General features: G+C 40.8%; 1 protein-coding gene across 1 annotated transcript; it reads right to left on the minus strand.

Annotated features, from left to right (window-relative positions):
• Positions 1-463: 463 nt before the first annotated feature.
• Positions 464-31484, minus strand: LOC149287560 (alsin-like). The gene is made up of 33 exons (XM_089492761.1): positions 31465-31484; positions 30967-31121; positions 29582-30489; positions 20723-21095; positions 19753-19921; positions 17995-18091; positions 16583-16660; positions 15402-15578; positions 13954-14125; positions 12939-13119; positions 12675-12740; positions 12167-12329; positions 11960-12091; positions 10515-10643; positions 9476-9546; positions 9169-9235; positions 8602-8789; positions 8399-8464; positions 8222-8320; positions 7612-7776; positions 7212-7323; positions 6930-7007; positions 6709-6842; positions 6427-6591; positions 5249-5366; positions 4539-4696; positions 4024-4152; positions 3251-3427; positions 2502-2547; positions 1830-1891; positions 1020-1169; positions 818-914; positions 464-502 (listed from the first exon to the last, which is right to left on the minus strand). The coding sequence occupies exons 1-33, from the start codon at positions 31482-31484 to the stop codon at positions 464-466; spliced, it is 4941 nt and encodes a 1646-aa protein (XP_089348887.1).
• Positions 31485-67663: the final 36179 nt, after the last annotated feature.

Here is a 67663-nt window from a genome sequence, read left to right on the forward strand (position 1 = left end):
TCAAACTGTTTTACTGTCATTTAGCCCAAAACCAAGGGGCATGTTGTCAATGCTTTAAACCTTTTTTTACTTTTATATCAGCAGTGGACACAATAAGCCAACACAGACCAGATGCCATTGTTCCGGCAGGTTAGAGTCTTCTAGATAATTTGTTTGCTTTGGTACGGTACCACTTTGTACCAACTGTATTAAAAGGAAGCTGCATCCAGTGCCGCTGTTCAAAATAAACTTCACTTTCCGTTAAAATATTAAAAAAATACTTTACAAAGTCAGCTCTAAAAACAATTCCCCAGTAGAATCCAAGTTTACAGAGCCTGTCCTCGAACACTGATTTGCACAGCGTTGAGAACTTGGACATATATGAACAGCCTTGATGCCACTGAATTATGGTCCAAGAATCTGCTGCAGAGAGCACATCCAGACAGGAGCATTTCTTTTGTATTTGCTATGTTTGGTGAAGAATTTAGTGGATTTTTTCATGCTGGATTTGGTAATAGCAAGCCTGCAATGAAACAAATAAGTAAAATAAGTAATCTGGTCATTATATAAAAAGTAATCAATTATATGTCTAAGATGAAGAAACCGTTGACTTGTCCTCGATTTACAAAGGCTTATCATCCTTAAGGTCTAAATAGTGTCCAGGATGATGATTTTCTCCTTTGGACATTTGAAGCTCTACAATAAAATTTTACCAGCTTTCCTGTGCGAAAGATCATTCCACCATCTTCAACATCTTAACAGGAAGGAGTGTATTTGAAGGCTCCACATTTTTTAGCCTCTGTGATATTGCAAATGCATTTGAATCCTCGATAAATACCTTCAGAGTAGTAAACATAATCCCCAATTCCCCGTGTTGCAGGTATGGATCCATCAGGTCTTCAATCAAATGTACTTCAGAACCCAGATTCCGTATTCTGCATAAAAGCGAAAACTGATTTATATTTGTTTTCAATCTCTGGGGTCTGAGATGCATGCTAAAAAAGAGCAGTGTGCACACGAAGTAGCAGAGTATCACCAACCTGGCTCGAAGTACAACATAAAGAAACACAGGGAACAGGTCGTCCATGGACCAAAGATATTCTTCTTTCAGTGCTCCTTGAACTTCCTGTGTTATTTCTTCAAATGTTTGCTGGATAACTTTTAGTTTGTCTGATGGGGTGAATGTTGTGCTAAGGAACAAAAACAGTAGAGACTCATCCAAAGATCACACCATCAAACGAGGTGATAGAGCGTGTTCCTTTCTGAAAACATTAGCGTTAATCATCAGTGGCATCATTGGCTCAAATGAGCATATTAACAGGCAGTACATGAAAGCTTCCACGTGGAGAAGTTAGTGAGGTGGATTGTAGAATGAAATAATAATGAGATATCTGTAAACTGAAAAATATACTAAACTTAACTAATTATTTCACATGCACAGATATCACATATAAGACACCAAGATTTTAAAAGACATGCATGTGCAGAATTTATATTTGTTATATGATGTTGCCTTGATGGGGTGAAAATAAAACCTAGTCATGTGTCCATGAAAACAAGGGGCACATGATAAAATTATTTAATGGTAAGTCTACTCAGTTTTCCTAAAATGTTTCACCACTGTGAATCCCTGCAGGAGGCAAACATTTAGTAGGGAATCACTAAATTTATGCAAATATGTGAAGGATTAGTTCTTTGAATTCAAGAGGACAGATAAATCCGTATTATCTGTGTGCATGAGACTATGGCGTATGCAAACAGCTATACATCTGTAGTGATTCATCTGGTTTGGGATAACAGTGGGTCTTCGACACTTTGTTACCACTTCAGTATTCCTACATGCATAATACCTAATCTGCTGGAGACACTCCACTGCTGAGGCAAAGCAGGAATCTTTTGTGCTTGACAATACCTATAGAGAAAAGCAGTATCAGATCAATATTTTAGATTTTGACACAATTCTATATAAAATAAGGACAGTAAGGGTTTAGAGAAGGGCTACAAAAATGATTAAAGGAATGGGACCTTTCAGCTATGATGAAAGGCTGTCCAAACGATGGATGTTTTCTCTAGAGAAATGATGGATTTGTAGGTATTCGATAAACCTTTCCAAGTATGTTCAAGGTCAATATACAGAGTTCTCTTTTTAGATCGTACCTTCCAGACAACACGTAGGAATCCCTTAAGACTGGAAGAGTCTTAAACATAGAGACGGCTTTACTGCTAGGACGGTTACATTTTGGAATAGACTGCCATGTGTAGTTGTTTTGGCCAATTCAATCAACATACTCAAAAAAAGGTTCCAATGTTTTCTAAATATGATATGCATACACAGGGTTATCATGAGTAAAATAGATAATGTTTTGTTGATCCAGGGTGAGTTTGACTGCCTTGGAGTCTAATATGGGTTTGTGGAAAACAAAAATTCAGTAAAAACTGAATTACCCAGCAATGCATTTCACTGTCCAGCTACAGGGAAAACATTCCTATACTATTATCTACGTAAATAAAAAATGGCTTACCTTATGACTTTTACCAAGGAAACTATTGGTTGTTGGCCAAAATTTGCTGAATATAAAAAAGGAGATTAAAATGAGTTATACCAATATATATATATTTATTCATCATCAAAGAGGTTAGTTACATTTTCTGCCAAACTATCATTTATTTCTTTTTTGAACAAACCTGTAAACAAGAGGCAGATAGTGGCCAATGTGAATTAAGAAAAAATCCCATGGATTTGGGTTGCATTATGCAAGTGAAAGCAGATTTTATTATTATGAATGCAACCAGTGTACAAACATTTACATTTTTTATATTTTCCTTAACCTACATGTATTGTCTTCTAAAATAACTTGTTTATGCACATTAGAGGAGTGCAACCAAAGTTAAAACAATTATTATATAAGGGATTATGCCCCTTTAAATCTCTCATTTAACATTCCTAGAGGAAGAATAGTTTTTCTATGTCACTTCCAGTTATAGATGCTTACATTTTTTTCTGAATTTTCTTTTTAATGTTTTTATTTAGCAAAATGAATAAAAATCACACAGATACGTATTTCCAAATTATATTGGCATTCTAGAAGTTTTTTTCACAACCAAGAAACTACCTACAACTACGTGTGCTTTTATAAATATCGTTTGCTGCTGGATACATTATCCAGTTGTATTTTGTTGTGTAAGCGGGATATGTATGTGTTAAACTGAAACCAAAGATCAGACAACAACTGACACAGAGCTAGAGTTGTGTGTCCCTTATTGCACTTACTCTTGCACCCCTAAGAAGGAGAGAAGTGCAGTGTCAGGCTGCTTGTTCAAACGCAGAATGCACTCCCAGTATGCATCTTCTTCCTTCTCATGCTCCAGGGCATAGAGCATGAACAGGGGAGGGTACAGTCTAGGTAACAGGACTGGCAGCAATAGTCCAGGGCTGGTAACAACATACCTGAAGAAGACAGTTTTGACAGGCTATCTTTACATTCCAAGAGGCCTAAAAAACTATATATCAAACTAGAGTGTAGGAAAGAGTTAACAGCATCTCTAAAAGCTCATAGTCCAAGGTCAATGTTCTCAACATAGGGTTCTATGTGGCCATTCTTGATTGGAAACACAATTTTATTACATTGGTCACATTTAAATTTTGATTGACATGATAGCTAGCCCCCAACAATTCTTTAACCCCTTAATGACAAAGCCCGTACATACCACATTGTCATACCACATTGCATTGTTTATACCATGTCTCCTAAGATTTCACTAAATGACTAGCAGTCACTGGATTTCCTAGATAAAAACATATCCTACCGGATTAATGTGTAGCGTGGATTTGGGAGGGTGAAAACAAATCAAAACATTATCTGACTATGTGATATACAATACGCACTAAACTCTGAATATCTGAAATGTTAAAATGCTGCTATATTGTACAGTCTGCTGTATATTGCTTGAAATTATAAACGCCTAAAAATATTATTGACTTTCGTTTAGAACTAAAAACATCCTGCCTATTAAAACACAATGAGGAATTTCATGTCCAGTTACCCTGGTTCCGGAGACTCCGGTGCAGAGTCCGTTTTCCCATTGTAAATATGACACTTGTCTGGTGATTCCTTGGTAGGTACAGAAGGATGGATCAAACTGCCCTCCTCGGGAAGGTCAGGAAACAGAAACCTGGAGAAGGTAAGAGTTTTGTACTAGACAGCATGATATGACTACCTGTGAGCAACATTGCTAAGACCGCCAAAGAATGTACTCATTGTACAGTGTAAGACACTGAAAACATAACCTTATCTGACATTCAATTACAATCTAGGACACGGAAAGGCACATGTTCGTTTCTAAAATAAAATACATTTATTTACATTGCAGGGACCTCTGGCACCAGATCAAAATGAGGTACAACAGAGGATATTGATTTGTGTATCTATTTTCCTCAAAATAAATGTAATGTTCCCTGGTTAGCTATGGTTTTGTGACCTTGAGGGTTTACTTGTAGGAGACAGCTCTGCAAGTGAATGTGGGGAATGTTATTGGTAATGAACAATAGACCCTCTCACCTCACCAGCTGGAAGATACGTTTCAGATAAGACTTGATCTCTCCCACTGCCTCCTGTAAAAGCCTTCTGTTTGCTCCAACGCCGACATAGGTCATTCTATACACTGCAACCAGGGTCTCCACAAGCCTCCCTAGTTGATGCATTGGTGTTTCACAGGCCTAAGAAAAGAAACAAAGGCCAGGACAACCAAAACCATGACAACACTGCTTTATTTGACTTGACATTTAAGATATTTTTGTATAACAAATCAAGCTTAATCTGGGCAGTATTTTCCACAACCCTATTTGCACAGATCATACACATATACCGTTTGGGGAAGGCCTTTTCCTATACCAGCTTGACTGTGCCCCAGTGCAATGCAAAGCCCATAAAGACATGGTTGGATGAGTTTTATGTGGAATAACTTGACTGGCCCACATGGAGCCCTGACCTCAACCCCATCAAACACCTTCGGGATGAACTGGAATGGAGACTGCGAACCAGGCCTTCTCGACCTACATCATGGCCTGACCTCTCAAATGCTCTACTGGATTATGGGCAAAAATTCCCACCGAAACACTCCAAAATCTTTTGGAATGCCTTCCCAGAAGAGTGGTAGCTGTTATAACTGCAAAGGGGGGACCAACTTCATATGCATCTGATCAGTACTATGAGTGTGTGTTCATTCATTCATTGTATAATTGTTTATAAACGCAGTAGAAGCAAATTACGTTTATGAGATACATCTTGATCTTCTCATATTTCTCCATGGTGAAGGGGCCTACAAGTTGTGGTATCAGCTCCAAACTCTCCAGTGTCTGTGTGTGTGAGCGGCTCAGTGGCTCTGGGCTGTAACAACGGGAGGAGAAAAATTACAAAGAATCAGCAATGGATCAATGAATCACCATTATTTTAGGTCATAAAATACGCATGTTATAAAGTAATTTCTGTTCATATAGACCTCTGTTTCACTACTCTCTTGGGATGGGTCATATCCAGCACTAAAGCCGCGAGCATTAGGACACAGGTCTGTATGAACAGACCTCGCCCTTCCACCACAGAACTCAGAAAGGCAAGAGATGGGGAGAGATAGATAGAATGTATATTATTTATAGATGGGGAGAGGTAAAATTGGGTAATGACAAAGGTGAGAGATGGACACAAAGGTGAGAGATGGACACAAAGGTGAGAGATGGACACAAAGGTGAGAGATGGACACAAAGGTGAGAGATGGATAAAAAGGGGAGAGATAATGAGAAAAGAGGAGAGATAACAGGGGAGAAATTATGAGAATAGAGCAAGTGTTTTGATGTTAGGGCAAGTACAGCTGTGTGAAAAAGAAAGTACACCCTCTTTGCATATCAGGCAATAACAACAATCATCTGTTCCTTAGCAGATCTAAAAAATAGGTAATAACACTGAACAACACATGACATATTACACTGTGGCATGACTTATTTAACAAAAATTAAACTAAAATGGAGAATCCATGTATGAACATCTAAGTACACCTTATGATGTGCTTTCTTTTTCACATGACTGTATATCTAAAGGCAATCAAGAGTGTGGATACAGTCTGTGCTGGGGCCAAGTACTGTGCCTGTAATCTGGGTGCTGGGACTCTCTCTAAATACCACTTGGTGTTTGGGCACCCATTTTGTAACTTTCTACATTGCTCCATTTTTTTTTCTAAAGAAATACAATTGACACACTTGAGTAGAGCAGTGAATATCTTAACTGCACTGTATGTTGTACACTTAATTGCAGAGCAACACACAAAAAAGAAAAAACATAAAACAATAGCAAAACAGAGATTTACACAGGAATAGTATAGTATATATATAGTATAGTATATGTATAGCTCAAACTGCCGCATATACTTTGTCATCCTCCACCCTTAAATACAGACCTGTCCTGTTTTTGTCTTCTGTTTGTTGTAAGTGCCACAGCTATGTTATCCCAGGCCTTCAGAACATCCCCTTGCCCTGGAGTCTCACATCCAAGCTGCCTCCAACACTCCTCAAAAATGGCTTTCCACTTCTCATCCGCTGGTACAGAAAGACGTCCTAGCTTCCTAAGAAGATAGATTATTAGATCCCTACTGATGTAACTGGCTGAAATGGATGAGGCACAATAATCTACTCCATGTTAATAAATACAAATAAACACATGGCTAACAAGTTAGACTCACAAGGTTTTAGCTCCCTCCTTTTCTCCATCATATACAGTTGGCTTCAAGTAGGTGCCACTGACTTTGATTCCAGATCCCCACTCGCCAATGAAAACACCTTCAATGCAGTCTCCGTTTGACATAGTCAGCATCCCCTGGTAAAAGGAACCGATAAAAACAAACTCACCAAAAGTGCTGGGGGGGACAAGCCTGTGAACAGCTGTACAGCTAAATTTTCCTACCTTCCCATTTAATGTCCAGTCATCTGAGAATTCGCCTTCATAAACAGTGTCATCTTCAGAAAGCAAAACACCAGTTCCCTATGTACATGAAGTAATAAATGTTGATATATTAATATAGCAATGCACAAGGGACTGCAAAGTAAACACGTCACTTGAAAAAATATTGACAAACTGACAGTGGTAAAACAAGGAAATAAATATCTTCAGAGTATTAATTGTTTACATTTAGGTAGAAAAAATTATGTATGCTCAATAAATGTACCGTAATGCCCACTGACTCACCATCATTTTGTTGAGGTTGAAGGCTCCTTCATAGTATAGGCCAAACTGGGTTACTACCAATCCACTACGATGACGAAGGTCATCTTGCCACATCCCCATGAACTTCTCACCCCTGTCAAGACAAAATCAATAATAAAAAACAAAATTGACGATGTTATCTACAAAAAGCTGCACCTTGAACCTTCAGGCCCCCAATCTTCCAACTTCCATTAAAAATATTTGTTTGAGACAATTGTGCATCTGTGTAGCTGCCTTACATTTTAAATCTGCATATGGATGTATGGATGGCAATTATTTAATATAGTCTGATTTCTCTGCTTGCATGCATTACAGACAAAAGATTATTCGATTAATGAATGAAACAAATTAATATTCAGTATATGAAATTATAGATGGTTACCTGGTTATATCATCAAATACTCCATAACCTGTCTTCTTATCCATCACCCACTGACCAATGAACATACTGGGTGAAAAGGAGGTCAGTTTGCCTCTTCGTAGGAGCCCGTGCCCGTGCCGCATGTTGTCTAGGAAGGAGCCTTCATACACCTCTCCGTTAGCATACCTGAGCCCAAAAAAAATAAAAAAAATAAATAAAAAAAAAATATATATATATATATATATATATATATATATATATATATATATATGTCTGAGTTATTCACTGACAATCAAACATTACAAATGAGAAAAGCAAAGAAAAAAAAAGAAAAACATCAAAAAGGTTATCAAGGCAATGAACAGAAAATCAAAAGAAAGTAAAGTGTATAACTAAATTAAGTTTGTCTATGAAGCCTTAAAGATGAAATTCAATATTGTAATTACACTAGATATCAGGTAGAGCCACTTTGAGCAAGATCTTAGTAAAGTCAATTCTCTCAATTCTACATTAAATGGCCATATAGTGTGATGGAATCCCCAATATTTATGCCTTAGATAGGTGTTTTTTGCGCATGGTATTCACTAGACATGCGCTGAATTCTTGCTTTGTTTTATGGACAATAATTTACCAGTAGGTGCCATGGCCACACATTTTGCCTTCCTTCCACTGTCCCACATAACGATCGTTGTTTTTGAAAGTTTTGTTGGGGATTATATACTCTCCATACCTGTAAATAGAAACAGTGTGTGAATGTGTTTCACTCTACAAAGTGTACATGGTATTATGAAAATGTAATGTTTCTTACCCATCCTCCAGGCCATTCCGAAAATTACCCGTATATATTCTTCCATCTGGCCAGCTCAGTACCCCTCTGCATAAAAGGGGAAAAAAGGGAGTTAGTGATAAATAAACACTGGCTATACCAAACAAGCACATAAATATATATTATCTCATCATATATCTATTCTTTATATAGTGTTAAATTGGTGTTACGTTGCCCTGACTTACTTGCCATGCGGCTTCCCTGATAGCCATCGACCTTCATAAGTAGCATCCCTCAGTCGTTGGTCCTTATAAAATTTGTACTTTGCACTCCGTGACATTGGGGGCTCCTGTCTGTGAATAGGAGGAAGCTGTTCTGTCACGCATTTCAGGGCCTGGTCCACTGCCTGGCTAATTGCTCGAAGCCACTTGTTCTGCAATAAACACACACAAATACCAAAACCTAGTTACACAGTGACTACTCTGTTATGGCATACAATCCATATCACTTAACTGGTCCCAAAGGAGATAAATAATGTTGCTAATTTACTCGCTCTGAGAACAAAGGTCCAGTAAATGATATAACAAACTTTTGGGCCCAAAGCCCAAAGATTGTCTAAGCTGTGACTCCAAACATGTTTATGTCAGTAGCACAAAAGACAGAAAATGCAGTAGGTACACTCTCTGTCTCTTTAGCTGGAATACTTTATATTAATAATTAATAATTAATAATCCTGGCAATTAAAATTGCTTCAAATAAAATGTTAAGATTGCCAGACACCTGTGCTGAAGTGGTAGAGTTGTTAGTCTTACCTTTTCTTGGGAGGTTGATGCAGTAAGAGTTAACTGTTCTTCTGGGGTTGTGATCTTCAAGCCATTGCTTTAAAATGCACAGATAAAATGCACATTATTACTTTACCAAACTACTTATGGACAATACGCTTTATTTTGGGAACGGCTGCCTCTTTATCATACATTGAACAATCCAATAGTTATAGGTCACTGCATTTTTACCACATCTTTCTTCCAGCACTTTTAGTTTTAATAATCTTATTTCATATTAATACATTATGAAAAAAGGAACAAAACAAAGAAATGTTTTTTTGAGAAGTATACTCACAAGCCAATGACTTCTTCTGAAAGAGGTTCCACCCAGACTGTAGAGAGGGGGAAAATATGGTGTGTAGAGAACTGTGCAGCGAGAGTAAAAAAGTTCCATTAACAAATTATAATACAAGCTTACTGTGATTGTCAATAGCTAAATGGGTTGAGCCTGCTAGGATGCTTGGGCTGTGAAAGCGAAAGCAAACAATAGAAGTACAAGAAATTACTAGCCAAATTATAGTACCCTAAAAAAAAAACCTAAGTATACAGAAATGGTCTATTTCGGAGACCCAAAATGTGCAGAAGGACGCAAATGTAGATTTTTGCATTGCAATATCCCTAACTAAATTTGAGAGTACATTAAATACTAGGGATGCACCGAAAAGAAAAGTCTGGACCGAAACCGAAAATTCAGGATTCACTTGGCCGATGCCAAAAATGAATCTTAAAAAAATTCCACACTTTTATTAAAAGTAACACACCAAAATTGGACAAAAAATGTAATAACAATATTTGATTGCTAACAGCTATCACACTCCTATAATGCCCAGGTTCCAGCATGTACTGGTTGCCTGGGCATGATAGGAGGAGTGTGTTAGCTATCATATATATTTAATATAGCAATCACACTCCTTTCATGCACAAGCAGCCAATACATGCTGAAACCTGGCTAGCTGCCCCCTTGTGTATTGATGCTGACAGCAGTATGGGGTCTGCACATCACTTACAGTTTCACTGTGCCATGCCCCCCCACATGCATGTTATCACACACACTCATTCATTTATTTACTCATTCACATTCACAGATACTAATGATTCAGATACTCATTTATTCACAGTTATGTGCCAACCTTAGAGGGCTCATAATGATTACCTTCATGTACCAAAATAACAGCACTACACAAAACGATCTCTAAGAATATATTGCCTTCACTTGTAAAAAAATAAATAATTTTAATTATTTTAAATCATAAATATAGGCGAATGTACCCCCTACTCTTTACTCTTTTTGCTGGCTGCATGGACATGCAGGGCTAGTGGAATAAGGATCTCACCTGGGCATGAACCAGTGCGTCATTAAAAAGGATGAACCAGTTGACAGAGAACCGACTGGCATTTTGCAAAGTGAGGCCTCGGTTGCTGCTCTCACAGATCAGCCGCCTATCCGACTTACGCAGGGAATCCTACCACATCATGGAAGAAAATGCAAGTACTTGTAAGTCATGGGAAAAATTAGAGGAAAGATCAAAACATCATAGTATGCTGAAGTTCTCTAGCGCAAACAATTTGCATGTTACCTACAGAAAACGCCTTGTGAACACGAGGGGGTATATCTTGGGTAATGCTGTCATATGCTGATATTGTAAGTAGCAGTACTAAAGTGGCTATTAACCAGACTACCTTTATATTTATAATTCACATGACTGGAAATTGTTACCCAAATATGGTTCCAAAATATAAAATGGTTTCAATTTAGCAATTTGTTGGGTTTTTTGTTTAAAAAAAAAAAAAAAGATAGGACAGTTGCCTAAAGAATGCTATTGGCATTGATATTTAATTATTGTTTATGTGAGTAAATACCGATTTCTTATTTACCAAGACTGCACTATTATAAGTGAATGATAAAGTCTAAGACTATGTTGTTCCAGAGTATACCTTACCTACATAGCAGAGTTGTAGAATAGTAAAAAATACATTTGTGAGAAAAAATAGTGGTGTTTTAAAAGCTTTAATAAGATCAAGCCCAAGGAGTAACAGTTCCCATCTACAGTGCCCTCCACTAATATTGGCACCTTATGAATATGAACAAAGAAGGCTGTGGAAAATTGTCTAATCCTTTGATCTTTTCTTGGAAAAAAAAAACTTCCTTTTCACAGGGGTATAAATTTTCGGTAGCAAAAGGTTGTTGAGCTTCACAAGTGGCTATAAAAAATTAGCGAAAGCATTGAAAATGCCCATTTTCACCACTGGGACAATAATTAAGAAGTTCCAGTCAACTGGAAATGTTATGTCTCAACCTGGAAGAGGACATGTGTCTATATTGTCTCAACGCACTGTAAAGAGGACCGTTTGAGTGGCCAAAAAATCTCCAGCTGGATCACAGTGCGAGAATTGCAGACGTTAGCTGTGCCTTGGGGTAAGAAAGTCTCCGCAACCGCACAAAGTATTGACTTAATGGGTGCCAATAATTGTATCACACATATATAACATTTTTTTGGATACATTTTTTTGTGTTTGCAATTGTTTGATATTCATGAGGGCAGATTATTTTGTGTATTTAAAAAAAAAAGGTCAAAGGGTTTAAACAATAAAGAGAATGTTTACCGCCTTCTTTGCTCATATTTACCATGGGTGCTAATATTAGAGCCCTACAAAGTTTGAGAATTGCTGTGGTACAAAATTAGCATAAGAAACTAAACATTTTAACCATGTGATCTTTTCAAGTCTTACGTCTTTAATAAATACAATTTTAAACATAAAGGCATCACAAAGTGCACACCGTCATTTTTCCAGGAAAGGTCTTCCAGAAGCTCAGAGTGCATTCTGCCTCCTTCTTCTTCCGGCTCAGGAGTACTGCCAGGGACTCGTAGTTAGAACTGCAGTCCTGCAGCTTTTTGTATTCTATGGAAGACTAGCAGGTAAAGGACATTAAGCATCACAAATACATTGTGTGATATTTTTTGAATTAATGTTTATATAAACTGACCACTTCAAAGCACATGCCCAGTTTGAGTAGCAGTCGGGCATACTCATGCAGTCTGCTCAGCGGGGAGAAGAATATTGAGTTGAGTGTCTCCAGCAATGGGATGTTTTCCCCTTTCATTTCACAGAAACTCTGCAATAGTTCATGGTTCTTGCCGAGGAAGTCCCTGGAAGGAAAATCACTAAGTTTCTCTGTATAATTATTTTACATTAGGTTGTTATACATATAGCCTTCTATCAAGAATTATCATACACAATAAAACATCAGACATCATTTATTTAAATTATTGTTGAGCATTCATACACACTAACCATTACAAGAATACCGGAATGCTTGTCCCAGCATTCAGATGTATCAATCATCAAAGTATCACATTTATACAGAATTATTTCTAAAACGAACACTCCTCATGCAATTTTGTATTATATATTAAAATTCTGTTTTACAGTGTTTGTCAGGAAAGCTACTAGTGTTTTTAGCCATTCCAGTTGCTCTAGTAAATGGTACTTACATTGCTGTTTTAGAAAGAAGAGAAAATCCTCCCATAACTATGAAATTGGAGAGAGAGGTAAAATACCTGCAGGAAATGGAGAACATAAGTGTTAAATTCTACCACAAACTCTTTCCTTGTCACAGTCAACAAAAAAACATTCCAGAAGGCCAATAAAAAAGCGCCTCATCTTCATTATGCCCAATGGCACAGATGAAATGATGACCCTTAAGACACAATACTTGTACATCACACCATGAGTATTTAGAACCGGAGGTGACTTACTCTGTATAACAGTCAAGGAACAGATTTGAATGCTCTAGAATGGAGAGGCTGCGAGCATCCTTGACTCCACAAAGGAAGTTACTGAGAGAAGCCCCATGCTGACCGATTAGATAGCACAGCTTGCTGAACTTTGTAGCAACATCCTGTAACAGTTGCAGAGTGCTCATAGAGCCCAGATTGTCTTAAAGAGACAGAAAAAAATCATACTGAATAGCTGTTGGGGTTGGTGGCACATGTATGAAAATACATATTACTGAAAAAAATTAGAATTAATTAAAAAGTATGGTAATATCACAGTACTAGATAATCCATATAATACATTAAAATATCATTAAATAGAAACACCTGTCGATATCTCTCAAATTCATCCTTTGCTCTTCTCTGTTTGTAGTATAAAGTGTGTTATGTTGTTGTCCATTTGCATATTGCCAATTTTAATCTTGCAGTTAGTTTTAACTATATTTTTGTAATAACGCTACAGAATCTACTGGAGCTCTATAAATAGGATGTTATGATATTTGTCAGCTTGCGAGCAGGGCTCTCTCCACCTAATGTATTGGTTTGTCTTAGTCTGTCAATTCAAGTCTTGTCATACCCCTTGAATATATGTATTGTATTAACTGCTGCGTAAACTGTTGGCGCTATATAAATAAAAGATAATAATAATAATATATAACAGCCAATCAGTGGCAGGGAAACCCTCCTACTGAAGTCAATGTTAGACCCCCACATAGCATTTGAGCCATCAATGGGCCTGACGGGTGGTAAGCATATCATGTGTCAGAAGATGTACATTAAAGTGCATTTGATGGCTTGTCCGTCCGTTTAAAAGGATTTGATAGCAGATAAGAACAAATCTGCTCATCTTGTCCACCCACACACACACAGACAGACTTACCTCTAATATAATAATATATATATATATATATATATAATGTTTTAAAAACAAGTTGGTGCACATATTGTTAATTTAAGCCATACTTTTTAAACGAGGTCCACATTTAGTTCTGCTTACCCAGTCCCAAGAGAGGTCGGAGTAACTGAGACTTAACATCACTCAGATTGCAGTAGAAGTGCCGCTCTGTAGCTGCCAGCTCATGCAGGTTTCCAATATATCCCATTAAGTTCTGGTCTACCAGTGCTAAACAGCTGCCTGCCCCAGTGGAAATGCTGCAGACATATCCCAGCTAGACAAGTAGCACAAAATACTGTTTTATGCGTTGGTTTAATAGAAAGATCCCCTAAAGCACATAACTAACTAGCCTATAAGTCTCTTCTTTCCTGCTAATGAGTACATTTGCTTACAACTCAAGTAATACTATACAAAGAGCATACCAATAATCTACTTTTAGTCTTACAAAAAGTTTGTGATTTGTACATATCTATTACGTTACACTGTGCTGTCCAAAATAATAATATAGTGAACATTGCATGAAATAAAAGATAAATAGTGACCAGTTCATGAGATTACAAAGTAAATGCGTGTTTGGGTAGCAGTGAGTGTTGAGGTTTATATACAATTAAAACACACTTTGCTATGAGATGCAATATACTGACTAACAAGATTATTTGAATAGATGTTTAAAGATCGCTCAAAGCCTCTAAATGGGTGAGGCTGGAAATTCTAATGATAGGGAGACGCACAAGAAATAATGGGGTCTATCCACTAGGGAGAGCTGGCTGGACAGTTTCAACTCCCTTACTTAATTATTCATTGCAAAGGGCCAACACTCAAGTTAGAAGGGCTGAGCTGGCCCTGTGTAATGCATAATTCAATGAAACGAGAAGACTTTTTTGCAATATCATTGATTTAACTATATATATTTTGTACAGGGCCAGCCGAGGTCTTGTGTAGGACTTGGGGTGGGATTTTTTCTAATTTACACTCACTGGACACTTTATTTGGTACACCTTGTTAGTACCAGGTTGGACCCCCGTTTGCCTTCAGAACTGCTTTCATTCTTCGTGGCATACTTTCTACAAGGTGCTGGAAACATTCCTCAGAGATTTTGGTCCATATGGATTTGATGGCATCACATATCTGACCTCTGATATCAACAAGGACTTTTTGTCCACACAACTGCCGCTCACTGGATATTTTCTCTTTTTCGGACCATTCTCTGTAAACCCTAGAGATGGTTGTGCATGAAAATCCCAGTAGATCAGCAGTTTCTGAAATACTCAGACCAGCCCGTCTGGCATCAACAACCATGCCACGTTCAAAGTCACTTAAATCCCATTTCTTCCCCATTCTGATCCTCGGTTTGAACTTCAGCAAGTTGTTTTGACCACGCCTGGCCAGTGATTGTATAGTGAAGTCAAGGAGTTAAAACCACAACTCTCCTGTCAACTTTCTGTAGTGAATAGATCCCATTAAGTCAAAGATTGTGAGAGAAGGCAAAATAGTGGTCTGATATAATCTGGGAAAATGGACCTGAGCCTATTAGGCCAATGTTTGCTTACCTTACTACATTCTGTCAGAAGTCCTAGGCTCGGGCTTACATTAGGCCCAGAGGGATCATCAGCTGTGTGAGGTCCACTATAATACACAGCAGGCTGGAAGTCCTCTTTCCTATGCACAAGGAAAAGTGAGTGTTCTTGACCCGCAGCTATATTCCACACTCCATCATCTTTGCACACCTACAGTGTAGGAGTGTGAAAAGATATTTAAGGGACCGGATACATCATGTATTAAAAAAATACAACAGCAGCAACATATTTTACAACCATTAAATGAACCATTAATATTGATGACAAATTAGGCAGGGCACAGTATTGTGCGAGGTGTGCAGTGTGTTTTAGTTGTTCAAATACTGTTCCTGAATTGGGTTTAAGACAACTGCACATTTATGTTACCAGGAAAACCCCTATTTTTTAGACAACGCAAAACAAAAAAACATTAATATTGGTGATAAAATGAGGACTGTGCATGTGAACACGCTGTGCAGTGCGCTTTAGTTCTTAAAATACCGTTCTTGGGTTGGGTTTAAGACAGCTGCACATTTACTCTACCAGCAAAACCTCTAGTTTTTGGACAACGCAAAACAATTAATTAATAATTAAACATCTATGACAAATTAGGCAGTGTAGGTCTGGCAACTGTTAACATTTGATCAGTAGGGAAAATGCAGAGCCTGGAACTGCTTTTATAGAGCTTTATTATCTAACTCTAGTTATATTTATCAGTTTGTGTTGGCATCAGTTTGTTCAATAGACCAAGTTTTGAAAATATCCTTATACAAAAGAAATTGGCTTATGTTCGAAAACAGTAATGCAAAATCTGTTTTCTACAAAAACATAGTTACCCGTTTAATTATTTTACATCCCTACAAACTAGAGCACTTGTTAGCCCCAGAAAAGTAACTATTTCATTAATTAGCATAAATGGGTGGGTCTTGACTTAATCAAGAAAGATATGTTAATTAGGAAAAAATAATCATGCAGATCCTAAGAACATATGTTTACAATTTGTTTACATAAGGTTTATAAAAATGTCAAATTTAGGTCTGTCTGTTCAATCCGGCATGCAATAGAAAAGTGTAATGTAGACAAACTGTGTGGTTTGTTTCTTATTATTCCTAAACCTTACTGGGTAATGAAAGTGCGGGCACAGAGCATTAAATACGGGTTGTTAGAGGTCATACCTTGGTGAGGCGAGGCATGGTTGTTGGAGACTGCATGGGACCCAGCTGGCCTGAGACATTGCTACCCCAAGAATAAACCTACAAATGAAAAACACATCATTTGATTTTTCACACAAAGTATCAGGACCAGTATTATCTTAGTAGCTGAATGTGCAAATACAGGTTATTGTGTCAAGTAGTTTACACATTAAACATAACTGTTTTTGGAGGTTGAAAAATAAGAGAAAATGTGATGGGTGCCCAGTTAATAGTAAATTGCAGTAATCCAGATGAGTTATCACAAGGGAATGGATTAGTATTTTGATAGTTTCTCAGGTAAGGAAAGGACAGATTCAGAAGATTTTTTAGGTGAAGGTGGCAGGATTTGGTGACGAAATGTCAAGGATGAAAGAGAAAGCAAAGTGAAAAGTGACACCAAGGCAGTGTTTACTTGGTCCGGTGAGGGGGACTGTGGAGTTGTCAACAATAATAGAGATATCAGGAACAGTGGGAGGCAGAATAACCATAAACTCAGTCTTGAGCTCATTTTATAATCTTTGCATTTAAACCATTTTGTAAAGATTGTTTCAAATAACTACTAAACTAGGCCTTTAATACAGCACAAATATCCAGGGCCCGTTGTCACAGTAAACAAAACCCCCTAGGATCCTGGTTTCTTTCTTATAATCTGCGGTACCATTGGGGTTGTATTATGTACACAAATGTTTATTACTTTCACTCATGGTTATTGACATGAACACAGATTTTTGTTTGAAAACACAACATACACTCAAATACACTCACTCACACTTCACGATTATTCATTTAACTGCTACACAGTAGTCTATGTAGATCAGGGGCGTCCAACCTGCGTCCCTCCAGCTGCTGCAGGACTGCATCTCCCAACCTCCTCAGCCAGCCCCTTAGCTGAAAGAGCATTATGGGAGATGTAGTTCTGCAGCAGCTGGAGGGCCACAGGTTGGACGCCTCTGATGGAGATGATCATATTCATCGGAAATGCAGACCTGCAATTCTAGAATAATGCAATTGAAATGTAACTTAGTTATCTTGCAAAGCTTATATTATCATACCATAAAATACAATTACACACCTACTATTTTTATTGCAAGTTTTTATTACGACCCCTTAAAATCCTTTAGCTAATGGATTCTGTGTACACAGCTAACTACCATTCATGGCAGTCCTATTTTCTATTGATGTCTCTGGAAACGTTGAAAGATCGTCCAGTAATAAGGCATCTTTGGATTTGTAAGGAGAAAACGCATCCAAAACAACACCACCATTCAGTAATTAGTAAACCCCTTAAAAGAGAATATTTTATTTTAAAATGCAGTAAGCTCATTTGCAAAAGCAGGAGATCCATACAATATCATATTATTTTCAGGAAAAAAATAAATAAAAACAAACTTTACCTGGGATTTGGCAGTAAGAGCTAGTGAATGGTGGCTACCAGCTGCCAACCTAACCACTTCTTTACCATCCATACTGCGCACACATAGAGGCTGCAACCTAGGGGGACATTTTTATACAGTATTTTGTAGTGTTGTAATTTATTTATGGTATTACATAATTTTGAAATAGATATGCAATGTGAGAACCCATACATCCCCCTTGTATTATTTACTACTGAAACGCTTCACCTCCCACAAACTTTACAGCTGCTGCAATGGTAAGTCATTAACCGAAATAAAAAAATAGTATTTATCTATATATAAAACCACTGCAGGGAACAAAACAAAATTTACATTCTATTATTTCTTTCATATAAATATGTCTAGAAATCAATGATTCTACTTAAAGACCTTCATAGTTCATTCACAATCCATACTCTAGACCAGACCTGGGCAAAGCACGGCCCGCGGGCCACATCCGGCCCGCTGAATAGCTCGGACCGGCCCGCAAAGAGTGTCCTGGTGACTCACCAATGAGTCCGGTGTCCCCCCCCGCCCCGGTCACTTACCTTAAACTCCTGTGTTGGAAGCGTTTGTCTCGGGTGCCGGCGCTTTACGCTGGGCGCCGGCATATGACGTCAGACGCCGGCGATCAGCAGTGAAGCGCCGGCACCCGAGACAAACGCCTCACGCTTCCAACACAGGAGTTTAAGGTAAGTGACCGGGGCGGGGGGGGAGATCCTGAGAAGGGGGGGTTAGGGAGTTAGAGGGGAGATACTGAGAAGGGGGGGTTAGGGAGTTAGAGGGGAGATACTGAGAAGGGGGGGTTAGGGAGTTAGAGGGGAGATACTGAGAAGGGGGGTTAGGGAGGGAGGTCTTACTGTGTGTGTGTGTCTTACTGTGTTTGTGTGCATCTTACTGTGTCTGTGTGTGTCTCACTGTGTCTGTGTGTGTCTTACTGTGTCTGTGTGTGTGTCTTACTGTGTCTGTGTGTGTCTCACTGTGTCTGTGTGTGTCTCACTGTGTCTGTGTGTGTCTTACTGTGTCTGTGTGTGTCTTACTGTGTCTGTGTGTGTCTCACTGTGTCTGTGTGTGTCTCACTGTGTCTGTGTGTGTCTTACTGTGTCTGTGTGTGTCTCACTGTGTCTGTGTGTATCTTACTGTGTCTGTGTGTGTCTCACTGTGTCTGTGTGTGTCTCACTGTGTCTGTGTGTGTCTTACTGTGTCTGTGTGTGTCTCACTGTGTCTGTGTGTGTCTTACTGTGTCTGTGTGTGTCTTACTGTGTCTGTGTGTGTCTCACTGTGTCTGTGTGTGTCTTACTGTGTCTGTGTGTGTCTTACTGCGTGTGTCTTACTGTGTTCATAGCTTATTCAGTTATTGTAATAAATATTTTAGCCCATTTTTTAGCTCAAAATATTTTTTCCTTTTTTTTCTCCTCTAAAATCTAGGTGCGTCTTATCAGCAGGTGCGTCTTATAGAGCGAAAAATACGGTATGCACTCCGAAGCCTTGTTCATTTTGTTCACTTCTGTGCTGTGCTAATAGTTATTCAGGCCTTACTTATTCAAGCACCTCTACCAATGACGTAGGCTTGAATAACTTTATTAAACAGCACATAAGTTAACAAAATGGACAAGGCTTCGGAGTTTGTAGTTTGTAGAGGTCTGGCCCTCTAAAACCATTCCAATTTCTCATGTGGCCCCATGGGAAAATTAATTGCCCACCCCTGCTCTAGACTGTGATATTGCCAACAGTTCATCTGGTTGCAAACACACTTACCTGGGTAGGACATCTCCATGACCCAGTTGTCCTTCTTTGCCTCTTCCCCAGCTCCATACCTCCGTTTTTAACGATGGCAAAAGCAAATCAGCCTCGCCACTGCTGGTGGGTGTTAGAGCCACAGTTCTCATCTTTGCTCTTCCTACCTTTCTCAGGAGCCTGGGAGATACTGCAAACCAAAGCACATTTGTGAACAATACAATACTGTCTCCAATGCTTCATGTTGCAGAATACGCCAACAAGTATTTAACTTGCATCTTTAGAAAGTTTTTGAGCTTTAAAAATCACAACAGGCATTATTAAACATGAATCTGAAATTACCAGACAAGCCCAAAGACTTGCTGTTCCCACACAAATCTTGTAGTGCTGCCACCGCTTCAAGGGATTCTGGGTAGGTATGTGCAAATTAGGTTAACAACTATCACCTGTTTGCCTCTATATACACTTTATACATGGACCACCTACAGCAAATGTATACTGTACTAGACAGCCTTTACGCAAAGCCTGGGACAAAGGTGAAGAAGCCAGATTACCACTCATGGACAGCTACTTCATCCTTAATGGGACTCTGTGTGGTAGGAGCACTTCAAGATTTGTGTGGGAACACCAAGTCTCCGGGATTGCTGGCGATTGCAGATTAGTGTTTAATAATGCCTCTGCTACCCCCTTAATTTTAAGTGAAGGGTTTTTCCATCATCTTTAGCCCAGCACAATTTATGTTGTGTGCACTTCAAACTGGAGGGGGACTGCACAACTCCCAAGTACAGGTGATTTCTGAATAGATCTTATTCAATTATGTGTACGCTACTAATATATATTTTGTGACACAATATTGCACCACTCTGCTCAGATGTACTCTTATTATGTGTGTTAAAAACTAGGACATGTTAATTTCCTCTCAGGCTGTGTAAAGGGTACCAAAACACATGCTAATTGAACACTATGTTATGTATTGTCACATTTTATTTACCCTGGGAGAGCAGCCCTGGAAGGGAAAGTCTTCTGTTGCCTGCTTCTGCTTCTTCCTCTCTTATATCCACAAGGCTGGAGCTCTTCTTGCCCTGCATAGATTCTAACTTTACTTGTTCTTCTCTACTATCTCGTAGCCCATCGTGAACAGAGGAGCCCATAGCAGGGGCTAGAGTTCCTGATTCACCAAGGGATCCAGAATAAAAATGCATGACCTTCTTCAGTGAAAGAGCTCCAGCCTCACAAGTAGCAGCTACTTTGACACTAACAGCAGAAGCGCAGGACACAACCAAGCTGTTCAGAGAAGATGCTGTAGTGGTGGTGGCAGGATTCAAGTGACAATTTCTTAACTCTTCTGGTTTCTTTACTGGTTCCTGGATGCAAAAGAAACAAAGGTCAAAAAGAGAAAAAAATGCACCTAAACACTAAAAGGCACAACGAGATAACTTTACCTATAACTTTATCTATATAATTGTATTGCCCATATAATCACTATTAATTAAATGATCCTTAGGCTGCACGTCCAGGTTTTCAGGATGTAAACTTTGTGTTGCGGTTGTGAAAATCTCTCAGTTATGGCACCAATTAATTTCCTCAACTTAAGGAAAAAGAGCCGAAGTACTGTGCATTCGTTCAGCTGAGTGTGGTGTGTTTAGTATGGCTGAGAGCAGCGACATATTTACTTTACGCCTCTGCGGCCGCCTTCTTGCCTAAGCACCAGGATATGTCAGCACAGTTTTCATTAGTGTAAATATGCCCGCTGGGAAGATCAGAGATTTCGTTTGTAACGGACCCATTGAGCAGCAGTGTAGTGGATCCTCATCACCCAAGAGGGTGATCTGCCTCCCTCGTTTCACGGCAAAGGCACTTTTATACAATGAGACTCGCCTCTGGTGGGACCAAACCACTCTTACCAACTATTTGGAGAAGGATATGATACCTAGAGGATTACGTCTCAAAAAAGTGCCAACTACCATCTTTTGCAATGAATTTGTGGATGAATGGAATGAGGCTTTAACGGACTGTTCATTTCGTATAATGAGATGTATTATCAAATATGAAAATAAAAAATTGGAGGGTCTTCAACAAGACTTCAAAGTACTAAAGGAGGATATCTCGCAATACAAAGATCTTCCGGATTTTGATCCTCTCATGTTACAGATGAATGAAAATATTGAAAAATTGGAATGTCAAATAATGGAAACAAAAAAGATCAAGTTGCAGAGAGACATAACGGATTACAAATTGAATCAAGTATATGAATGGGGCAGGTGGGAGAGATATGACCATTTACCTAAATCTATTTTGAAAAAATCTCAACGCCACAGATCAGCATTCACTAAGTCCAAAGTAACCTTTAGTTCCTCAGAGATGGAATCAGAGAGTGGTGATAACTCGGAAGCAGATATTGCTGCTTCTCAACCGGCAAAAAACCCATCATATTATCGAAAACCCAAACGCACAAGGGGTCTTAAACCTATCCTCAAAGACATTGACTAGTGAGCAGATAGAAGTGCTAGCAAAAGGACTCAATTTTTCCCCAGTTAACAAGTTTAATGCGTTTGCCTCTATTTGCCAAGTGAATAAATTTGTGCGTAATTTAACAATTAAAAAACATTTTTTTCATGCACAAGATTCTAATATAAATCATGCATCACTACTGTTTATAAATGAATTCAAAGGTATGAACTTCCGAGAGCAAATATCCCTAGTGGCTTTACAAGCTTTAGACTCAACTCAATCACCGTCTATCCGTGACGTTCATACCAATGAATATCATTTTAATCGCAATCCAGATTTTTACCCTGTACAGTCCAGGGCTGATTGCATGACTCGATTCCAAGAAAATGTAATTAAGGAATTTATATCATTGGAGGACAGGGTTAATGTCGGTAAGTCTGTACGTGACAATCTAACAAAAATTGAACGTGAAGCTGTTCGCTCACTAAAGCTGGATACCGAATTAACCATTAAAATGTCCGATAAAGGCGGTATGGTAACAGTAATGGATACTACTTGCTATATAGAACAGATGCAAATAATGCTTAATGATGTTACCACATATAGAAAACTAGAGTGTAACCCCACAGAGAATTTTAGTAAAAAATTATCTAAACTATTGGAGGATGGGGTAACATTAGGAGCCATTACAGCCAGTCAGAGTGAATATCTACTAGTAGCAACCCCTGTGACACCAGTGTTATATGGTTTACCCAAAATACACAAAGGTATTATTCCTCCCCAAATGCGACCAATTGTTTCATCCAGGGGTTCATTGTTAGAAAGACTTTCCTCTTGGCTCGATCAGTTATTGCAACCTTTTGTGCAACGTGTCCCAGGGTTTCTTAGGGACACTAAGGATGTTTTGGCTCAGTTAGCCAATATTAAATGGAAAAAGGGTTGGCACTGGCTTACATGCGATGTAACATCGCTGTATACCAGCATTCCATGGGATGTTGCACTTAGAGCATTAGAATTCCACTTAAAAATTCATAGCAGGTACACACCTGATTTAAGTGAATTTATATTACTAGTCACCCAATTTCTTATGTCTCACAACTTTTTTTCTTTTGAACGAGTGTACTACCTGCAATGTAGTGGTGTTAGTATGGGTGCTAGACATTCCCCTTCATTGGCAAATCTAACGATGTCTTTTTGGGAACATATCTATATTTTTGACGTTCATAACCCTTTTTTAGATTCTATACAGTGGTACGGAAGATACATCGATGATCTCCTATTCATTTGGGAGGGAGATGTGTCTTCCGTACCACTGTTTATCGGTTATATGAATGACAATCCATATAATTTGAAATTCACTCATGAACTCTCTTCTAAGACAGTCTCATTCCTAGATTTAAGCCTTATTGCTAATAATGATCAAGTTATAGATACTGTTACTTATAGAAAACCAACTTCAGGAAATGCATTACTGAGAGCGGATAGTAACCATCCAAAACATACTATACGGGCCATTCCTGTTGGCGAAATGACACGCCTTAAAAGGAACAGTAGCACTGAGTCTAATTTTCAAGCACAAAATGAAGGGTTAATCACTCGACTTAAACAAAGGGGGTATTCTTCTAGACAAATCCAACGAGCAGAGAATATAGTTAGATGCAAAAATCGCTCACAATTATTATTGAACAAAAGTAATAAAAGTACTAAGATAGAAAGTAAACCGGTATTAGCATTAACTTATTCACCATTTTTCAACATTGCTAAGAACATAGTTACTAGGAATCTGTATATATTAAAAGAAGATCCAATTCTTTCTCAGATTTTATCTGCAGGGTGTGCAATTGTTCCCAAACGGGCCCCCACATTAAGAGATGATTTGGCTCCTAGTATGTTAAATAATCAAAATCTCAGTGATAGTATGTGGCTACAACAAACGTTTTTTTCCGCTGTGGTCGTCATCCATGTAAAACATGCAGATATGTTAAGGTTACTAATAAATTTACTAATACTACTGGCACTAGGGAATTTCATATAAAAAAATATTTGAACTGTTGTAGCAGCAATGTAATTTATGTCATTGAGTGTTCCAGCTGCGAAGTTAAATATATAGGATGTACCAAACGACAATTTAAGACTTGCATTCTGGAGCATCTCCATGACATAAATCCCCATTCCATACGATCAAAATCAGGGGCTTCTGCACACTTTTTGGATAAACATGCGGGCTCAAAAAATTATTTTGTAGCCTATGCTATTGAAAAGGTGACATCTGGTTTTAGAGGAGGTGATTTACATAAAAGATTACAAAATAGAGAAGCTTTTTGGCAGTTTACTCTTGATACCTGTATACCAATGGGACTTAACATTAAACAGGAATTATTGTTACATTATGATTAAGATTTATTTGATACAATTTTGTCTTGGTCAAATCAGGTATTTTTATTCAAAAATTATTTAAGATCATTATGCAAGTGGTAAATATTACCTATATGTTTATGCACCTCCCTGTGATATTAAAGCACTGTGAGCAGGTTAAAAAACACAATATACATGTAATAGCCTCATTGACATATATACATATTATTTGTGGATCAATAGTGTTTATATATTTGCTGTAGGTTGTGTTGCTGTGCTCACGCTGTTTACATTAGTCTTTTTCATCTTATTGCATCTAATTGTTTTGTAATTGGATTTTAATTGCCAGGGGTGTAACTAGACGCCTCAGGGCCCGGGTGCGAGAATCTGTTAAGGGCCCCCTCCCCCCCTCACCCCCCCCCCAAAAAAAACATGATTTTTACCCAACAATTTTTTTTCAACTAATTCAACAAATTCAATTTACATATTGAATCATATCTGTAAAAAAATCAAAGAAAAAGGGGCGCATGTACAAAGGGCATAATCCAGGGGTGTCCAAGTTTTTTCTGCAGTGGGCCACTTCATCAGAATTGTATACGTGCGCGGGCCGCACTCATTTTTCACTGTGACAAAAAATATGGCCTTTAATAAAATATGCAGATTAAAATAAAGTAAAATGACACAAAACCTTTACTCTTCCTCTCACTGATTTCTGGGCCTTGAAAGTTTTGCGACTACAAATTCAGGATTCCCTAGATTTATTCTAGGGATGAACTAAAATGAAAATTCTGGACCAAAACATTCAGGGTTCACTTAGCCAAAACTGAAAATGACCCCCACCTTTAAAAATAATAATAAAAACTCACATGTTTAATAAAAGTAGGTAACACACAATTGGACAAAATTAGCAATATGACTTGGCATGATAGGAGTGTGATTGCTAACAGCAATCACACTCCTATCATACCCAGGCAACCAGTAAATGCTGGTACCTAGGCATGATGGGACTGTGCTCGCTGTTAGCAATCACACTCCTATCATGCCAAGTCAGCCAGTACATGCTGGTACAGGGTGGCTGTAAGTGATGTGCAGACCCCATACTGCTGGCAGCATCACTACACAAGGGGGGCAGCTAGCTAGGTTTCAGCATGTACTGGCTGACTTGGCATGATAGGAGTGTGATTGCTAACAGTAGTCACAGTCCCATCATGCCTAGGTTCCAGCACTTACACATCCATCCAGTAAATGCTGGAACCTAGGCATGATGGGACTCTGATTGCTATTAGCAATCACACTCCTATCATGCCAAGTCAGCCAATACACGCTGGTACAGGATGGCTGTAAGTGATGTGCAGACCCCATACTGCTGGCAGCATCAATACACAAGGGGGGCAGCTAGCCAGGTTTCAGCATGTACTGGCTGACTTGGCATGATAGGAGTGTGATTGCTAACAGCAATCACAGTCCCATCATGCCTAGGTTCCAGCACTTACACATCCATCCAGTAAATGCTGGAACCTAGGCATTATGGGACTGTGATTGCTGTTAGCAATCACACTCCTATCATGCCAAGTCAGCCAGTACATTCTGGTACAGGGTGGCTGTATGTGCAGACCCCATACTGCTGGCAGCATCACTACACAAGGGGGGCAGCTGGCCAGGTTTCAGCATGTACTGGCTGACTTGGCATGATAGGAGTGTGATTGCTAACAGCAATCACAGTCCCATCATGCCTAGGTTCCAGCACTTACACATCCATGCTATCACACACACACACACACACTCATTTATTCATATAATCATTAATTCACAGATTCATTCCCTCAATCACACACACTCATTCAAACACCCTCCCCACCTGCACTGCATCTCCCTTCGATGCCGCTAACAGACTTCAGCAGGGGGCGTGGCCTCCCTCTGCCTTCTCTGCTAAAGCACAGAGGAAGTAGGAAGTCACGTGAACACCGCTTCCTCTGTGCTGTCCAGAAGACCCTCCCACAAGTAAGTAGCAGGGCTTGAGGTGCGGCTCGTGTAAGATTGGTTGCCCTGGCTGCCGATCTTACGCGGGCCGCACCTCGAGGTCTCGCGGGCCACATTTGGCCCGCGGGCCGCATGTTGGACGCCCCTGCCTTATTTAAAAAAAAAACAAAAAAACTTAAAAAAGATTTCGGGTGGCCCCTTGGCTTGGGCCCCCCTGCCGCCGGGGCCCGGTGGCAGTCGCGACCCCTGCGACCCCAGTAGATCCGCCACTGTTAATTGCACGTGTTGATGACGAGTAATCTCACCACTCCCCCCTTTTGTTGCCTTACTTAAGGGAAACAAATTCAGTGGTGAGTTATCTGTGATAAAGAGCGGGGTACCGCTTGAAACGTGTCAGATTTGGGGTTTCCTGTGTACTGGATGCACAGGTGTGAACTATGCTTTTTAATCATTAAGTAAAATAAAGCTGGAAGTTGTTTTTTTTTCAAATGCTGGATCGATCCCTTTGTTTTTTTTTTGTGTTCATTCCATGCATCAAGTCCGTGCGGATCCGTGCAGATGAATATATAGGGAGGTGAGCTGGCTTTTGCATTTATTCAAAGGTACTGCTGTGCCTGAACCTGCTTCTCTAGGCCTAGTGTGCCTAGACAAGAATATGAGGTTAGTAAATTGTGTGGCGTTGTAAGCGTTTGCAACAGTCTGGCTGAGAATGGTCAGTATGAGTTTACTTCTGTGTGAGTGTCAGTGAAACAGAATATGAGTCAGTAGGCTCAGTATGTTCAGTGTGGTTAACAGTCAGTGTGTGATTTTAAATCGGTTTGGATAAAGAATTTCAGAAAAGCAGCAGAAAGGTAGTTCCACTATTCATTAAACCATGGCTTGAAATTACTTTGTTCTTGCAGCAGTTTGGCAGCTAAAAGTCAGTCCATTCTGTAAGTAAAGCATAGGTGTTTGTACAAAAAAAAGAGCTCTACAACATAAACACAAGTGTTGATTATAAATGAGCAGCAGCAAAAATGACGTTTCCCAATGTATTCCGATCATAGGTTGAGCCAGCACTGTCTACACCAACAGTCCTCCAACTCAAACAGGCAGCTGCATTAAAACTTCTCTACCACTGCCATTCTACAACATACACATCACCAAAAACGTATGAATGTATGTATCTCAAAAACTGTATTCAACAAAGTGTCAAAAAGTCAAATGCAAGAAGTCCATGTTGCAATATGTTTTGAATATACTAGAAGCACACAATTTTCATGAACTTGATCTCCGACTACTACTGGAACTTCAAAGGGATTACTTCGTAAATACTGTGTGTTTGTCTCACTCTCTCCTTGGATTTTTTCTTTGTTTACAAAAACTTCACTCTTAACTTGTTTCCGGACAACGACACGATGAAGATCCTTGAGTTTCAAGTTACAAATGCAGGACAAGGTGAGCTACAAGTCATCAAAGTCATCAAATGGGCAGCAAAAATCTAGGAGTTGTAAGCAGAGACCCCAACTGCTCAAGTATTTGCTGACTGACTAGAGAGAAAATCACTGGTCACTCACATTAAGATTAAAATAAGGAAAAATTAAAGGTTTATTATTTTTGCTGCTACTACTACTATAGAAATGAAGTAGAGCTAGCATTGCGATGTTACCTTTGCGATGAGAAATCATATTGTAACTCCTGCACACTTGCAGATAAGTGTGCTATTATAACCAAATTTGAGTGTTAAAACTCAGCTGCAATGGATAAATGCAATGACAGTCTGTAAATGTGTGCTCCCTGTGCATGTGCTAAACAATGTAAACTAGATGTATGTCACTTATTACAAACTAAACAGCTTATTGTGCCCTTTCTTATGATTAGCAAACTAATTTTATGAAATGTCCTGCTATATAGTTCAAAATTAAAATTATTTCTTAAACATTTCAAGATAAGGCAAATTTGTCTATCATGAGAGACGAGGCCCTGACATGTATGGCAATATACTAGTATCACGTTGTTCCATTGTGTATTTTATAAGGAACTTATGTATTTAGTCCCAAAGCATTCAACAGTAGTGCCTCACATAACAGATTGCAATTAGAACTCATCTTATGAGATCCCTTGTCCAACAAGACATTCAGTGATGACAGTCTACTGGCTTGTTCACTAAATTGAACTAGTTGGTTAAGATAAAACTTACCAGCGTTATCTGCTATGAATGGTCTACTTTTTCCTGCAAGTTGGGTTGGGGCAAGCTTGCCTGTACTATTGGTGACATTGAGGAAGTCTCTATACAGTGCCAACATAATTATTACATAAGTACCTGTAGTGCCCAGATGAGAATTGTGATGCAAAAGGGGTTAATAGTGGGATGAAGGCATGTTGGTGAAAGGGTTAATTTTTGAGGAAGAGATTGATTTGCTGTTTTCAGTAATTATTTTTATAAATAGGATATTTTTAAAACAAAAATATGTCATGTACAAATCTCTAGTGCAGCTGAACAAATCATTAAACCTTGGATGTTGACAGGATAGGGAGCACAGCATGAGGATCCAGTGAAAATGTCTCCATATTAACGTAACTGATATACACATTCCTGTTAACTGGAATATACCGGTATATTTCTCTCTTTACAATAGTGATAGCTGTGAGAAGCAAGTAACTGAAAAAATGTTGAAAAGTGTTCATAAACTCGGCTCCCAGAGAAGTTGTATAAAGATAAACATTCTGTGTTTCAGTAAAAGAAAACATTGGTGAAATATTTGCACATACAAATATTATACAGCACTGAACTCAATAATTAATTTTTTAAACTACTTTTTGTATCATTTGTTTGCACCACACTTATCTTGGTACCCTGTGCTTGCAGATGTTTTACATACAGGATACTGAATTGGAAAAGAATTTAAAGCACTATCATTAAAATGTTACAGATTAAATCCTGCTTTATATTTTATGCAAATATAATTAAGACAGAATTGGATGTTGTTTTTTTAACAGAAAGAAAGCAGGAAAATTTAAACATAATTGCCTTGTTTACACACGTACTTTGTTAGTGAGAAATATCTGATAAATGACAGCTCACCTGTGTAATATTTGGTACAAAGGAGCCATTGTTTAGTGTAGACTTGGTTTCATGTTCATCCACGCCAGAACTGAAAGGCGTTCTAGGAACATCATTATTCAAACAAACCCCACTTTCACAAATGCTGACAGCGTCAGTGCCAAGTTCTGTTTCAGAAGACAAATGCAATTCGGGGAAAACGCTTTCATGCTCCTCTTGGGTTTCTGAAGAGCATGGATTGTGTGCTTTTGTTGGATTTTTCTCCCCAGAATTCAAGATAGGTTGAATAGCCCGGGGTTCAGGCTGTGATTCTGCCAACACGACACCAAGTGGACAGCAGTGAGCATCAGAAATTATAACATGGTCTTCCTTCTCAGTCATAGTAATTAGTAGTTCCCTGCAGTGGTTGCACCTTTCTGGTACTGGCTTTGGTTCTTGAGCAACAGGGCACTGAACAAGAGCCAAACTGTGAAATGCCCCACAAACTACCTGGAGCACAACTCTGCCTGCAAGATGCTCCACTCTCTGTGGCTTTGTCACTGGGAAGGCAGAGGTTATAAGTCCAAGCTGGCAACCAGTGCCCCATGCCCAGATCTCCCTTGTGTTGGACAGTGCAAGTGTGTGTTCTTCTCCACAAGACAGCTGCATAATCCTTACCCACCTAGGAGGTGTTGTGTCCTGATCGGTTATGGTGATGGCTGTTGGCTCTGGTATGGAGGGGCAATTTGTCACAGCACACTGTCCTGCTGTATTTTCGCCCCACATGTATACCATTCCGCTGCCTGTTACTGCTCCGCTGTGGAAGCTTCCTGCAGCCACATTGATAACATGTTGTCCCTGCAGAGCCTTTTCCAGTTCTGGAACTTTGCATGTGGTCTGTAGTAAGTTCTCTTTCCATGGCTGTTTTCCAAAACTAAACACCTCTCCACCTTAAAGTAAATACATTCAAAGATTAGGGGAAAAAACTAAGGTGTTTGCATGTGTAATTCATTCTAACAAGCTAAAGAGCTGAATCTTTTGTTTCAATTTTACAATTATATTCCCCTGTAAATTATTCCAATTGGAATATGTGCACCCATATGTGTTTTACCAGTAGCCTAGTACATGACACAAAATATATGGTATAGTCTTGTGTTTTTAATATAGACATTCTACACAGGTAGTATGCAGCTCATAACTGGATATTCATTTTTTGAATTTAAGTGAAAAAGAGCTAGTCCAATTTTAAGTAACTATTGGCACAATCACAACAAGGGCAAAGAGATTTATTTTACTACTGATACCTGTGGCCAGGCTACAGTTCCAACTTAATGTTTTACTATCCTATGAGACCTGTTAATGGGCAGCTCTGCATTGAAACTTGTTTGCTTTGCTGTATCTCACAGACAAACACATTATCTCCTTACCACTGGTCAGGAGTACCCCATGACCTATCCCAAGACTGGCATGGAGAACAGTTCTTCCTCCTAAGCCTGAAAGTTTCTCTGGATTCACAGGGACTGAACCGGCTTGCCATACATGTACGATGCCTCTTTCTGTGGCTCTTTCTGTATCTTCTGAGCTGCAAAAAAATGAAGCAAAAATAGACCATGGGATCCTGAATAGTTTTAAAGTCACTCACTAACTAACACATTACAGATGACGTGACGTATATCGAAAAAAAAAGAACTCGTTACAGCAACTGTTTCCAGTTAAATTGAAAGGATCATTTTTTGTAATAGGTTGATAACATCATATAAAACGCCCTCAACCTGTTAATAAGCCAAAAAAAATGTATGAGGTTTTATAGCAGGAATACTAATTCGACTGAATGCACACTCAGTACAGACAGAAGTTGAAAAGACACCCTGCACATCTGACGCTTTAAATTAAAATATTGTTCAATCAGATTTCAGATATAATACCTTTCTTTCTGTGTGTCCATCGGTCAGTGTTATAATCCCATCAGAGACTGCTTTCCTCCAGAGGATACTAACAAAAACAAAACAGGATTTATGATTTCATGCAGCCTACAAATCACTAACACGGACAGGTTTAAACATTCAAATAATAATCTTTGAATCTGAGGTTTGAATCATTGGGAAGGGTCCTACCGTGCTTTGGAGCAAGCAGAAGCACTCACTCACAAGTGCCATAAACCCACAGAACACAACAATAAGGCATGTGGGTATTGAGACAATGGTGAGTATTCACTGAACTTGCTGAATGGCTTCATGGACCACTTCATTTTTTAAATATGTTTTTTTCCAACACACCAAAAGTGATACTCAATCCCTGCCAAGTGATATAAGGTCCCACAAATTCCTTATCTGTTCAAAACCTCAATAAAAAAAACTGTCTTTGTATTATTTAAAGGCACACTCATATGCACTGTAATGCATAAGATAGCTGCATGGTCCCTTTACATTTGTTTGTTTTTCAAATGAATGTGTGTGTGTGTGTGGGGGGGGGGGTTTGTATTTGACACCCCTTCCCAACAGCTAAATGCTGTGCAGGAGATGTGTTCATATTTCAAGGCAAAAAAAAAAAACATTAAACAGTTGCCAGCACTACAAGGGTTTTTTTTGTTTTGTTTAAAGCAAATAAATGCACAAACTAGATATATTTATATATAAAGACTTTTTACCTAGCATCATAATCCAATTTTATACTTGTTTTGCAGATTTTATGTACCTTGGAAATATTTACCCCTAATCAGCATGAATAGACAAATGTACAGTGTTCATAACCAATGTAGATGTAAGCGGGTGGAACACTGGCAGCTCATCTGATGACTGTTGAACACATTTGTCTGCTCATCTGATGTTTTGAACACAAATAGAAGTTTTTACACAATGCTGCAATCAGAGCCCCTGGCAGAGTACAGAGGCTTCTGGTCATCTATGCTTTATCAATTGAAAGTAGGACGGAACTGGCTCACAGCATGGCACAGCACACTGTGTTCAGGCCAATTTTCAGAGAACAGCAGACTTCAAAACTGAGGGCATAAAATCAGGAGTAACTTTAGAAGTAGGGTAGTAAACACATGGATCAAATCAGTCAAAATAAGGGGCCAGTTTAATGGTTGTATTAAATACTAATAGGGGAGGGAAGAACATGGTTGATTAGAGGGAGCAGAAATGTATAATTCTCTGGCACAGTTTTCTATGGGGGTTTGTTCACTAAAGCATGAGCTGTCAGGAGAGTTGTGGTTTCAACTCCCTGAATTCACTATGCTGTATTGCCTCCTGACCTCAAGGGGATACACAGTGTAGAAGACCATTCTGCCAGATCACAAAGTCCCCTTGAATCCCATGTGTCTGACCTCTGCCTGAGTTAGTGTAGGCTCTAACTTAAGTTCAAGCCTCAATGGGGTTATTGTCAGGGACTGTAAGGTCATACACTGCATTCTAGAGCAGTGAGTTTCCTGACTTCCATTCCGGTAGGATGTTGGGGTATTGTTCTGGGTGAATGCATGCTCTAAGTGGCCTAAATCTTTTCCCCACAAAATGTCATTGGGGTGCCCAGACATAACATAGTATCCACTCTTGGTCTCCCAATCCAGATGGACCTTGCTGCCCGTGATGTGGATGTGAAAAACCCAGCCAGTCTGGTGGTTAGGGGAGAAACAGCAAGGCTCAACCGGTGTAAAGATAGCTCCCAAGCCGCTCTATCCGGTAGCAGCTGAGGTACACAGTCTGGTAATGATGGCCCCTTTTACCCAATTGCTGGGGTTGCACAAGCAATACCTTGTGGTAATCTCCCCAATCAATGTCGTTATAATCAACAGGCAGGGAACATAACATGAGAAGCCCAGGAGGTTTTGCCAGGGTGTAGCTAGTATTACTCTATGGTGCAGTTAACTTTGTTGGGAACTAATCAACTGGGGAGGACAGGTTGGTATGCTGAGGAAACAGAGATGGCTCTAGTGTGTGGGCATTGGCTGTGTAGATGGCCCTGCTGCCAGCATACAACACATGGGTACAAAGGATTGAAGACTGTAGACCCTTTATAATGAAAAGGGATGTTAGGGAAATAAAACTGGAACTCTCCTGTCAGCTTCCCATCAAGTGAATAAACCATTAGGATTTGCTCGCTCTTCCAGTAGAAAGAGTAAATCATAGACATCATTTGCGATGGAAAATAAGAGATCCCAAATGTCTTGTTTACCCCTTTTGGACTTAGATAAGGATCTCAAAATGGAAAGTATAAGCATAATTACAACTGATACCATTTTCACTTTTCATTGATTTTAAATCAATGGTTTATGAACAGTGGTCCTGTTGTTTCAATAAACTAAATTACTTAAGCGTTCTTGTGTAGAAATATTTTAGGACTGCAACTAACGATTATTTTCATAATCTATTAATTGGCCGATAACTTTTTTCGATTAATCGGATAAAAAAAATAAATGTACATATTTCGTTTATTTAAAATAACTGGATGTTAAAAACAAACAGCCATATACCCCCTGTATGCCTTAAACCCCCGATATGCCACTGTGCTCTCTGATATGCCACTCTGCCCTCGCAATATGCCTTATACCCCCTATATGCCATAGTGCCCTCTGATATGCCTTATACCCCAGATATGCCACTCTGCCCCCCAAATATGCCTTATACCCCCTATATGCCATAATGCCCTCTGATACGCCTTATACCCCAGATATGCCACTCTGCCCCCCCAGAGATGCCTTATACCGCCCTGATATGCCTTATACCACCTAATATGCCACTCCCCCCAAGATATGCCTTATACCCCCAGATATGCTCCTCTGTCCCGAGATATGCCTTATAGCCCCTATATGCCATAGTGCCCTCTGCTATGCCTTATACCCCAGATATGTCCCTCTGCCCCCCAAATATGCCTTATACCCCTTATATGCCACTGTGCCCCTGATATGTTTTATAACCCCCAGATATGCCACTCTGCCCCACCCAAATAACCCCCTATATGCCACTGTGCCCCCCACACTCACACTAACCTACCCACACACATGCGAACATACACAGACACACATAGACTAACCTATCCAGGCACATGCATGCTAACATAACCAGACACACACTCGCTGGCCACTTTATTATGTACACCTTGCTAGTACTGGGTTGGACCCCATTTTGCCTTCAGAACTGCCTTCATTCTTCGTGGCATACTTTCTACAAGGTGCTGGAAGCATTCCTCAAAGATTTTGGTCCATATGGACATGATAGCATCACACAGTTGCTGCAGATTTGTCGGCTGCACATCCATGATGCGAATCTCCCATCCCACCAAATCCCAAAAGTGCTCTATTGGATAGAGATCTGGTAACTGTGAGGCCATTGGGGTACAGTGAACGCATTGTCATGTTCAAGTAACCAATTTGAGATGATGTGAGCTTTGTGACATCGTGCATTATCCTGCTGGAAGTAGCCATCAGAAGATGGGTACACTGTGGTCATAAAGTGCTGCCATTTATTTAAATGAGAGCCCTTTCCTGCCGCTGATTGACTGCTTTAAGTAGCCAATTAGCGGCAAGAATAGTCAGACCATGTCGGAGGAAGGCTGCTGCTGTGTCATCACGGGCAGGTATCCAGCTGAAACAACTAAATCGTTAATAATCGATAATGAATATAGTTGGCAACGATTAGTTGGTCTGGGTACAACATGCACTGTTGTTTTAAAGGTAAATTTTAACTTACTTCAGACATATGCTACTTCGGAGTCGAGTGGAGATGTGCCAGGCTATAGGCTGCCCTAAGGTAAGAGTTAACTCCCTACGGATCCACCTTTGGACCTGATCCGGTCCAAAAATCCCTCTCTCTTATCCCATCATTAACATCCCCTGGCACTCTCATTAACCAACTCCCACACTCAGTCTCATCCAGTCCCCATCATTAACCCCTTAATGACAATTGCCGGTTCTGGCACGGCACGAAAAACAAGTCGATTATGACAAATGACGTGCCAGAACCGGCACGTCTTTAAACGGGTGCAGAAAGTGATCTACGTTCACTTTCTGCACCCAAACGGCGTTGCTGTAATGCCTCGACCTCAAGGCATTCAGCAACGCCACGATCGGCATTGGGGGCCATGTCTGGCCCCTCCCCGGGGCGTCAACAACCGCCATACATTGTATGGCGGCGGACGCCCGTTTTAAAAGCGTTTAGGAGGCGATCAACGATCACCTCCTAAACTTAAAGGGTGTCACTGGAATGCCTCGATCAGGAGACATCCAACGACACCAAACACTTACCTTTGGATGGACTGTGACCACTCCGGAGAGCGGTCACAGCCGCAGCTGCCGGTGATCTTCACCATCCGCAAGATGGTGGCGGCCCGGGAAAAAAAAACAATAAAGGTGAAAAAGTTCGCTAGACGGTCTCCAGACCCTCTAGAGAACTCTGGCTCCACTTGCAGGTTGAATACAGGTACTGCATTCAACCATGCAAGTCAATGGAGCCCAGCTTTCTAATCACAGTGTGATTAGTAAAAATAAATTAAAAAATAAAATAAAATTAATAATAATTAGAAAAAAATTGTAAAAAAAACAGTAAAATGTAAAAATAATTTCCCACTGATGTCACTATCAGGGAAACCTTCAAGTTGAAAAAAAAACTTACATTTTTTTTTAAAAAGGCAAAAAAAAAAATATATATAAAAAATATATTTTTGTGAGCAAGTCCTAAAATTAGCACATTAGCTTAAAACAATTCTCGCATGGAAAGAGTTAAAATACTGGCATATTAAATTCCCATGGGGTGTCTACTTTTAAAAAATGTATGATCTGATGGGGTAAATTGAATTCGCCGGGTTCAACAATGTCCCAAATAACACGGGGGGAAGGATGGCCACACATCTAATTTCCAATTAGAAAAATGCACATGTACCAAATGTGGCCTTTTAGTTCCCCACAAAAATGACAAACCCATGCATGTGGGGTATCACTGTACTCAGGAGATGTTGCTGAACACATATTGGAGTGTTGTGCGACAGCGGCATATACCAGGAGCTGTAAATTCATACATAACATAGGTGTGTGGGGGAAAAATACACACAAAAGAATACTACTGCAAACTTTGAAAAAATTCTGGTGGTAAAATGTGTGCATGCAAAGAGTTAAAATACCAGCATTTAAAATACCCTGGTGTGTCTAGTTTTCAAAAATACCATATTGGCTCGAATATAGGCCGCACTTTTTCCCCCCCACTTTAAGTCTTTAAAGTGGGGGTGCGGCCTATATTCGGGGTCTAGCGCCCGACGCCCGGGACATGCAGTCCCGGGCGCCGGGCAGGCAGCGGGGTTAGGGGGACCTGCATCCTACTCCCCGATACGCTCAGACAGCCTCCCCTGCCAGCACTTCCCACGGGGGGGGGGGGGTGCCAGCACGGGAGGTTGTCTGAGCGCATCGTGCGGACCGTCCGCACGATGCGTTTTACCTCTGCCCCCCCCGACTTACCGGAGCAGACTCCCGAGTGTCTTGCGGGGCCGGCGGGGGACATCTACGCAATACGCGTATACAACTTCCGGCACTTCTACTGCAATCTGAGTGATGTTAAGTCTCAGTTACTCCGACCTCTCTTGGGACTGGGTAAGCAGAACTAAATGTGGACCTCGTTTAAAAAGTATGGCTTAAATTAACAATATGTGCACCAACTTGTTTTTAAAACATTATATATATATATACCGTATTGGCTCGGATATAGGCCGCCCCCGTATATAGGCCGCACCCTAAAAGTTTGGTGCTTTTTTAAAGAAAAAGTTTTTTTCTTTAAAAAAGCACCAAAAAAACATGCTGCCACTCTGCCCCCCCCGAGATATGCTGTCACTGTCCCCCCCCCGAGATATGCTACCACTGTCCGTCCCCCCCCCCGAGATATGCTACCACTGTCCCCCCCCCCGAGATATGCTACCACTGTCCGCCCCCCCCGAGATATGCTTCCACTGTCCCCCCCCCCCGAGATATGCTGCCACTGTCCTCCTCCCTCCCCGAGATATGCTGCCACTGTCCTCCTCTGCCCCCCCGACTGACTTACCGGAGCTGACTCCCGGGTGTCTTGCGAGGCCGGCGGGGGACATCTACGCAATACGCGTATATAACTTCCGGTGCCGGTAGCATATCTCGGGGGGGGCGGACAGTGGTAGCATATCTCGGGGGGGGGGGGGGGGACAGTGGTAGCATATCTCGGGGGGGGGCAGAGTGGCAGCATGTTTTTTTGGAGCTTTTTTAAAGAAAAAAACTTTTTCTTTAAAAAAGCACCAAACTTTTAGGGTGCGGCCTATATACGGGGGCGGCCTATATCCGAGCCAATACGGTATATGGTTTTGTTGGGCACATTGAAATGGCCCGGCTCAAAGATGTACTAAATAGGGCATGGGCAGTGGATCCCCAAATGCCAAAGTTCAACATTGAAAAATGCGCATGTCCCAAATGTGGCCCTTTTGCCCCCAAACAGCCAGGCAAAATCATTCATGTGAGGTATCGCTGTACTCAGGAGATGTTGCCGAACACATATTGGGGTGTTTTGTGATAGTGACATATACGAGAACCTTTTAATTCATACCTGAAGTAAAATGTGTATGACAAAACAAATGCAAAAAAATGACTACCACAAAGTTTGACAAAGACTGGTGGTAGATATGGTGCATGGAAAGAGTTAAAATACTAGCATTTGAAATACCCTGGGTGTCTAGTTTTCAAAAATATATGGCTTTATTGGGCATACTGAAATGGCCCGGCTCAAAGATGTACCAAATAGGGCATGGGCAGTTGATCGCTAAACGCCAAAGTTTAACATTGAAAATGCGCATGCCCCAAATGTGGCCCTTTTGCCCCCAAACAGCCAGGCAAAATCATTCATGTGAGGTATCGCTGTACTCAGGAGATGTTGCTAAACACATATTGGGGTGTTTTATGATAGTGACATATACCAGAACCTGTTTATTCATACCTGAAGTAAAATGTGTGTGAAAAAACAAATGGTAGAATTAGTGCTTGGAAAGGGTTAAAATACCAGCATTTGAAATACCCTCGGCTGTCTAGTTTTCAAAAATATATGACTTGATGGGGTAAATTGCATTGGCCAGCTTCAAAGATACCCGAAATGGCACATGGGGGGAAGAATTACAAGATTTGGAAAAAATGGCTTTGAAATAGCAAAACGCTACCTGTACATATTGCCCCATAATGTGTAGAAAAAAGCAAAAAAACATAAAAACATTGGGTATTTCTAAACTCAGGACAAATAGTAGAATCTATTTAGCAGGTTTTTTCATTACCTTTTATAGATGAGTAAAAGATTTTTCAACTAAAAGTTAGAAACTTACTTTTTTTTTTTTAATAACATTTTTTATTCGGATTCTTAGACAAGAGACAAGAGAATGAAAATACATACATCTAGTGTCCGCAGTCAAAAAAGGAAAATGATCCCAATGATCCCATAGAAAAAAAAACTTACTTTTTTTAATAGTAAATAATATGATACAATCAAAACAATGTCATCTAAAGAAAGCCCTTCTTGTCCTGAAAAAAACAACATATAATGTGTGTGGGTTCAGTAAACGGGAAAGAAGAAAATTACAACTAAACACGAGCAGCGCAGAAATGTTAAAACGCCCATTGTCACAAAGGGTACAAAAAGTAAAATCAGCCTTTGTCACGAAGGGGTTAAACACCTCTCACACTCCGGTCTGCAAATAATACATTTTTGTGCTGTCTTGGATGTACATTACACTGTCCCTTTTATTACAGCACAAGGTACAGCATTTCAGTAAACAATAATAGGAAAAAAAATGTTTTCCAAACCCTACATTTACAGTTCAGCACACTAAGTAAACCATATTTGCGGTGTTACTATAGGTTACAATAAGCTTACTATACAAGTTAGAAAGCAACCTTATGTGTATACGATGTGAGCAGCCAACTTCTTAGGATGTGCATTATTATTTCCCTCCTTTTACGTCATCTTCCTCTCTACTGTCAAGTTTCAGATTAGTTTATATATAACCTTTATAGAGGTGGGGTGTGGGGAATGGAAACTGATCACATAGTTTTGACACACATTTCACTTCTGAGGTAGATTATTACCTTATTTTAATAATAGAAAAGTGTCTCCAGAACAATTACACCAATTGAAAAATGCAATGTAACAGTTATGGTTAGTTTTTATAAATGCTATGCTTAAAGCCAGGAGAGTGACAGTTCCCCTTTAAATAAATTATATCACAGACACAAATCAGTGTGTCACTATTAAAAACAAGAATATAACCGACATATAGCTAGGAAAATAAAAAGCTTACCCCTTTGGACTTTGGTCAATAAAAGGAACGTATAAGCATATTTACTACTGATATCATTTTCACTTTTGATTCCATTGTCTTTAAATGAATGGTTTAATCCCTGGAGTGAGTGATATGATAGACACGCTGCAAACACCTTACACTCACAGTTAATACATTATGATCAGGTGCTTTGAGGAAAACACTGTAGGCAAATACATAGAAAATGCAGCGCTCACTGTTCTCTAAAGAGCATCTGACGGCAGATATGAACCAGATTTGGCCCATCTAGTCTGCCCATTTTTTCCTGCTGTAAATACATAAACTTCAACCAGTCCTTGTTCTTGTCTTTGATTCAGAATAGCCATAAGCCTATCCCATGGATGTTTACATTTACTGTTTAAGCCTCTACCACTTCTGCTTCGAGGCTGTTCTACTTATCGCCCACTCTCTCTTCCATACAGAATATCTAAGCCTCCGATCCCTTATTAATAAAAACCATTCCTGTTAGCAGCCTGTTTACATTTCTGGTCGGCTTGGAATATTTTTGCCGCAGATATTGATTTGTATGAATCCACTTGACAGCTCAACTGAAATGGTTTCTGTGACCTAGGAATTTGTCTCGCACACAAGAGTTAAAACCTAGTCTTATTTAAAAACGTTAAGAATTGTTTAGCGTTTTCTTTCAGATTGTTGTTTATTCTGCTCTTAATACACTTGTATTCATGGTTCAATGACTGTGCCTTAAATACAATGTCATGAAGAACGTGTGAGTTGATGTTCAAACTGCAAAAAATGTCACAGATCTCTGTGGAAGGTTTGAGGACAAACAAAGGCGTTCTAGATGGTGTATACAAACTACCCACCAAAAGAAGTCATTATTCCCTGGGGTATTTCTCTAGTAAGACTGACTGCTCTTCGCAATGCATTGTTAAATTGGTGGGCAGATATTCAACAAACGTCTCATTTCACTACTCAGGGCTTTCTTCTAGGAGCAAATCAATGAAACAAGTATGCTGTGCCATGAATTTGGTGATTGTTAAAGGGCTCCAACTGTTTGGGTGTCTGGACTCCAGGGAAATACCTAAAAACCCCCAAACATAAAATGGTACCTTCGCAGCTCAAACAATTTACCAGGGGCACCTTTCATACATCAAATATCGTTAAACTAGCGGCGACGGCCAAAAAGAGAAAGACAAATAACAAAGATGGCCACCACACACAAAAGCACGCAAAGACGGGGAAAGAAGAAGGAAGGAGTAACGGCCCCAAGAAATGAGGATGGAATCTCAGCGCCAGAACGAAGGACAGACGAAAAAAAGAACGGGAAAACACACGGATACACGAATCCCCGTAAAAGTACCGTATATTCCGGCGTATAAGACGACTGGGCGTATAAGACGACCCCCAACTTTTCCAGTTAAAATAGAGAGTTTGGGCTATACTCGCCCAGTATACAACAACCAGACAATCACGGCAAGCGATGTACCTTACTGGTGATTGGCTGGTTGTTGTATACAAAGCCTGCATGGATTGGGTGGGTCAGCTCTCCCTAACATATGCCTGTCCACACACACATGTATAGGCATACACTGCCCTCACACACCCCTTCCTTTACACACATATACACGTACACACCTGCATATACATACACATACACACACATATATATCTACACATACTAACATACGCCTGTCCATACATACACATTTATACACTGCCCTCACCACACACCCCTGCCTTTACACACAGTGCCACTCTGTGTGTGTCCCCCCCAAGATATGCTGCCACTCTGTGTCCCCCCCCCAGATGTGCCCCCCTCCCCTAGACTTACCAGTGCAGACTCCCGGAGTCCCGGGAGTCTTGCAGGGCAGAGGACATCTATTCTACGCAGAACGGTATACCGTTCTGCACCGGTAAGGAGGATTGTTAAAGCTTACCGCGCAGACGTTCACCGGCGAGCGTAAACAACCTCCGCATGATGTGCTTTAACAATTGTTAAAGCACACCGAGCAGACGTGCCGGCAGCGGGGGTTTACACGCATCGCCGCGATGCGCTTAGACAACCTCCCGTGCCGGCACTCCCCCCATGGAAAGTGCCAGCAGGGGAGGCTGTCTGAGCGTATCGGAGAGTAGGATGCAGGTCCCCTGCACCGCTAAGGGGGATCTGTAGCCTAACCCTGCCAGACCTCGAGCTCCTTAATGTTGGGCTAGTTAGAGGGAGGTCGTGATCTCCCCAACCAGCCCTGCCCATGGGGCGCCCGCTGATCAGGGCTAGTTGGGGAGATCACGATCTTGCACCTACCTCGGCGCGGCCCTGAAGACCAGCCCAGGGGAGGGGCGAGCGGTGAAGAGATTCGTTATTCTTCAGTCCGGCTCGGTAAGTTTTAGTACCCGGCGTATAAGACGACCCCCGACTTTTGAGAAGATTTTCATGGGTTAAAAAGTCGTCTTATACGCTGGAATATACGGTAATAAGAAACACAAAAGGTATAGAAAATATATAGCCGGACAAAACAATATAAGGCAATAAAAATCAATGTTAAAAGGGAAAACACACCTAAAATAATCAAAATTATATGCCAAAAACAGGGATAAAAGATAAACCCAAAGGATAACCTGACACTGGTGACAGCAGCAAAGAAAGAGAAGGATTCTGGGATGCTAACAGACTAATTGGTTCTTTACTTTTGATAATATGCCTTTACTGCTATAGTGACACAGTAAAGAAGGTTAAGCAAATATGAGCCTCCTGTCTGTAGTTAAATGAAGTAGCTATTTGTAAAACACTTAACTTTATTTAGTTCTATAAGAAGTATCATTCCTTACCTATTTTACTATTTTTCACAAGAAATGGTAATCTGCACCATTAAAAGGGGAGCTTCAAATGCACTTCCAGCAAATTGTCCTGAAAGAAGAATGTGTTAAGATTACTTTCACTGTAGCCTAAATAATACATATCACACACGAATGGCTGCAAGTGTGACAAACCCGATGCGTGACGTACATATCAATGGAATTTGACATCGTTATGAAATAATTTTACCCACGGGCTTCTTTCATACCCTGCCGCCTCAGCTCAATACATGCTTCCCACCCCGTTCTAGAGATTTACCCCCACACCGTCCGTACACGGATCACGGAGAGATTCGTTACACTGCGTTTCATGTTTACTATTTCTCCTGTCATGAGGTCCTGATGCTCTCCGCTTGAGAACACAGGTAGAGATATACGTGCATACGACTGGGGTTCTGTGTGTGACGTCTCCCCAATAACACATAACGTGTACATAAGCAACGGGGAAACGATAAACAAACTCGGGTGCTATCGGGCTAAGAACCAGAACCAGTTTACAGCTTGCCGTAACCTTACCTGAGCAAACGTCTCGTCTCTTTATAGCGACCAAGCTGACAGCCCGCTCTGGGTCAGCTGAGTAAACAGGCGGGGCTTCGCAGAAGACTGGAGGGGGGCACACCTTTGGGCGGTCTTTTTGGGATAAGGGGTGGGGTTATGGAGTTTTCACCGCGCACAGTAATTACGCAATGCAGTGGCTGGAAATAAATGGAAAGCCGGGAGAGACAAACCTATTCTGTGAGAGCAAATTTTTGGTGAACGCTTAGTGCGTAACACTGACAAAATGCATTTTACAGAATCATAGGCTATAATTATTGCCACCAGTGGGATTAGCGTATTCACGGGTTAGGTGTTGTTAAAAAATGATGTGTGTTTATATATATTTTGCAGAATTTTAATTGCGCCCATGAAGAAGCTCACAGATATAACATTATGAGTGGTTGTGGGCTTACGTAAAAAAACAAAAATAAACAAGGTTGCAATTTCTGTGACCTTTTGCAACAAATATTGCATGTATACATATATAATGCATTTTTAGATAAAGCTCACAACATTCTGGCCAGGCACTTTGTATGGAGATCCCATATGTATATTTGTTTTGTATTTGTTAACTATTCAATCTTTATATTGTAGAGTTCTGTGTATTATGTTTGCACTTTATAAATTATTATTATTGTTGTTATCTTTTTTTTTATATATACCTCATGCGGGTATGAGGTCCCTCTGATGTCTCTGGGTGGTCCAGATGATGCCAGTGGGCGGTCCCTCCAATGTCACAGCACATACGCTATTTTTAATGGGGAATTGGCGACCTGGAGAAGCTGTTTGTTTATGCTAACACAGCAAGTGCGTTGCACTCACCCATCAGTGCACCAGGTCGCAGTACTGCTTATAGACTCTCTGAAAAATGTACCTTTGTCAAAACAGGCACAAAATGTTTGTTTTATCATAATCAGTTTTGTATAAATAAACTTAAATACAAAAAAATCAGTGCACCAGGTAACAATGTACACGGTGTCATTAAGACGTTCCACTATATGGTATGGGCCATCCCAGGCTGCTTGCAACCTATCCTTCTTAGTGGGCTGTATGGTAAAATGGTTCCCCAATAACCAGCAGGGAGTGCAAGGAAGCATGTGGATGGTCACGCCACCTCCCCACTTACTGGCTGGTGTCACAGGTATGACAAAACTGTTGCAGATCCCATTACACAAGGGAGGAATGAAATGTATAAACAGACCTCACACTTCCTTTTTTGGGGCCAGTTAGAGGGAGATCCAACAGGCCTTTCTCCTCCGGCAGCGGGCAGGAGGAGAACAGATATCAGGCTCCTACCAAAGAACCAAGGTAAGAGAAAGTGTAGCGATACATAGAATAGAAAAACAAAACTGAGATAGAAAGATTTAGGGGAATGATAACAAGAAAGGGGAGAGGTGGATAATATAAAATAAATCATAAGTAAATGGAGAGATAAAAGAGAAAGATATAGAAGAGTGATAATGAAGACGAGAGTAAAATGGTGGAGATACAAGGAGATGATAATGAGGATGGGGTGAAAGGGAGAGATAAGAAATGGGAGAGATAATGAGCAAAATAGATAAAAGAAAGGGGAGTGGTAAAGAGCAAGAGGAGGAGCAATAAAGAGAAAAAGATTATATACGATAAAGGGAAAAGGGGAGAGATAAAGTGGGTGCTGGGGCAAATTCTGTGGATGTAATCTGAGTGTTGGGGCAAATCCTGTTTGTGCAGTCTACATGCTCGGGCAAATCTGGTGCAATCTGGGTGCTGGGGCACATCCTGTGGTTGCAATCTGGGTGCTAGGGCTGGCATTTTGGGTCTACGACCTGTGATCTATACCTGTAATTTAGGGTTTCTATGCATTTTATACTTGATCGAGTGTATACTTTCAATGCTGAGATTTTTCAGTTGATCTGTTTCTGCACAGCTGGTGTTATTTAGTTGCTCTATACCTGCAGTACTATGTTTATTGGGTTATTTCTTAATCACATCCCCCTACTAGATTGTAAGATTACATAAGCAGGGCTTTCTTCTCCTTTTTATTGTGTGTGATTTTAGGTTCATCTGGGTCACAGAAATTTGGTTTACTGCTCCTCCTACGACACATCTTTCAGATGGGGCCACTTGAACCAGGCAGTACATTTACCTCAGTGCTGGAACAGGTGGAGGTTCCAGATGTTGTGGAACTGGCTTAGACAACTGCCGTCTCTGTGGGCAGTTTCTGTGGACATGACCCAATTGTCTACATTCATAGTATCTTAGACCAGGACTGTGTCTGCTAATTGACTGTTGATGAGCATCTAAGACAGTATTATGTCCCGGCACTGGGGCCATTATTGGAGTGACAGCTGGCCCTGTTGACAGTCTTCCATAGTTTGTGCATTGCAACCTTTCAGCCAGTTGGAGAATCCCGCAAGGATGATTTCCCAGTCTTCGAGGTTGACGTCATGCAGGGCGCATTATCACTCCTGAAAGTAACCAGCTACGTTATCTGTGTGCTTGCCTTTTTGAGGCTAATCCACCCATTGTACTGCCTTCCATGCAGCCTGTGGCTCCTCCAACTTACCAGGCCCCCTTTCTGGCTGAGAATCATGAGATGTGCATTCAGCAGCTGTTGCAGTAAGAATCCCTTATGATATAAAAGTTAACCTTTGGCAACTTGAGTACTTTAAAGTGATGCGTAACATACCAGACTGGTATTGATCCCAAATATATGTTTTTTTGAAATTTGTTTTTAATAGCCGGGAGACTTCTTTTTCCATTATTAATTGAGTCTTCAATTGGTTCTCCAAACAGGACCAATCTAAGTCTCTATTTTGTTTCCATTCCCTTGCGATTATTCTTTTTGCAGCTAAGCAAGTATGTGTGGTCATATTTAACTGAACCTGTGACATAGTTGGCCAGCCAATGTGTAATAGCAAAGAGGATGGGGACATATTTAAGGTAATATTATAAATTTTTAAAAAAAATTCCAGCATCTTTTTCCAGAATTTCGCCACTATCGGACATGACCACCAGTTATGGAGGAATGTTCCCTCCATCTGGCTACATCTCCAGCATAGCTTTGAACTATTTGGGTACATATCTGCAAGTTGGGTTGGAACAAGATATAATTTGTTCAAAACTTTAAATTGGGTCCCAATCATATAAGAGACTCTTAGAGGCTTTTTCTCTGACAACTAATAACCATGAATTTGAATATCTCGGGATTCTCATTACTGAGAAAACCGAAGATATAGTGGAGAAAAACTTCCTACACTTATTAAAATCGACAAATGTAACTTTAAAAGAATGGCGGAAAGGATATCTTTCATGGTGGGGTCGAGTAAATGCTCTAAGAGCTTATGTAACCCCTTCAATCCCCTATAGTCGTACCGGGACGTCCAAAAAACGCCCACTAAGAAACCCCTATGGACGTCCCGGTACGTCCAGCTCTTCGTGCAGCGTCACTCGTTTGACAGCCTGGACTCCCCACTGACAGCAGAAGCCGGCTTTGCTGGCTTTCTGCTGTCCGATCGCCTGTAACAGCTTCCGGCATGAAAGCCGGTAAGCTGTTACACGTAAACTGCTGACGTAACCCGGAAGGTCATCGGAGGACAGGATATCCCCTGCGGGGATATCCTGCCCTCCGCTGAGGCACAGAGACGCTGCGATCTCTATACAAAATAGAGACTTAGATTGGTCCTGTTTGGAGAACCAGTTGAAGACTCAATTAATAATGGAAAAAGAACTCTCCCGGCTATTAAAAACAAATTTCAAAAAAATATGTATTTGGGATCAATGTCTCCAAAAATTGGATCATATGAATATGTAGCAGATGAAACTAAAAAAGGGTGTACCTCTAACTCTGACTACTTGCGTGCATTACTTTGTCTCCAACTTGTGTTTTTTTTTTTTTTTTTTTTTCTTGTCTTATCTTGTCTTCGTCTTTTTTTTTTTTTCTTATTTATGGATGAAATATACAGTAATTTCAATTATGTTACTCTCATGATATACTTGTAAATTTGTTAATTTGCTTGGTTGCCACTGCATGCAGCTGGTCTCGGATGAAAGAGTTTTTTTTGGTGCAAGGACTTTGTAAGTTGTTACATGAAGGACTCTCTCGTCCTGTAACCCCAGACAGACTTGATATTAAGATCAGGACTGGACTCAAGACGGAACCCTGAGGCACCCTACTTACCACAGTTGTTCATCTTGAGAATTTATCATTAACAACAACTCTTCCAATTTCTAATCCAGACACAGGCATTTTCTCCAAGACCGATTTGTCCTAGCTTATACAATAACCGCTGGGGTTAGGGGTTAGGAGACAAGAGAAACATAAGATATGGAGCAGGCCTCCAAAAAACTATAAAAGTATCTTGCTGATAGGGAAGCAGTCATTCTATCTTTCATTTGTGTCTATCATACAAATGATAAGACAGGCTGCCATAAGAGGCTTTCGTAACCTACCACATACAGATATGACCTACAAATATAGTTGGGCTTTGTTTTCATTCACTCTCTTAGATTGTTTTGTGATGGAGTTTTTAATGGTTCACACCTATTACAGAATATAAATAAATAAATAAGCTAAAAGCCAATTTGCAGGCAGTACCATCTTGTGTGCATCAGTGCTTGCTGCAGGCAGTGCAGGCAGGATGATTCTCTTTCATTTTACGGCTCTGTGCTGGCACTATCCTCTCCAACTCTGTAACTATAGCTAATGCAGTGATGAACACAGCTGACTGCCTCTCTTTCGATCTCTCCTTCTCTGTATCTCCTCTCACTCCCCTCGCTCTGTGTCCATCATGCAGAACATAAGACAGGCTGCAACTGAGGCCTTTTGTCGCCTGGGTAAGTCCTGTTTTTCCTTATCTAAATCAATGTATTAATATTCTATTTGCACAATGTATTTTGTTGCAAATAAATCTAATAACCATTTTCCCATCCTTACAAATAGATCTCATTTATTTGCTTGAAGCATTTGTCTGAAGTAACAGTGTTAGGTTAAAGGATTTATATTCATTGTTTGGTTCTTTGGCCTTTCATTAACCGTTTTATAAGGACGTGGTGAGCACACAATTTAGGTGGGTTGCAGGCCTTAGCCTTCTTGCAGGTAAAGGTGTTTCATCTACTAAGTGTACTCACCTAGCTTAAGCAAAAATTACTATGTAGATTTCTGTTCTGGTAAAAGCCACATTTTTTTGTAATCATGTAGTCTTATTCACAATTTAGAGATAGTTACAGGAACTCTGACACGCCAGCTTAATGTAAAGAACTGTGTAGGCAAAGACACATTTAAAGCTTGGGTGGGTTTCACCTAAGCTTGAGGTGGCCTTCAAAGGCTTATTATTGCATGCTATAAACCTTTTCAAATAAAAAGTATTTGTGCATTTTAGTATACTGAAAAATGAAAAATCTAATTTGTGTTCCCAGGACCTCATAAGGAGACATAGTGACGAGTCTCTGATATTAACCATAAACCGTAAATCTCTGGGTTTTTTTCATTTTGTAGTGTCTGTACAGGTGTTAAAAGAGACCTACTTTTCAACTCTTGCCATGCTCAGCTCTAAATTTTTCAACGTTTAATACATTTTTGGCTGACATTTGCAATATAATATATAATGTAATACACGTATTTAACCCTGCAGTTTCTAGAGTGGTGCATTTCTCAACGACTCAAAAATTACATTCTCTTAAAAATACACTTACCTACTTGAAATAAACAGTTTACTTTGTAGTATGCTATATGAGTTACTACTATGTGCTCACTTGCCAAGACCATATTAAATGGACAGTCTGCTGCCCCAAACAGCCTCAACTAAGAGGCACTTTAAGGCCATCTACTGCCATATGACATACATGAGGCCACACATTATATTTTTACACTCTCACAGCATGGAGGCCACACACTGCAGGACCAAATCTGCTACTAGAGTGGCCCTATCAGCCACTGGACATTTGCCCAGTGTACCAGATGGTCAGTGCAGGCCTGCTCAGCAGGAAGGTTGGGTTTTTGGGTCAGCAAAGAATGCTTTGGTATGTATTAGTTTGTCACAATGTGCACAGCAGTACAATTCAACCAAAACACAGAAAATATGTATTCTCTTGTATAAATGTATACATATTGTATGTATACTTGTATACATAAAAAAACTTTTATTATACAGATAGTAACACAAGTGCTGACAGCAGAAGAGAAGCTACGCCTTTAAAAGGGGGTTATATCTGATGTATATTGGGTATAATACTCCTTGTAGTGAGTTAATTTTGTGATCATCTAATATTCCATACCGTGGCGAAGTTACCATTATCAAATACAACATGTCAAATGTATTTGGTAATATATATTTGGTAAATGTATGCAAATTTAGTAAATTATATATTTGACGTGAATAACCCCTAAGGAAAGTAAAATGTGAATAAGTTAAACTAACGATGTTATATTTTGAAACAAGACTATTACACTTGTTTAGTTTTCTAGGAGTTACACCTTGTGGTTAGATACGCTATGCATAATTAAAATGAACCCATTGCTAATTATACATCATGAACGCTGTACACAGAACAAGATAATTATGCTGAGTATTTCTGCCTCTGGCTTTGATATTTCCACTGTGATTCCCATGACAATCTTGTTAACAAAATTAGACATGTACACACAATAAGAGCAGAATCAAACTAAATTTAATTGGGTTTGGTTTGCCGACTTTAATTCTTTGATTCAAAGGAAATATTTTGTTGAGTAGCCTCAATCTGGCTACACAATCTGACTACACAACATAGTCCCCTTACCCTACTGATGTGTGCTTCCCTAACCTGGTATAAATGTTCAAATATTAATATTGATGGGGAAAATCAGCTTTTATCAGAAATTTTGGTAAAACAAAATAGAATATCCGTATTTGCAGTCTGTCTTAAATCTTGGCAGGGTTTACCCCTCCTGATGTCACGGGCTCATGCATACACCCACATTGGCTATTGTCTTGCAGGAGGTTTTTTTCTTCACTATTTTAACGGCACTGCAAGGTAAATCCTGAGCAAGTACAACTGGTCACCTGTGTGTATTCTAGGGACCATATTGCTGTGACCTGTGTAGCTTACATTGCTGCATGGAAACTAAGATACTGGATCTAACACCCCAAAAATATAGTTCTTATTAAGTATATATTCAATACTGCACATATAAACTTATATACATAAATATATAAATACAGAAACAATCTGAAAAATATAAAAGTAAATACATTTACTAAAACTTAATTGAATAATTGAAAAAGACATACCTATAGTATTAGGCCCCCGGGCAGATCATTATATGTAGCACCCCCCCACACACACACACTTATGTGTTTAAATATGTTTAGTAAATTAAATAAGGGTGCTAATTTAGTGTGCACTCTTCCTGAACTTGTCTACTTTAAAGTAAAAAAACCAAAGAACAATATTGCTTTATATTTAATTTTATCATTTCTATTTCATTTTTTGACACACGGATAAAATTATTTAATTTTCAATCCTTTAAACAATATACACGCCGTATGTCAGAAATGCCAAAAACAAATTTTCTGGATCCTTTCTTAGCACTTCCCAGCAAACGTGATCAAGGTGTGATTGAAGCAGCTCATTGGGAACTCCTTTCATTTTCTTCAAAGTCGTATTTTGGAATTCAACCATGATCATTCAATTGCTTGCATTGTTTACTCCTGTCACTGGATCCACATCATCTTCTTGATGGATGCCATTCGTTGGAATGAATCACTGAACTTGTTTCACATTGAATTATTGGCATAAGAGTGTTTCTGTCACTCTGTTGCACATAAAAATATTTACAACCAGAGCCTTGCTTCAGACTTAAAACCCAAGGCCCATCTTTTTTACATCCATGGTTCCTGTTCATAAAGAGGAGGATTATTGCCATTTAGCATTCTTCCACAATTATATTTCCGTCAACTACCAAATCTTGCCTCATCAATTTGGTGGGGTTAAGGTCTGTGCCAACCATGTTACCTTGTGCACGATAAGAAACCACGGCTCCACACACCTGTCAGCACATATTAAACCAGTCGGTTACAGTACTACTGTTGTGTTCATGGGTATTTTCATTACAAAAAAGAACACCAGTTCTACAATTTCTCACAAACTCAGACTGCAGATTACCGGCAGACTGCACGCTAATGCAGCACTTAAATAAGTTTCAAAAAATAATTATTCAGCATAAAATACTGTTTTCTATAATGACAAACATTGAGGGTGGTACAGCATAACTGCCATCATTATAAACTGAGCAATACATTGATTGTGGTGCAGCATAACTGCGAGCCCACCGGTCCTTGTGGGCCCTCGGTCAGTCCGCCCCAGACAACATGGAGAGGAGCTAACTTCTTACTTATTGGGCTCTGGCTGTGGTCAATATTGTTGAAGGTGTAGATAGGGAGGTGGACAGGGGAGGGCTGGCAGCCTAAGGCCTGGGGGGCAAGTCAAGTGAAGTGGCTCCGCCCCCTCGCACTCACCTTTCACCCCTCACGCTGCTCCCATCAGTATGCAGCCATCAGACTGCTGGAAAACTTATCTAAACGGCCGCTGGGTGCTGATGCCACCGGCCGGAGCTACTTTAACCCCTTAACGACAATTGCCGGTCCTGGCACGACACGGAAAAGCATGTGCTTTACGACAATTGACGTGCCAGGACCGGCACGTCTTTAAACGGGTGCAGAAAGCGATCTGTTTTCGCTTTCTGCACCCAAAAAACGTTGCTGAATGCCTTGACCTCGAGGCATTCAGCAACGCCGCGATCGGAACGAAGGGGCCATCTCTGGCCCCTCCACGGGGCGTCAACATCCGCCATACTTTTTAGGAGATCGACGATCGCCTCCTAAACTTAAATGGTGTCGCTGGAATGCCTCGATCAGGAGGCATCCAGCGACACCAAACACTTACCTTTCGATGGGCTGTGACCGCTCCGGAGAATTTTAAAAGTTCGCTAGATGGTCCAGACCATCTAGAGAACTTTGGCTCCACTTGCAGGTTGAATACAGGTACTGCATTCACCATGCAAGTCAATGGAACCCAGCTTTCTAATCACAGTGTGATTAGTAAAAATAAATTAAAAAATAAAATAAAATTAATAATAATTAGAAAAAAAATAGTAAAAAACTAGTAAAATGTAAAAATCATTTCCCACTGATGTCACTATCAGGGGAACCTCCAAGTTGAAAAAAAATGTTAAAATGTTTTTTTTTAAAAGACAAAAAAAAAATATATATATATAAAAAATATATTTTTGTGAGCAAGTCCTAAAATTAGCATATTAGCTTAAAACAATTCTCGCATGGAAAGAGTTAAAATACTGGCATATTAAATGCCCGTGGGGTGTCTACTTTTAAAAAAGGTATGATTTGATGGGGTAAATTGAATTGGCCAGGTTCAACAACGTCCCAATTAACACCGGGGGAAGGATGGCCACACACATGCATGTGGGATATCACTGCACTCAGGAGATGTTGCTGAACACATTATGGGGTGTCGTGTGGCAGCGGCATATACCAGGAGCTGTAAATTCATACATAAAGTAGGTGTGTGTGGAAAAAATACACACACAAAAATACTACTGCAAACTTTGAAAACATGCTGGTGGTAAAATGTGTGCATGCAAAGAGTTAAAATACCAGCATTTAAAATACCCTGTGGTGTCTAGTTTTGAAAAATATATGGTTTTGTTGGGCACACTGAAATGGCCCGGCTCAAAGATGTACCAAATAGGGCATAGGCAGTGGATCCCCAAATGCCAAAGTTCAACATTGAAAAATGCGCATGCCCCAAATGTGGCCCTTTTGCCTCCAAACAGCCAGGCAAAATCATTCATGTGAGGTATCGCTGTACTCAGGAGATGTTGCTGAACACATATTGGGGTGTTTTGTGATAGTGACATAAACGAGAACCTTTTAATTCATACCTGAAGTAAAATGTGTGTGACAAAACAAATGCAAAAAAATGACTACCACAAAGTTTGACAAAAACTGGTGGTAGATATGGTGCATGGAAATAGTTAAAATACTAGCATTTGGAATACCCTGGGCTGTCTAGTTTTCAAAAATATATGATTTGATGGGGTAAATTGCATTGGCCGGGTTCAAAGATACCCGAAATGGCACATGGGGGGAAGAATTACCAGATTTGGAAAAAATGGCTTTGAAATAGCAAAACGCTACCTGTACTTATTGCCCCATAATGGGTAGAAAAAAGCAAAAAAACATAAAAACATTGGGTATTTCTAAACTCAGGACAAATAGTAGAATCCATTTAGCAGGTTTTTTCATTACCTTTTATAGATGAGTAAAAGATTTTTCAACTAAAAGCTAGAAACAGTCATTTTTTTCTAAATTTTTCACCATATTTTATACTTTTTTTAGTAGTAAATAATATGATACAATCAAAACAATGTCATCTAAAGAAAGCCCTTCTTGTCCTGAAAAAAACAATATCTAATGTGTGTGGGTTCAGTAAACGGGAAAGAAGAAAATTACAGCTAAACACAAGCAGCGCAGAAATGTTAAAAAGGCCATTGTCACGAAGGGTACAAAAAGTAAAATCAGCCTTTGTCACGAAGGGGTTAATCCTTTTTTTTTATTTATTTAATATGCCGGATCGGCTTGCCATATTAAAAATAAATAAAGTATTAAAGTAGCTCCGGCCGGCAGCATCAGCACCCAGCGGCCATTTAGATTCGATTTCCAACAATCTGATGGCTGCATAGTGATGGGAGCAGCGTGAGGGGTGAAAGGTGAGTGCGAGGGGGCGGAGCTTTCACCCTTCACGCTGCTCCCATCACTTGGCGGCCATCGCATACGGCCGCTGGGTGCTGATGCCACTGGCCGGCGCTGCTTTAATACAATTTTTTTTTTAATTTAATAGCCGATCTGGCTTGCCATATTAAATTTAAAAAAAAAAAGTATTAAAGTAGCGCCAGCCGGCGGCATCAGCACCCAGCGGCCGTTTAGATTATATTTCGGGCGGCCTGGGGGGCAATTGCCCCCCTGCCCCCCGATCCAGCCCGCCCCGGAGGTGGAGGGTCTAGAGTTGTGTAAGGTGCAAGAAGGGAAATCTGGATAATATGCAGTGTTGGTTTAGCAGTATGCTTAGGGTCATTGTCCTGCTGGAAGCTGAACCTCCGTCCCAGTCTGAAATATCTGGAAGACGGAAACAAATTTCTCTCAAGAATTTCCCTGTATTTTCTTTAAGCAATGACTCTGTGAAGTGTATAGCTTAAAGTGTTCCTATGGAAAGATACTCCAGTGTCTGCCTTCGCAGCTCCTTCAGAGTTATCTGTGGTCTCATTGTTGCCTCTCTGATTAATTCCCTTCTCGCCTGGTCCGTAAGTTTTGGTTGGGGGTGGCCCTCTCTTGGAAGGTAATGCAACAAAATAGGAAAAATGCCAATGGGGTAAATACTGTACAAGGCACTGTAACTTGTTCCATGTGCTACACCAGGGAGGAAGCAGGAGCAAAGGGAGGTTAATGTGTGGCTCTGAATGTGGTGTAGGAAGGACGAGTTTGAATTTTTAGAGAATATGACAGACTTTGCTACAGATGCCACCCTAGGAATAGACTGCACCTTATTGATAAGGGGATTGCTGTGAGAAGAATGTTAGAGGTTTTGAGATTGAGTTTGGGGCTCACCACAGATTAAAAAAAAAATGTTTCCATTGTATTTTTGAGGTATTCATACCTAGTAGGTTGAAACTAATAAGGGCACATAGTTTCTTTACCCCACTGATGTGTGCTTCCCTACCCTGGTATATTTTTTCCAATTATATGTTATAAATGCTCAAATATTAATAATGATGGGGAAGACCAGCTTTTATCAGAAACATCAGAGTCAGATAATAATAATAATGGGCTGTATATATTGATAATATACATAAATAAGGATGTTACCGAGGGGCGTGGCCGACCGTCGGAGATGATGGCCGCTTAAGTGGAGAGCTCCGCCGCGGCCCTGACTTGCCCTAGCAATCTATAGCCATCCCGCGCCATGGGACGCAATAAAAAGATGCCGGAAGACGCAGAGACCCCACGGGGTAAAACCAAGTCGACCTCTGCCTCGTTACGGGAATATTTCCAGACGCCGCGCGACCTCGCCACGCGGCCCTCTGAAGGCCTTGACGCACCGTCGCCTGAAAGCACGGCGGGCACTGAGGACAGCAGGCTGAGCGGTGGTGCTGACACTCCAGTGGACCCTACGGGTCAGGAGACGATTCTCCGTTTATTTTCCTCGGCCCCCTGGAAGGCTGATTTTGCCACTCTCAATGCGGAGCTGAAGCTTACAGTGAAGGAGGAGGTGGCATCGCTCAAGGCCGACTTACTTGGCCTGGAGAAGCGGATCGACTCCCAGGAACGTGAGACCTCCCGCTTATCTACCAACATTTCCCAGGTGGCGAGGATAGCGACGCAACACACCCTCTATCTGGCGGATTATCGGAGGCGCCTGGAGGACTTGGATAACAGAGGTCGGCGACATAACATCAGGGTTCGCGGCCTCCCTGAGGTAGGCCCCCAGATGGAGGAAGATGTGTTTCATGTGCTCACTACCCTCTTCAATTCACTGCTCGATCGGCCCCACGACACCGCGATCCCTATGGATAGGGCTCACAGGGCTTTGCGCCCTCGTGGCCCGGCATCGTCCCCGCCGCGGGATGTTATTTGCCACGTGGTGGACTATAGGCTGAAGGAGGCCATCATGCGGAAGGCGCGGGAGGTGGGCACCTGGCAGTTCGACGGCCATAACGTATCCTTTTATCATGACCTCTCCGACCTTACCTTGCGCACTCGGCGTATACTTCGCCCGCTTACGAGCGAGCTCCAACGACGCGGGTACCGTTACAGCTGGGGCTATCCTTTCAGCCTGAATGTCCGGACCAACAATGGAGTTGTGACGCTGCGTTACCACCATGAGCTTCCCGAGTTCTTGGAGGAGCTTGGCCTGGAGGATCTCCATGTCGACGATTGGGGGCTGCCGGACCTGCACTTACCTGGCCGTCCCTCGGAGCGTTTGCCTCGTCGCCGTCGCCGCGAGCTTTCCAGACTCCGAGGCCCTCCGGGACAACGAGATCTGTCTTCTGCCCCTCCGGGCCCTGGAACCACCTCGGGGGCCTTCGTGCGCGAGGAGTAATGGGTGACCGGCGCCGTGAGTGCACCCTTGTGACAGTGACTTTGGCCCCGTTTCTTGGTTTTTTCCCCTTTTTTTTTTGGCCCTACGGATTGACATTTCGGGACAATGTTTGCCTTTTTTTTTCTTTTACTTTTTTAGGCATCCCACGATACGTGTTGCAATGTATGTGTTTTTTGATTTTAATTTATTTTTCTGTACACGTGTTTTTCTGCATTCCTGGGTCTCCCCACGCTGGGACCCGCTGTGGGCCTCGTGGTGGTGCTGCATTTCGCGCCGTTTCCTTGCTGTGGTCGCCTTACGTATGCCACGGCTCTTGCCGTTTTGGTTCGTTGTCATGGCCCGCCTTCGGGCTTTTTGCACTTTACACTCTTGTACACATGGGTTATGGGCAGTCCGGGGGGGGTTGCGGGTGGTTTTGGGGTGGGGGGGTTGTTTTGGGGGGTTGGGGTTTTTTTTTTTTTTTTTTATTTTTATTTTTTTTTTATTAACACTACATTTGTCTTCCTCATTTGCTCTCGCATCCCCCTCTGGCCAGGGTACCACTGTTACGCTATACATTTTCTGCTGGTTGTGGGGCCGGCTTGTTGTAAGGCTGCTTTTCGTCTTACTGATAATTTGCTTACTGCCTTACTTCCCTGCCGGCGTACTTACGTTTTGTCACATGTCTACACACATTTTTAATATTTTCTTTTGCCCCACGCTGGCCTGTTCTGCCTTGCTGGCCCTACGTTTACGCACTTACATTTACACATTTTATTGGGGGGTTGGGAGGGGGTTGTTTTGGGGGGGGTTTTCTTTTTTCACGTTCATGGGACCTTTGGTCGCCTTTGCTCCCGTTTTCTACACCACATGTGTGGTTGCCTCTTTCCTCCTGGGGAGAGAGGGACGGTGGAGAGTGCATTCAGTGATTATTGTCCCCCACACCCCCCTCCCCCTTTATTTTTTTTATTTTTTTTTTTGTTTGTTTTTGTTTTGTTTTTTTTGTTTTGTTTGTTTTTTTGTTTTTGTTTGTTTTTTGTCCCCCCTTTTCCTGCCTCTCCTCCCTCTCTCTCTGCTCCTGTGAAGCAATTCTCTGGTCATCGGTTTGGTCGGTTAGGTGATTCGCCATGAGGCCTCGCCTCCTGTTCTATGTTCATTTACCTTGTTACCTGGGTTGTGTCCTATCTCTTGCCAGTAAATACTACTGTGTCATGTGCTGTTCACGTTGTGTTATTTTGTTTTTGTTTCTTCATCTCCCTATGCGGGATCTAATTCTCGCTCGGCAGGTTATGGGTGGCGGCGGGATCCCCCTGCTCATTGTTCTTTTGACTCCTTCGGTCCTCTCTTGGGCGGTTGGTACTTCCCCCCTGCATCGGGAGTGTCCCATACTATTGGGGTGGTCGCGGTCGCTGTCCTACATTCCGTGGGGTGGCCCGTTTCCTGCCCGGTACTCACTCCAAGTGTTGTCTGTTCTTTTCCCCCGTTTCTCCCCTTCCCCTCTCCTTGTAACCTTCGTCGTCCCCCCCCCTTTTTTTTTTTTTTTTTTCTTTTTTTTTCCTTTTTCCTTTTCTCTCTTTTCCCTTTCTCTCTCTCTTCTTCCCGTTATTCTCTCTCTATTTTATACTGCCCTCCTCTATGGCTCCTGTGCAGGCGCAGCGCCCCCCTTGTGTACGTCGTGCCCTTACTGTCGTCTCCTATAACGTGAAGGGCCTTAACGTTCCAGAAAAACGCTCGCATTTGTTGCGGGATCTGAAATACCATAGGGCTTCTGTTGTCTATCTTCAGGAGACTCACTTTCGGTCGCCCAATGCACCTACCTTACTTAATGCCCATTATCCGATGGGGTTTTTCAGTAATTACGAGGGGTCTAAATCTAGAGGCGTCGCGGTTCTTTTTGATAAACACACGCCATTTCTCGAGAAGGCTCATATATCTGACCCTAATGGTCGGTTTCTTTTTGTCAAGGGCACTATCGCGGATTCTGTTTATACTTTTGCTAATGTGTATCTCCCTAATAGGCAGCAACACCGTTGCCTTTCCAAGATTCTGCGTCTATTACGCTCCTTCCAAGAGGGTCTCTTGATCCTGGGCGGCGATTTCAATGTGGCTCTTGAACCCAGATTGGATACTTCCGAAGGGCACTCCTGCACTCCCCCGCATGTCTCCCACAAAATGAAGGCTCTGCTTCATGATCTTCAGCTTGTAGATTGTTGGAGAGCGCTTCACCCATGCGATAGGGACTACAGTTTTTTTTCCACGGCCAGGAGACTTTATACTAGACTTGACTATCTCTTTCTGCCGTACTACCATCTCCCCAAATTGCTGTCTGCCCGTTATGGTCTGATTACCTGGTCGGATCATGCTCCGTTGATCTTGTCTCTGTCCTCAGCGCTGACCCGACCTGCGGCGACGACGTGGCGCCTTAACGAATCACTTTTTACGGACCCGACAGTACAGACTGACACGCGTTCCCTCCTGACTGACTATTTCGCGGAAAACGCTACCCCGGACGTATCCCCTCTTACTGTGTGGGAGGCTCATAAATGCGTGGTGCGCGGTCATTTAATAAAGGTCGGATCTGAGCGCAAGAAAGCTGCTGAGTCGGCCCTGGGGAGGCTCTACCGCGACATTGCGACTTTGGAACAGGCCCATAAAGATTCTCTTACTGATGAGGCCTTCCAGCAATTGGTTCTTTTGCGAAGGGACCTCTCTTCGTTGTTGGTCTCTAAAGCACGCCGCTCTTTTCTGAAGCTGAGGGCCCTTTATTATGAACACGGGGATAAACCGGGTAAATATTTGGCTAGAGCCCTGAAAGCTCGCTGCCGGCTATGTTATGTCCCTAAGATACGTTCGGCAGACGGTTCCCACCGCAGGCTTCCCAATGAGATTATGTCCGCCTTTAAGGACTATTATTCTAATCTCTACAATCTGTCTGGTTCCCGTTCGTCTGCTGATCAGGCTGCCCGGTCTGATACGATACGTGCTTATCTTTCTAGAACGCTGAGGAGGAAGTTGTCGGCGGAACAGGCGGATAGTATAGAAGCCCCTATCACTATAGCTGAACTGGGGGTGGTGGTTAAGGCGTCCAAGCTTGGGAAGTGTCCTGGCCCAGACGGGCTCCCTTTGCTTTATTACCGGAAGCTGTTAGATGTCCTGGGGCCACAGATGGTGTGCTCCTTTAATTCTATCTTGGAGGGGAGGGATATTCATCCGCACACCTTGATGGCTAACATCTCCCTGATCCCCAAAGAGGGCAAGGATTTGGAACAATGCAGTAGTTTCCGCCCCATTTCCCTGCTTAACGCAGACCTCAAATTGTTTTCCAAAATTTTGGCCACGCGTATGCAACGGTTTATCCCGTGCCTGGTCCATCCTGATCAGACGGGTTTCACGCCGGGACGCGAATCCCGAGATAGTACGCTTAGGGCGGTGAATTTAATGCATTACGCGCTCTCCTCCAGGACTGAAACCATCCTCCTGTCAACAGATGCTGAAAAAGCCTTTGACAGGTTGGATTGGTCCTTTATGTTTGCGGTCTTGGATCATATGGGTTTTGGTCCGAATATGCAGCGCTGGGTCTCCTCCCTTTATTCCCGTCCCTCGGCCCGGGTGCGCGTTAATGGAGTGTTAACTGACTCCTTCTCTATCACGAATGGGACCAGGCAGGGCTGTCCGCTCTCCCCCTTACTGTTTATTCTTTCTTTGGAACCATTCATGGAGTCCGTCCGGCAGAACGGGGATATTCGGGGCCTATTAGTTGGTAACGTCATGCACAAGGTCCTGGGTTACGCCGATGACTTACTATTTGTTATCACGCAGCCGCGGCTCACGCTCCCGGTTATCCTCCGTGAGTTCAGGGACTACGGGGACTTGGCTAATCTCAAAATTAATACTTCGAAATCTGAGATCCTGAATCTTAATGTGGCTACGCATGACGCTCTGCATTTGCGTTCGAGCTTCCCCTTCAAATGGTGTGGGGAGAAGCTGAGGTATTTGGGGGTCTGGCTTACGCGAGACCTGTCGGAGCTTTATCGCCATAATTTCCCTCCCTTGTTGTCTACTATTCAGAAGGACCTCGACGCATGGTCCCCTCAACATATTTCATGGTTTGGGAGGATTAACACGCTCAAAATGACTATCCTGCCTAAGCTTTTGTTTTTGTTCCAGTCTCTCCCGATAGAGATCCCCCGGGCCTTTTTCGCTTCGGTACGTTCCATGTTTTTGCGTTTCATATGGTCTCGTGGGCGCCCTCGAATCCAGTTTGCGACCTTGTGCAGGCCTAAGTTGGATGGAGGCGCGGGTCTGCCGGACCCCCGCCTGTACTTTCAGGCTTGCCACCTCTTGCGGGCCCTGGAGTGGTCCCACCGTCCTGCACACAAGTTGTGGGTTGACATTGAGGCCCAGGCAATTTCTGTGCCCCTGCATCATCTCCTGTGGTTGCCGCGCCATCATTCCCGAGCTTTTGCCCGCGCCCACCCATTTGTGAAGGCTACGCTTCTCACGCTGCACTCGCTGCATTTATCACACTCTCTGACGACGTATCCCTCACCCCTGACGCCCATTCAAAATAATCCTGACTTCCCGCAGGGACAGGCTGCTGGCCCTTTTTTGTCTACCACGTTGACGGATAGGGCTCCTATTTCCGACTTCTTACTTGATGGCAGGTTGAGGACATTGGATACGATTATACCGGGCAGGTTGCCCTCCACTCTCGATAAATTTCACTACTGTCAATTGCTGAGTTTCTTCACTAAATCGGCTCGCAAACATACCATGACGCGTGCTTTTACTAATTTCGAGCTCCTATGCACTGGCTCCTCCCTCCCTCCGCATGGTGTTTCGTTGTTATATCAACTTCTTTTACGGACGCAACTCACTGTCCCGCTACGCTTTCAAGGCTTCTGGGAGCAGCTACTGCAAGTCTCTCTAAGCCCGAATGACTGGGACAAGATTTTTCTCCTTACCCATAAGAGCTCACGTAGTACTAAGTTGCAAGAAACCTCGTATAAGCTCCTGACCCGTTGGTATAGGTCCCCTGATGTTCTCCATGCTGCCTTCCCGGATGTGCCTGACACGTGTTGGAGGTGTGGCTCCGCGGTGGGGACAATTTTTCATTTATGGTGGGAGTGCCCGAGGATTGTTCCATTTTGGCGTCAGATCCATTCGCTTTTGCCCCGGTTCACGGACCGTCAGGTACCGTTTTCGCCAGCCTTTTTCCTTTTGCATCATACTGACCAATCGGTCTCTAGCTATAGGAAGTCGATAGTGCCTCACCTTCTAAACGCAGTGAAAGCCTTAATCCCGCTTCACTGGAAGGATCCTCTGCCACCTTCGTTTCGGGAGTGGGTCCTGAAGGTGGAACATATTAGGTCTCTGGAGGAGTTGGCCATGTCCTCTGATGATCAAAGTGAGAGGTATCGGAAGACGTGGTATTATTGGCTGGAATATGTTGGGAGCTCCGACGTTCGAGCCCTGTTGCAGGAGTGAGGGGTCGTTTCCGGGGTGGGGCGTTGTGCTGGTTTCTGGGAGCACCCCCTCCCCCCCTAACCCCTTTTTTTTTTTTTTCTCTCTTCTCTCTCTCCTTCATGTCTACCTTCTCGTCTCCCTTTTGTGTGCCATCCTTCCCCGTGTCCTTCCCTTGTTTTGTCAGGGATGTTATATCTCTGCGCCCCCTCGCTTTCCTACATATTGTCCTATTTTGATTGGCCCCTGAGGCCCTCTATTCGGCCTATTGGGCGGATGTATGCTGCCACGATTTCTGTTGCCCATGTACGCGTATATTGCCTTACTTTTGGTATGTCAATGTGGTATGCAATGTGTTATATTTCCTGCATTATTTCTGCCGCTGTGAGTGCCCTGTGTTCGGCGATGCTGGCCCACTGCGTTGGGCTTTATTTATGCCTGTGCTCTGTGGACTTGTGGACCCCTCTCCCCCTCCCTTTTTTCTTTTGTCTTCCCTTCCCACTCATCTCCTGTTCTGTTGTTCTGATAAAACAATAAACATATATTTACAAAAAAAAAAAATAAGGATGTTACCATTTGTAACAAATATAAAAAAAACAAACTGATAAAAGCGACATTTCAAATATGGAAGTCTAAAGCATGCACATGCTGAAACCGAGGCTGCTCGCTAGCAGCCGACCCTAAAGCTGCAGGAGGGGTAAGGAGGTGCAGGCAGAGATATATTTGTATGTATGTGAGAATGAATGGGGGATAATTTATATAGTGATCAAGCGCTAAAGTATACAAGAATATATAGCTCCAAAAAAATGTAAATACTACTCAAAAGAATAAGTGGATGCTGCGAGCACTAGAGGTATACCCCCTATACCCAAAAAATAAATAAATATATAAAGTGTCGCGCAAAAAGAAAAAAAAAAAAACAAAAAAAAAAAACAAAAAAAAAAACAAAAAAAAAAAAAAACCACAATTTAAAGATATAAAATTCACCAAAGTTGTGACACACACAGTGTATAATCCACCAGAAATATAATTGAAAACAATACTTATATCCTCAATTAAGTGGAATTGGCATCCAACCGTTTTCAAATGGAGGCTTGTTGACATATGAAAATCAAAAACAAATAATAATCATAGTGCTTTCTATATTATATCAGTGAAAGACTTCCCCCCCCAGGATAATATTGCACTCACGTAAGGTTGAGCAAAACAGCTTGCTCAAACTAGACAAGCGTTGTGGGATTTCTCTCCCAAGTTGTATCTCCTCCGTTGTTTACGTTTGAACCGTTTTCTGATCCATACAAATAGCGAAATGCAGATGGGGAGACAGGATATGTATTGCAAAAAGATTTATTTGCAGCAATAAAGTGCAATGTGCTCTTGAATTAAAGTCTCAAAGTATCGGAGTCCTCTTTGTAGCTCCAACCGGCGAGAAACAGCTCCCGGGTATAACGTCAAACACCTAAACGCGTTTCGCCCTATCAGCAGGCTTCTTCAGTAGTGTGATGTTGCTCCAACTCCACCTCCCTTAAATAACTGATTCCATTTAAATTGTGTCCATTCCTGCAGCTCGTTAAGATGTATCACAGGTGTAGCCAAGTCCATATCACAGACTCTTAAGTGAAACAACAATTAGAAAGTAGTTTGTTCCAAAAAAGACACGGGAATCCGATATCAAGTACATCATATATAATATAAATATAAATATTAAAGACATAGTCATATTAATTCATATATAATGATTTTAGAAGACTGGTTTTAAAAGAGTTTAAATAAAATGTGTTCAAAGAGCATAGAGTTAAATCTAAAGTGCATATTAAATACTATCATACAGATAACAATTGTATAGCAGATAGAGTATTTCAGATTAATTTAGAGTATTATAAATATTTTAAATAATTTCAAATAATCTTAAAATGCACAAATAGATACCCATCATTGTTGCCACCAATAAAAATATATAGAAAAGTCGATAAAAACATTTTATTAACACTTTAAAAAAATATATAAAAGTATATTAAATTAAAAATAATTAGTTTTATTAAATATAATGCTAATATTAATATTTATGATGTTTAAAAATCCTAAATCAACTTAAAAAATTAAACAAATCAAAATCCTGATTCAAACCTTTTGGGGCTAGGGTTTTAAGGTTATAGACCCATTGCATTTCTATCCGGCCTATTTTCTTCTCATAATCACCCCCTCTCCAGTCCCTTCTAACTATATGAATCCCCATAAAGGTTAAGAATTTTGGATCACTACCATGGAACTCTCTAAAGTGTGACGGTACGGAGTGATTATCTTTTCCTGTTTTAATCGCCCTAACATGCTCGTCCAATCTCTTATGTAATGGACGAATAGTTCTTCCTATATATTGTAGATTGCAGGGGCACTGTAATAGATAGATGACTCCTTTTGTATGGCATGTTATCATGTGTTTAATATCATATTCTTTTCCAGTAATGTTAGATTTAAAACTACTGACTGCACCATTGCTTCTAGTACCGGTACTTTTGCAGGTTGTACAGTGGCCACATCTAAAAAAGCCTTTTTTATCATTTAAAAAATGTTGATTGTCTTTGTTGTTTTTATTCTCTGCCCGTGTGTAACTAGATGTTAATTCGCAACCTAGATTGGGTGCACCTCTAAAGGTTACTTTAGGTTTTTCTGGGAGTAGTTGTCGTAAATCCTCATCTTTTAATAAAAGGGGCCAATGTCGTCTAATTATTCTTTTAAGGTCCTGATGACATTTGTCATAATTCAAGACTAGAGGTATATCCTCCCTATTGTTCGCCTGTCCTGTTCTTGGTTGCAATAGGTCCTTTTGTTCTATTTTGAATATCTCTTCCAGAGTTTTTTCTAATAAATCGTTTGGGTAACCTTTTTGTAAAAAATCACTTTTTATTTTATTGGCCTGCTCTTGAAAGACTTCCTCATCTGTACAATTGCGTCTAACTCTGGTAAATTCTCCTTTTGGGATACCGGTTAACCAGGGACTGTAGTGTCCACTGTTGTATAACACATAACTATTTACATCCACTTTTTTAAAGTGCGTTTTAGTGTAGAGTTGTAGATTATGGATATAGATTGAAAGGTCTAAAAAAGAGATTTCAGAGGAGCTATATTCGGTAGTAAGGTTAATCCCCCAATCGTTATTGTTGACGTGAGTCAAAAATAAATTTAGGTCCTCAGTTGTCCCTGACCAGATAAAAAACATATCGTCTATGTAGCGGCGATAGGCAATCAGGTTTGTCTTCCAGTTATGTGGTGAAAAAACAAAATGTTCTTCCCAAAAAGCCATAAATAAATTTGCATAACTGGGGGCAAAGCGAGTGCCCATCGCCGTCCCACGTTGTTGCAAAAAGAAAACTTCTTCAAATATAAAATAATTGTTATGAAGTATCCATTTTATTGCTGAAATTATGAATTCTCCCTGAATTTTTGGAATAGATGTTTCCAAATTCAAGAAAAATTCCACTGCCTCACACCCTTTATTATGGTCAATATTCGTATATAGAGAAGATACATCACAAGTGACCAATAAATAATTGTCTTTCCATTCTATCTCCCTTAATAAATTCAATAAACTCATGGTGTCTTTCAAATAGGACTTTGTTTTTATCACCGTGGGTTGTAAGCATATGTCTATATATTTGGATAAATTTGCAGAAAGTGAGCCTATTCCAGACACTATTGGTCGACCAGGGGGATTTATTAAATCTTTATGTATTTTGGGTAATACATAAAAAGTTGGAATACGAGGATATGTTACATTTAAAAAATGATATTCTTTATTCGTTAAGATACCTTGCATTTTTCCTTGGTCCAAGATATGAGTTAAAACCTTAAAACCCTAGCCCCAAAAGGTTTGAATCAGGATTTTGATTTGTTTAATTTTTTAAGTTGATTTAGGATTTTTAAACATCATAAATATTAATATTAGCATTATATTTAATAAAACTAATTATTTTTAATTTAATATACTTTTATATATTTTTTTAAAGTGTTAATAAAATGTTTTTATCGACTTTTCTATATATTTTTATTGGTGGCAACAATGATGGGTATCTATTTGTGCATTTTAAGATTATTTGAAATTATTTAAAATATTTATAATACTCTAAATTAATCTGAAATACTCTATCTGCTATACAATTGTTATCTGTATGATAGTATTTAATATGCACTTTAGATTTAACTCTATGCTCTTTGAACACATTTTATTTAAACTCTTTTAAAACCAGTCTTCTAAAATCATTATATATGAATTAATATGACTATGTCTTTAATATTTATATTTATATTATATATGATGTACTTGATATCGGATTCCCGTGTCTTTTTTGGAACAAACTACTTTCTAATTGTTGTTTCACTTAAGAGTCTGTGATATGGACTTGGCTACACCTGTGATACATCTTAACGAGCTGCAGGAATGGACACAATTTAAATGGAATCAGTTATTTAAGGGAGGTGGAGTTGGAGCAACATCACACTACTGAAGAAGCCTGCTGATAGGGCGAAACGCGTTTAGGTGTTTGACGTTATACCCGGGAGCTGTTTCTCGCCGGTTGGAGCTACAAAGAGGACTCCGATACTTTGAGACTTTAATTCAAGAGCACATTGCACTTTATTGCTGCAAATAAATCTTTTTGCAATACATATCCTGTCTCCCCATCTGCATTTCGCTATTTGTATGGATCAGAAAACGGTTCAAACGTAAACAACGGAGGAGATACAACTTGGGAGAGAAATCCCACAACGCTTGTCTAGTTTGAGCAAGCTGTTTTGCTCAACCTTACGTGAGTGCAATATTATCCTGGGGGGGGAAGTCTTTCACTGATATAATATAGAAAGCACTATGATTATTATTTGTTTTTGATTTTCATATGTCAACAAGCCTCCATTTGAAAACGGTTGGATGCCAATTCCACTTAATTGAGGATATAAGTATTGTTTTCAATTATATTTCTGGTGGATTATACACTGTGTGTGTCACAACTTTGGTGAATTTTATATCTTTAAATTGTGGTTTTTTTTTTTTTTTTTTGTTTTTTTTTTTTTTTTTTGTTTTTTTTTTCTTTTTGCGCGACACTTTATATATTTATGTGAGAATGAATGTCTATGTATAAGTGTATGTGAGCATGGCTGTCTATGTATAAGTGTATGTGAGCATGGTTGTCTATGTATATGTGTATGTATAAGTGTGTTTGTGTGTGAGCATGAATGTGTAAGTGGTGTGAGAGGGAGTGTGTGTGTTAGCATGTGTAAATTTGTGTAAACGTGTGTTTACATATGTGTGCCAGAGTGTATGTTAAAGGGGGCAACGGCAATGATGGTACACACAAGCTGTTTGGGGGCAAAGATGGCACAGATAAGGTGTTTTGGGGGTTAGGATGGCACTGATAAGCTACTTGGGGACAAAGGTGCAACTCACAAGCTGTTTGGGGACAAAGGTGGCACATGATTCTTGGTAAGGGTGAGGAGCCCTGGGCAATTTTCACCCTGTGGTTTCTAATAACACCCCTGTTTGTAGGCAGCTGAGCCATGATGATGCTCTACAGTTACACTATATGGGCAAAAGTATTTGGACACACCTCTTAATTATTTAATTCAGGTGTTGCAGAAACTCTACTGTTGTAGTCCTATCTGCTTCAGATATAATGCCAGTAGTTTAATACAACCTTGATTTATTGCTGAACATTTACTGAATAATCAGGATATTTAATACTGCTGACACAAATATACAAGTATCATACCATGCTGCATCACTGCTTAGCACTAGCTTACAAAATGGCCACTGTGCTCTCTGACCTGTGAGGCAGAACAGAGGCGGAGCCACTATTTAAAGTGGGAGGGAACGTGAGATGCAGTATCCTACATTCCAGGTATAACACT

The sequence above is a fragment of the Sceloporus occidentalis genome, unplaced genomic scaffold (genome assembly GCF_023333645.1).
Source record: "Sceloporus occidentalis isolate IW3139 unplaced genomic scaffold, rSceOcc1.0.p SCAF_59, whole genome shotgun sequence".
In the NCBI taxonomy this organism is placed as follows: Eukaryota; Metazoa; Chordata; class Lepidosauria; order Squamata; family Phrynosomatidae; genus Sceloporus; species Sceloporus occidentalis.

Bases quoted from the DNA above. Each gene is read 5' to 3' on its own strand.
- LOC149287560 (XM_089492761.1), bottom strand. From the start codon at position 31,484: ATGGACACACAGAAAGAAAG. The intron at 5,367-6,426 runs GTCTGTATTTAA...CCGTTGTTACAG, and splicing joins AGAAGACAAAAACAGGACAG to CCCAGAGCCACTGAGCCGCT. The intron at 915-1,019 runs GTTGGTGATACT...GCTTTTATGCAG, and splicing joins TATGTTGTACTTCGAGCCAG to AATACGGAATCTGGGTTCTG.